General features: G+C 43.2%; 1 protein-coding gene and 1 pseudogene across 1 annotated transcript; one reads left to right on the top strand and one right to left on the bottom strand.

The window, feature by feature from the left end:
• Positions 1 to 1,063: 1,063 nt before the first annotated feature.
• On the top strand, positions 1,064 to 46,208 carry CYHR1 (cysteine and histidine rich 1). The gene is made up of 4 exons (XM_036752574.1): positions 1,064 to 1,441; positions 32,508 to 32,746; positions 36,171 to 36,382; positions 39,431 to 46,208. Exons 1-4 carry the CDS (start codon positions 1,064 to 1,066, stop codon positions 39,820 to 39,822), a joined length of 1,221 nt encoding a protein of 406 aa, XP_036608469.1. The 3' UTR covers positions 39,823 to 46,208.
• Positions 16,229 to 17,168, bottom strand: LOC118844643 (annotated as a pseudogene).
• Positions 46,209 to 51,654: the final 5,446 nt, after the last annotated feature.

The following is a 51,654-nucleotide window of genomic DNA, read 5'->3' as shown; positions in this document are numbered from 1 at the left end:
AGCTTCCGTCTTCCACTCCTAGCTCAGGGGGTCCCTAGAGTGGCCTTCTCTTCCCAGGTGGTCTGGGAAAGGTTTCCCTGGGGCCGTAAGTTTGGGGAGACAGGAAGGGAAGAAGAGACACACACTCATTTTCCGGTAAGGTCAAAGAAGGGCCAGGCCCCCTGCCCCCCCGTCCCTCCGCAAGGCTCGGGGGAAACCCAAACGTGCTGACACCCTGACCTCCCTCGAGTGAGGGAGAAGCATGCTACGCTACCAGCCTGGGACATCGCCAAGGAAAGGACCCGGGCTGGCTGGGAGCCTCACCTCCAGCGTCTGGAAAATCGGCACAATACCTTTCTTCTTAAAGAGGCCTGAGGGGCGGGGTGTGGAAAACTGTGGGAAACCTACGACTCCTTACCCCAGGGGGCTCAGACTAGGGAAGGGAGAACTTTGCAGTTCTTGGCCTTCCGGCCCTTTCTCAGTCTCTTTTAGTCTAGCCCTCTGCTCTTCATTGGCTCCACCCCTTCGAGCCCTGCCTTTTCCTGTCCTCTGAGGTAGGGCGGGGCAGGGGCCGGGGAGAAAGGAGGGGGCGGGGTCTATGAGGTTCCCTCCTCCTCGCGCCGATTGGCCATTACTGGAGCTCCAGCTCTAGGCCTCGATTTCCCCTCTCTCTACCCCGCCCTTCTCTCCCCTCCCCCTCCCAAGTAGCACGCTGATTGGTGGAGGTTACGGAATCACGTGATGGGCGTCGCCACCACCGCCTCCGCGGGGGGTGGGGGGGGCGGGCGAGGGAGCGAGCAGTGAAAACAAAGATGGCGGCGGCGCCGGGTTTGGTGTCTGCATCTGGGTCTAAGGCAGCGACTGAGGCGGCGGCGACGGCGGCAGTAGTTTCGAGGAGACGCGCGGACGGCCGGGCCCTCTGAAGCGGCGGCGGGAGCGGCGGCGCAGCGGCAGCAGCAGCGGCAGCGGCAGCAGCAGGAGCGCGCGGTGCCCCTAACCCCCTCCCCCTCGGGCGGCGGCGGCGGCAGCAGCAGCAGCAGCAGCGGCGGGAGCGCGCCCGGCTCTGCCCGGCGGCCGCGGCGGAATGTCCGGGGCTGAGGAGGCCGGGGGCCCGGCGGCGGCAGCGGGGGGACCCGCGGGTTCCGGTGCCGGGCCCCCGGGGGCTTCCTCCATGGCCGTGTCCGTATCCGTGCTGGGGGAGGCGGCGGGGCCCGGGCTTCCAGATGATGCGGGCCTGCCCGCGGGCCGCTCGTTGCCCCTACCCGAGGCCGGCGGCGACCCAGATGCGCCGCCCAAGAAGCGGCTGCGGGCGGCCGAGGCGGAGGCGGCGGCGGCAGCAGCGGCCTCGGCAGCTACGGCTTCGGCGTCGGCGTCCGCGGGGAGCGGGAAGCTGGAGGAGCGCCTGTACTCCGTGCTCTGCTGTACAGTCTGCCTGGACCTGCCCAAGGCCTCAGTCTACCAGGTACGGCCGGGGTCCCTCGCAGGGACCTCAGCCCCCCGCCCCTCGGTGGCCTCTACTCCTTCTTTCCTCGAGAATCCGGGCACACGCACCCACCAGAACCCTGACACCGTCCCCTGCCCCCCCTTATTGTTTCCTCGCCAATCTCTTAGTCTGTTTTCCAGCCCCTAGTACTTTGGGGGATTCCTATGCCCCCGTTCCTGCCTGGAAATACCAATACCACCCATGTATTCACCATCCCCACCTTCAGGCATTGTCTTAGGGAACCCCTTCCCCTCCCCTCCTTTCCCACTCTAGCTTTTCTTTATCTCCTTACTTAGTCTCCCCAGGGTGGGCCCCATCTTCCCCATCAAGTCTGGCTACACCATCCTCCCCGTATTCTCTTCCCTAGCCGCACCCCCATACACCCCCCATTTCACCTTAGGCAACTTCATCTTCTCTTTTTCCTTCCATCCTTCTTCCCTCCCCCCCATTCTCCCTGAGGGGAGCTCCCTCAGCCTGGATCTCTTATGATTTTCCCATTTCTCTCCCCCACCCTTATTTTCTTTATTCTTTCCTCCATTCTGCCCCCCCCCCCATCCAAACCCACTAATCCCATTTTTTTTAGTAGTCTGATCTTCCTTCTGTTGTCTCCTTACAGGCTTCTACCACCTGACCTACCATTTTTGACAACCCTATCTCATCATCACATCATCTTTAGGAATCTTATAATATCCTTATTTTTCCCATAGTCTGTCCTACCTCCACCCTTTGGGACTCTGATTGTCTTCTATCCCTGATCTGATTTCCTACAGTCCTTTGACCTATCCTTTCCTTCCCTGATACTTCATCTGTCTATATTTTGTCTTTCATTCATCCCAACAAACATTCTTGGTAATGCAAAGAAAAACAGTGTAAGGGAAGAATGTAAGTAGAGATTAGTGAATATAAAGTAATTTCAGCAATATCCACTTCATCGATTTTGATCACCTCATGCCACCCCAATATCTGTTTATTCCCTGGGTCTAGACTGATACTACAATTCCTACACCAACTTCCCTGGTTTTAAACACTTCCTCTCTACCCCATTCCTTATTCTCTCTTTGTAGCCACTTCCTCAGTAAGGCAGCATCCCTTCCTCCCTCCAGTTCTTTCTGATTCCTGTTCATGTCAAGGCTTTTTTCCCAACTCTCCTGCTTGGCTCTCTCTCTCTTTATTCCCCCCCCAACTGTGTAATCCAGCTTTCTTTTCCTTATTATCCCCACTTATTCTTTAATATCACTCCCCTTAATCTCTTTTCAGGTCCAAGAGATGTTCCCTCCTTCACACCTGGCTGATGCTCTCCATAGCCCCCCCACCCCACCCCCAATCTCTTGGGGAGGCTTGAGAGAGAGCAGGGCAGAAAAGCTAGGGGCCCTCTACCCCTTAGGGCAGGTGAGGCTATGCCTGGCTCCTTATCCAGTGTCCTCTGTAGGGTAGGTTCTTACCATCCTTGACCTGTTATTGTGCCAAACATCCCTTGTGTGACCCTGCAGGGAGAAATAATACAACTCATTCATCCTGATCTCCACCCTTGAGGACAGGTATGTCTTTTCCCTCCATGGTTTTTCTGCCTGATTCTTCCCCCTCTCAATGTAGCTTAAGAATCCTTTCACCCAGAATTTGTTAGACATTTTCTTGACCCCATTTTACCTTCCAGACTTCTGACCCCAAGTCACAAAGTCAAAGGCTCCCTCATAACACCTCATTGGTTCTTGAATTTATAGGCCCCTTTTCTCTTCTAGCCAAATCCAGGGTGTCCAACCTGAGGCTATCCCTTCCCAAAATCTATACCCTAATTCCCTTCTCTTCCAACCCCAAACCATCTGCTTCCTTTCCCCCAGACTGAGGAATGATAATTTTTCCTCCCTACTTTCTCCCTCCTGTTGTTCATTCTTCTAATTTGGTTTCATCCTCTGCCTTCTTTTGAACAAAACAAAACGGTCCAGATTTAAGAATGACCGATAAATACATCTCTATACGTACTCTTTTCCCCTTTCAGACATAGACTAAGCTCAGTGTCACCATTTGGGGGAGATAGTGCTGTCAATCCTTAAGCTTCATATGTGAATAAAAGGACTTTTGGTGGGAGTTAGGGAAATTTGAACACATCTTTTTTGGATGGAAGGATACCCACGTATTTATGTATACTCTTTAGTTCCTTAGGAAATAGATTGTTAGTTTGGCTCTCCTGAGATCTTACTTAGGGAATATGGCATTCATTCTCTACTCCATCCCCCTTTTCCGATTCTCTTTGCCCCACATCTGAAAAGCTCTGGTTACATCTGTAGGAATCAGGATTATAATCTAGGAACAGTGAACAGTATTTTGGCTTTGGAGTCTATGAGTCGATTTTTGAAGGCTTGGCTTGCACCTGGTGGAAGTGAGATTGGCAGTTGAAGGGAGGGGGCGGGGCATACTCCTTTTCTCTTCTCCCCCTTTCTCCTTTACCCCTCTAACTGGCAGGAGACTGAGACAGGTAGGGATGTCTTGGCAGGTCTCCAGAGCTTCGTGTGGGCAGATACTGTAAATAGTGTGTGGGCTTGTCCAGAGTCACCAAATACCTAGTCAAGTCTTGCTTTTTTCTTTTTCTGATAATGGGATGGAGGGTCTGTTTTTTTTGAGAGATCGAGGCTTCATCTCCTTGGAGACAGGAGACTTAAGGCAAACATTTCTCTAGTCTTGGTGCTAGGATCATGCTGAGAGTTTCTGGGGTTTGAGATAGTCCTTGAGCCTTTCTGTGGTTAGCAACATGTTACTTCTCTCATCCAGTCTTTGATATAAATAAACCTGTGTGTGATTCTTCGTGAATGTTACAGGACTTCATTGTGCCAGCAGTGTTTCCCCCCTCCCCCAACCTCAGAGGCTGGCATTAGAATTTGAATCAGAACCTTTTTAAAAAATACTGTAATTCAAGTTGTGGGGATGATTTGGGAGGGTCATTTTGAGATGGTAGGGCAGAAAAAGGAGAATTCCAGAGAAAGGCTTTGGGGATCACCTCCGTGGGGCTGAGCCAGCCATCAAAATGCAAAGGTCATTGCTGCAGTGACGTTACACTTTGCTGAGCTGGCCCTAAAAATATCCACCTGGTGTTTTAAGAGGATCCTTCTGTGATTGCCCTGTTTGGGGTGAGAGCAAGTCTGGGCAGCTTCCTCTTTCCCCAGGAGGGAAGGCCATGATAGCTTTTCACAGCAGCCTTCATGGGGAAAAGCATAATTTGTGTCGACAAGTTGTCCAGACATAGACAAGTTGTGACTGCTCTTAAAATGGCTACTGATTCTGAAAATAAGGTCTACCAGCCTTCTCTTGCTTCCTTTTCCATGAAGCCCACTCTCAGCCCATAAAGTGGGACTGGAGCTATAAGTAGTTCTGGAATAGTCTTCTGCAAAAGATATTGTGTAGAATTTCCAGGGAGACTGTCAAATTTGTACAAGAGCTAAACATGGGCTGTAACTCACCAGCCTATAAGCCTGTTCACTGACAAGATGCTCTGAAGCTCCTAGACTGAGGGCTCTAGCTTAGACTTGACAATATCGACCTTAAGGAGGTAAAATGGGAAGAAGAGTCCTGCAGCAATCATGTGGCCAGCTTGTTGCTTTTAAGGTTGAGGGGGCAGCCTCGGGCCTCCAGGGCAATGGTCTCTCCTTATAGACCTCAGGCTGGGTCCTTGACAAGCAGGCAGATTGAGCAGGTGGCTGGGCCCTCTTGGTCAGACTGGTTAAAACCAGTCTGTCTTGTTTTCTGTAGTTGTGGTATTCCCACTTATTAGTAAACACTTAACTGGCAAGCCTAGTTAGGAAAATTAAAAAGTCCACTATGCCAGCCTAAATGCCAATAAGGTTCTTCTCTAGAGGCATATGGCAGAGTTGTGGCACTGCTTTTTGCTTTTTTTGTGCCTCCATAAACATTAATGTCATTTTAACCATGATGTATAGTAGTCTTGTAAATTTCCAAAGCTGTGCATAATCTTGTTGTAAAAGGTGGATTTTGGTTGTTAAGGTTTCTTACCTTAAGATGGATATATGAGGGTGATCCTCATCATCTCCTCTGTTTTCTTAGTGTTGGGGCCACTTCAACAGCATGAAATAAGAGGCTGACCATTTCAAGGCCTTAGAGGAGCTCCAAAGCTATCCTTTCTATATTTGTGCCACTTAGAGGTTTAGGGTGACTAGAAGCCCATTATTGAATGTGCCAAATTTTGAAAAGCTCATTTACTTATATGAAAGACTGCCTTCAGAGGCCCCTGGAGATTTGGGAATGAGCAAGAAATGAGATATCTGTTTAATTTTAAGGGATTGTATTGTGGTGCACCTTAGTTTGCATATGTTTTATTTGTACACAGAAATGTTGTGTAATCCCAAATCAGGTGGTAAGTAAATCCTGTGAATAGCAGGCCTCATGAATTGGGTCTCCCTTAGAAGGCAGGAAGTCCTTCCAGAGCTCAGGATAGTGAGAAGCATGAGTTGTAAACTGGTTGGATGATGGCACTGGGTTGGCATGAGTTTCCTCTGCGTAGCTGGTGGAGGATTTGTTCCAGGTGGTTGTGGGGGTGTTACTAGATCCATATCTTCAGCTGACAGGAGAGCCAGTGATTTGGAATAATATATACTGTTCATTAGATAAGCCAAACTAAATTGACATGACCTCTGTTTGCCTATGGTCTGAAGTAAACAGTCTTATTCAGGGACATGCCAAGTGTCAAGCTCTTGTTAAGCGAAGGAAAGAGGCTAGTATATTATTTAGCAAATTCAGATGGTCTGTTAGGAGTGGAGGGAAATAGGTCTTAACTAATCAGGGGACATCAGGTGGATTGTTTAGAGTCAGAGGCGAAGACCAACTCAACCGACTGTTGCTCTGGGCCTGTGTTTTGGGCACTGAGGCATCAGTTTTAGTAGCTGTTTAATGAGTCTAGTGATGGATTGATTGGGGCCACTCTGGGACTCTGCCTAGAGTGGCAGGCTAAGTGAGATACTTTCTAGGGGCTAGGTGTATTTTTTTCTCAGTAACAGTGGTATTCCCTAAGTAAACAGTGATATAGTAGGAAAAAACAATGAATTTGGAGTAGAGGACCTAGGTTCAAATCCTGCCTCTCTCACTATATTTGACCTGGGGCAAAGATAGGACTTCTCTAAGTCCACAATTTCCTCATGTTTAAAAATGAAGTTATACTAAATGCCTTCCAAGGTCCCTCATTTCTAAGTCTTATGATTTAAGATATACCTTATGATAAATTTTTCTTTCTTCACTTCTCAGTCCTTCTCTAAGTCTTAGCTTTAGCTTTTCAAATAATCAATCCAGATGGTAAGGAGGTGACCACTAACCCAACGAACGCTGTTTAAGCACCCACTCTGTACAAGTAAGGGAAGCTAGGTGGCAGTGGATAGGGTGCTGGGCCTGTCTTCCTGAGGTCAAATCTGGCCTCAGACACTTAGTAGTTGTTTGACCTTGGCTAATTCTCTTGACTTTGTTTGCCTCAGTTTTCTCATCTGTAAAATGAGCTGGAGAAGGAAATGGCAAACCACTTTAGTATCTTTGCCAAGAAAATACCAAATGGGGTCATGAAGAGTTGGACACAAGTGAAAAATGACTGAACAAGTTGTACAAAGTATTTATCCAAGAAGACAGTCACCTTATGAAGGTAGCTGATTTATTTACTTGGAGTCAGGTGCTGCAGTTTTCAGGAAGGCCAGGTGGAGCCAGGCCATGCTGCTGTGCCTTGGTATTGCTTCAACAACTGGATGGTAGGGGGGTGGTCACACTGCTACCATTTGGGCAGCTACCATCTTTCTTGTGGGAGGAGACACACATTTTAAATAATTGCTTCTGTTTGTATTTTTTTTTTTTTTGCTTTTTTTTGGCAGGGCAGTTGGGGTTAAGTGACTTGCCCAAGGTCACACAGCTAGTACATGTGTCAAGTGTTTGAGGCCGGATTTGAACTCAGGTCCTCCTGACTCCAGGGCCGGTGCTGTACTTTTAACTCTTTAAAGTGCTGTCCCACATGTTTATTTCATGCTCAGAAATGTTCTGTGAAAGTGGTTTGTGACAGGTGGCATCATCATCATTTTACAGATGAGAAAGCTTCATGATGCTCAGTGAAATTAATTCATTTTACCTGAAAGAGGCTATGACTTATCCAAGTTGAGAGGGTTTTCCAAGGGTCTTTCTGTGATCTATTCCATCTCAATTCAACAAACATTTAAAATACTATTTTAAATTTAACACCTAAAAAAATGAGCATTTCCATATACAAAGTAGAGGAGGATTGTTTATAGTACTGTGAATATTATATATAGTTTTCTTTTCCTTTTAATCATATAATAAATTCAAAATGGAACTTTCAAAGCTGTCCTGTTTGTGTTTCCTTCTGGCCTGTCTTTTTTTCCCTCTGCATTCTTAAGAAGTGCTTCAATGATCCTCTTTTCTGTTGCTTTTTGCAACCCTATTGCTATCCATCCTCTCCCCCCTCTCTTTACCAATTTCTTTCATTGAGGAAAATAATAATTATAGCTAGAATATAATAATAAAATTATAATAGCTAACACAGTAATAGCTATAGTGCTTTAAAATTTGCAAAGCACTTTACAAATATCTCTTTATCACAACAGTCCTGTGAAGTAGGTGCTGTTATCTGTCCCCATTTTACAGATGAGGAAACTGAGGCAGACAAGTTAAGTGACTTGCCTAAGGTCAGACAGCTAGTAAGTATCTGAGGCTGGATTTAAACTCAGGTCTTTCTTACTCTAGATCCAAGACTGTTTACTGTACCACCTAGCTGCCATTGGGAGGCAAAAGGAAAAACAAAAGTCCTTCAACAAACATTTATTAAGGGCCTAATTTATACAGAAGTAGTGCACAAAGATTAGGTTCTTGATCCTCATAGAATTTGTCATTTTGTATATAATAGCTATAACTATAAAATCCAGTAATGTAAGAGAGGTAAATGTCCCTTCTGAAGATGGGAATGTCATTACTGAGTTGGTAGGAGCCTGAGAAGACTTCATAGAGTAGGTGGCATTTGAACTGGACTTAAAGGATAGGTAAGATTTCATCAGGTGGAAGGATGAAATTCCAGGCATAGGAATAGTGTGAGCAAAGGCTTGGAGGCAAAAAACATGTATAGTGCATGCATATGGACTAGGAAGTAGTCCAGCCTGACTAGCGCACAGGGTAGTACATAGTAGAGAGGCTAGGAAGATAGTATACTGTCATATAATGGAGGGCCTTGAATGCCAGGCTGAGACTTTTAAAATTTTACTATGTAGACAATAGAGAGCAGTTTAAAGGTTTTGAGCAGAGGACTGGCATGAACAATATGCATAAGGAGGATTAGTTTAGCAGCATGTGAACGGTAGCCCAGAAGAGGGAATAGTGGAAGCAAAATTTCCCCAAAGACACAGGCCTGCATACCTTTCCACTAAAAGACAGTCCTTGCACACCTGAGATGATGTGCCCATCCCTGGCAATGCAAGCTTGGGTATTTGTATATGCCCAATCCTGTACATTTAGTCATTGTTGCCATAGATCTCACCTTATCTAGGGTATTAAGAATGGGATTGTTAGATCTACTACAAACAGACCCTCCTGGTATTAATCTGGAATGCTAGTCATTTGGAATACCCCGCCACATTCTTCAGGGGGAGCTTTAAATGGAGTTGAATTGGCAAATTTATTTTTTTGAAAAGCGAATGCAAGATCAGGCAGATGCAAAACTGCCATTCTGCCTTGCAAGATGGAAATAGTCCAATCACACCATTTTCCCAGGGAAAAAGAGGCTCCTTATGGTTCCTAAGGAATTACTAGTTTGGCTTCTTCTGCCTGTTTGGTCTACTTCCTAAATGTATATGACCTCATGATTTCGTGTAAATTAATATAAAATTTTTTCATGTAAAATTCACAAAAAATTAAAACTTCAACCTGGGACTTGCCGCCTTGTGGCATCCTTTTTAATCACATTTGGTTCTATTAAATCATTGTCAGAAATGGTGGAAGACCCAGTGAGGGTATTCTTGAAGATATTTCCATGTGGGTGTTTTGTGTTTTTTTAATGGCTCTTGACCTTGGTTTGAAATTTATTTGTTTTATTTTTTAAGAAAGTTTATTTTTAGTTTTTAACATTCACTTCTACCAGATTTTGAGTTCTAAAATTTCTCCCCCTTCCTCATCTCCCCCCCGCCCCAAGAGGGCATGCAGTCTGATGTAGGCTATACATGTACATTCATATTAAACATATTTTCAAATTAGTCATGTTGTAAAGAAGAATTAGAACCAATGGGAGACACCACAAGAAAGAAGAAACAAAAAATAGAGAGCAAATAGTATGCTTTGATCTGCCTTCAGACTCCATAGTTTTTTCTCTGGATGTGGACAGCATTTTCTACCGTGAGCCTTTTGGAGTTGTCTTAGATCTTTGCATTGCTGAGAAGACCTAAGTCTTTATCAAAGTTAGTCATCGAATAGTGTTGCTGTTACTGTGTACAATGTTCTGGTTCTGCTCATTTCTCTCAGCATCGGTTCATGCCATGTGGGTGTTTTTTTTACAGTACTCCTGTCCACCTATTAGTTGATCCATATTTCTGTTTATACACAATGATGTGACGACTGGAAGGTTGGAGTTAACTATGGTATCTTTTTGGAGATATCAGATAAGCACAGTGTAAATTGACTAGCATTTTTGGCTTAATCATAGGAGACAAAGGTTGAAAATCAGTTAGGTTTTTTTTTGTTTGTTTGTTTGTTTTTTTTACCAAAAATAAGGAATTCTGAAGTTGTATTCATTGTAGCACTTTGTAGGATCCCATCCTGAGTTACTTCAGAGAAATTATACTAACTGGAGATGCCTAGCCACACCTCCCTCAGGAAGTGAATGCCACTTTCTGTAGCATGGTGCCCTTGCATTGTTATTGTTGTAGGCCATAGTTCTTCCCATTGTCTCCCCTTAACTCCCCAAATGGAACTTTAACCTTTTCCACCATTTGCGGGAAAGTAGAATGATATCTGCTACTAGCCACTCCTAGGTCCCGTCCAAATTTTCTCAGTCTTTCTGTATAAAAATATCAATCTTTCTCATTAAATTGCACAGATTCTCAGAGTCTGGCCTGCTTGTGTTGGTGTCACAAATATTGAATAAATTTTGCCTGCCCAATCGGTGTATAATAAAACCTCACTACTCTGACTGAAAGAAGGCTTGAGTGGTTTAATTCTTCAGAGGCAGACCCACCCTTGTACCCTTGCATTTTGGGATTCCCAGCATCCTTAGACTGCATCAGCCCCATCATCTGTGTAAGAGTTCTCCGTGAGCCTCTCTTGGGGCCCTATCTGGAGAAAGCCAGGAACACATTAAGGGTCATACCTTATTTTTCTCCTTAGGGCAGCGGAGACTTAAAACAGCCCCAAACTTCATTGTATTAATGGAAGTCATCCAAACCTCTGTTTGGTTTCCTCAAGCCTATGCTGTGGCTCTATAGGAAAGCTTCTTTATATGTTGGGGTAAAGGGTGCAGAAGGGCATCGTACAGCTGGCCCCCTGGTTTTTCTCCTGTTAATGCTATACTTAAAGTTTAAATCATAATTTCAAGGAATTCAGTTTTGGTTCCTATGGCAACTGCACCTTGTTTCCCTGCATAGGTTTAATTTTGCTGCATATAACTGAGCAAAATAGCATATTACAGACCCTTTGGGAACTTTTATTTTTGGGCAGTGGAGCTGGAGGCTGAGCTGGGCTCGTGGAGATAGTTTGAATTGCCATTTTTAGAGAGGATTCAAAAACATGGGACCAAGAGGTCTTTGGGAGAAGATACATTTTAATAAGTAAGACCATCATGAAATGTGTGCAGTAGAGATTCTTTTAATATAAAAAAAGTCCCAAAGATTCCATTTTGTAAATATTTATCCCAACAGTTAAAAACTCCAAGACAAAAAGGGTAGAAATTTTGTGAAATTCTGATGAAAGAACAGGAATTTTTTTGTTAGAATTTTTATTTTTTAAATCCCAATAAATTTTGTGTATGCATATATGTACATACATCTATCTACACATATATGTGTATATACACACATATATAACACAATGCCTTTCTTGAAAGTAGCAAACGGATTCCCTTCCTAAAGCACTTGGGGCTAGGTTTGGCATAGTAAAACTGTAGGCTTTCTCAATTGCTGTTTTTCTCCCTGACTACCAAATCAGGAATTCTTCAATATTCTCCTTCCCCCCCCTTTCTTCCCCAAGAAGTTATGTATCAGTTGCATTTATTTTTTCAACAATGCTTATGTTCCCCAGAGACTGCTTAGGAAAAGTAAGGCCCATTCACTTTTTAAATTCAGAATTGAACACCAAAATGAGTATCTCTATATATAAGGTAAAACATAAAAAGGGTTCAAACATGAAGCTAATAATCTCCATGTACAATTTTTCTCTTCCCTCTAAGCATATATCAGATTTAACATGTTATCTTTTTCCTTTCATTTTGGTAATTCCATTGTTTATACACACGCCCATCCCCCAACACTGAAAGAAATACAAAATCCTTGTATCAGGTATGCATAGTCAAACAATACAGATTCCTCTGTTGACTAGGTCCAAAAATATATATGTATCATTTTGTACCTGAGTTTATCCTCTCTCTGTCATGAAGGGGGAACCATGTTTCCTCACCAGCCCTGTCGAATTGATTTTCATCATTGCAGTGGTCGGTTTCTAGTCTTGTGTTGTTATTCTATAAAGTACTCTCTTAGTTCTGCTTGCTTTATTCTGCTTCAGTTTGTCTGAACTGTTCCTTTCATCATTTCTTACTGCACAGTGGTACTTTATTACATTCGTGTACCACGATTTCTTCAGCCACTGCCCACTTGATGGGTAGACCCCATTTCTAGTTCTGATCTCCTTTGGGGACAAGACCTAGTGGTGGCACCACTGAGTCAAGGGGTAGGCATAGTTTAGTAATTCAGCTGTGTGGAGTGGTGTAATAGTTCCAAATTACTTTCCACAATAGGCCCATACACTTTGGCTTTTGATGATGGTTTTGATTTAGAGTTGGAAGAGACCTTAAAGACCATCCAGCCCAACCCTCTCATTACTGATAAGGAAACTGTCTAGAGAAGGGTCAGTGACTAGCTCAAGGTTACTCAGGGACAGGTTAACTGAGGCAAGATTTAAACCCAGGTCCTGTGATGCCAGAGCCAGTCATCTTCCACTTTACTGTGATTCATCTCCTGGGAAATATTTTTAACAAAGAAAGAATCACAGACAAGCATGGCAGCTTTGAAAGTTACATATTAAATTTATTATGTACTTGAAAAGCAAACTTAAATAGATATTTGCAGTTTCATATACAAACCTGTCCTATGTACCGTATATATGGAAATGCCCATTTTGTTAAGTGTTAAATTCAGAATTAAAAAAAAAAACTGGGTAGGAAGAGCTTTGTGGCTTTGGACCAAGATGAACATTTACTTGGAGTTTGGGTAGAGAGTGTAGTGTTGGGGGGAGGGGTGGGTTGTGACATTATGTGTCTTCTACAGGCCCTGCTTGACCCATAGGCTGCTGCTAACTCCACATTAGGGTACAGTTAGTTCCAGTACAACGCACAGTGTATTGGCATAGGAGGCAGAACATGGCAGGTTGAAACTGACTCCTTACAGCAGCAGAATTTAGCTATCAAGTTGTAAGGGAGTTCCACTGCAGTCTCTGTCCCACATGGCCACCTGTTCCTTCTTTTTCTTTCAAAGCTTTTCGTATGGCTGGTGATCTAGACCTGACAGGTTGTTCTGCTGGTGTTGGATTGGTGAATTGGCATGCTGGGTGTTACAAGATGTCCTTTCAGCTCTAAGCCCTGGAATTAAACCAAATCCTGTTTGGGGGCTCTGAGTTAGATTCATGGATCTGTCTTGCAGAAATGCAGAAAGTTTGTGTGCTGGACCAACTTTGAGGGCATCCTACCGTAGTCTTGATGAAGCAAGCCATGTATCTCTGGGATGTTTACTTTAGACAGTGACAAGAGAAAGGCAGTAATCAGACTGGGCTTGTGCACTGTTAATCTCCTTCTGCTGATGTTCTGAAATGTCTGACTTCTACCATTCATCTATCCTGGTCCCAAGTCCTCTGTCCAGGAAGGCCAAACAAGGAACAGAGAGGTCTTTTTTCTGCTTTATATTCCCAGGCAAAAAGAAAGCCGTTGTCTTTGGCATTTCATTGCCAGGAAGAAATGGGCTATTTTTAGGAGGGAATGTTTGTTGCAGTTCCCTGGGTAACAACCCAGCCTGATGGCTCTCAGTGTAGGGAAGAAATCCGGCACCCTTGTGGCCACTGACCAGTCAGTTTTGCATTGACATTCAACTGGCCTTGGTGTCCTAGTTGTTCTTGGATTGGCCAGATGGTTTCCATAGCCTTTGTGTAGTTGCTGAAACAGGCTGGGTTACACCTGGATCTTTGGTCCAAAGAGTGGGATTGACTTATCTGAGATATGTTGTCCCCTTTCTGTGTTATGGGGTCTTGAATACAAATAGGACTGTAATATGCTTATTAATACTCTCTGAATCAGAAAGGGGAAGTCTAGAATTCTAGCCCCATCTGGTCTACTCCTGAGGCCTATTTAATCTCCCTAGTGGCCTGGGTTTTACCTCTTCTGTAGGCTGTTGCCTTTAGTGGATTCTTGGAGTAGGTGTGACTCTTTTCTTCCAATTTAGATCTCTCAGAGCTCCAAAGACTTCTGTGGGACCCTTTGTTTATTTCTGCCTAAAGGAGGGGAAATGGGAAGGTGGGCAGCTGCCCAGGTAAGTGTACTTGACTGGGCTGTCTTGAAGCATCCTGATTTTGAGGCTTTGTGTATATTACTGTGAGTGAGTGATTACAGAAGTCCATATGCCAAGCAGCTCCTGTGTGAGGTAGTGCCCTGTGTAGAGTAAATAGACTTAGACTAAAAAACATGCTGACCTTTGTTGCCTGTAATTTGAGCTAATATATTTCTTTTGGGGTGGGGGGTCAAATTGGAGCTGTCTGTTGAGGAACTAGAACCTGTATCTACACTAATGAAATTATTAATTTTTGAAAGTATTGAAGGTGGTATAGTGGAAGGAATACTTAGGTTCAGTTGAAAGACCTGGATTCTGGTCCCGGCTCCATCAGTTTTACTATTTATATATGACCTTGGGCAACATTTCTCCCTTCCTACCTCTCCAGTCTTTTTATGCTTTACTTCCCTCCATACACTGTAAAATCAGCTATACTGGCTATTTTTGGGACACAGCATTCCATCTACTAATTTTATGTCTCAGCACTGGCTGCTGCCATGCTTGAAATGCTCCTTCTCTTTATATCTACCTCTTAGCTTCCTTGGCTTCTCTCAAAACAGCTTAAATCTTGCCTTCTTTTGTTCCTTAATAGTATTTTTTTTTCAAATTACATATAAAGATAGTTTTCAGCATTCATTTTTGTAAAATATGGAATTCCAAGTTTTTCTCTCTACCTCCCTCCCTTCCCCCAAGACAGCAAGCAATCTGATGTAAGTTATACATGCACAATCGTGTTAAACATATTTCCACATTAGCCATGTTGTGAAAGAATTCAGAACAAAAGGGAAAAACACAAGAAAGAAAAAACAAAAAACAAGTTAAAATAGTATGCTTCAATCTGCATTCAGACTCCATAGTTCTTTCTCTGAATGTGGTTAGCATTTTCCATCACAGATCTTTTAGAATTGTCTTGGATCATTGTATTGGTCTATCATAGTTAATTATCGAACAATGTTGTATGTACAGTGTTCTTCTGGTTCTGCTCAATTCACTCAGCATCAGTTCGTGTAAGGTTTTTCAGAAATTCGCTTGCTTATCATTTCTTAGAGAACATTAGTATTCCTTTACATTCGTATACCACAACTTGTTCAGCCGTTCCCCAATTTTTGATTCTTTGCCCCCACAAAAGAGCTGCTATAAATATTTTTGTGCATGTGGGTTCTTTTCCCTTTTTTATGATCTCTATGGGATACAGGCCTAGTAGTGGTATAGCTAGGTCAAAGGGTATGCACAGTTTTATAGCCCTTTGGCCATAGTTCCAAATTATTATCCAGAATGGTTGGATCAGTTCACAACTCCACCAACAATGCATTAGTGTTCCAATTTTCCCACATCTTCTCCAACATTTATCATTTTCCTTTTCTGTCATATTAGCCAATATGCAGATCTTACCTTCTGCTGGAGGTTTTTCCGTTTTCCCACCCTCTTCTCTTCCCTTCCTTCCATTTGAGGAACTTCCTACCTAGTTTATATCTATGTTGATGATTCTCAAATCTTTCTTTCCTTCCCCAATCTCTCTTCTGACCTCCACTCTCACATCTTCAGTTGCTCGAACTGGATGTCTAGTAGACATTTTAAATTCATTAATGTCCAAAACAGTACTACTTATCTTTCTCCTTAAACCCAGCCCCCTTCCTACCTTCCCCATTGTTGCTTTCTGTAGAGGGAAACACCATCCTTCCATTTCCTCAGGCTTGGAACCTAGGAGTCAAATGGGATTCCTCACTATCTCTCATCCTCTATATCCACACTGTTGCAAACGTCCTCTGACACTGCCACCACTCTAGTGCAGGCCCTCATCACCTCGTACCTTATTTTTTTTTTTTTTGAAGAAAAAAAATCATTTAATAAGATTAAACACTTGGACATTCGTATTAAAAACATCTGATTGTTTAAGGTATATTTGAAATATAAAAAATAAGGATCTGACCAAAATATTTATTAAAAATATAGTTTGAGAACTTCGTGTACAAGAAAGATATTTTTTTCACATCTCAGTCACCCCAAACAATAACTTGTGGTCACCTCCCATTACACAAAGAGAGAGAGTCCTTTGCCAGGACAAACCAGATCCCACAGCTGCAGAACCAAATGATGAATTAATTGAATGGTCATTTTGCCAGGGTAGCCAGAGGTTGCAAATAGGTTTTCATTAACTATTGACCTGAATAAGTGGGCTCAATCCATATGGATAGGTCTCTTATCCTGTGGATAAGTGGACTGAGTAATATCTCAGATTAACCAATCATTTCCTGCAACAGCTCCAACTTTGAAGGTGTTTCTTAAACACCAGTGTGCTGACCTTAATGGTATCTGTTCAGACTCAAGAGACAGGATAGCCTGCTGGGTAATGAGATCATAGAACCTGATTGTTTCATTCTTCTCTGCAACCATCGATTTACAGACTTCCTCAGGATGCCAGCAGACACTCCTTCCAGGGGAATGGAGAACAAAATGAGCTTTCTGATTCCCTTCTAAGTCCCAGACCCTGCATGTATGATCATCACTCACACTTGCAATTTCTTGGACTTCTTTGGGGGCAAACACTAAATCATTTATGTAATCTGAATGATTTGCTAAAACCTTGTATTCATTTTTATCCTGAAGATCTGATAGTGAATAGTCTCAGCAGCAGCTGCAGTAAAAAATCTGATCTCTGGAGGCAAAGTATCAAGCATTGTCTCTGGACTCTAAGAGATGGCATCAACTCTGAGTCCCTGTTGAAATGTTTTCAGCGTTGTATACTGAATCCCATCCGCTTCTGCTTCCTCCTGAAATGTACAGGTGCCAACAACCACATAATTATTGCCACCATATGCAGTTAAGGTTCCTGCATCACTGTTCTCAAAGGGATTAAGTTCCACTGCATGAACATAATCCTCACAATCCGTGGTGTAGGCAGCATTTGGAGAGGAGTCTTGCTTCATCTCCTGCAAAATGGGCACGATAAGGGCACCTGTTTCCCAGGGTGGTGGTGAAGCTCCAGTGAGAAGGTGGCTATCTCTAAAACTTGAGGTGCTAGGCTGTTATCAGTGAGGAGGAGGTATAGAGGGAGAGGAAGAGGAGGAAAAAGTGAAGGAAGAAGAAGAGGAGAGGAAAATTCAGTCCCTCCGGTTTCCTGGCCTGGTAGATACCACACCACTGGGAGAAGCATGAGACAATCCTACACCCTCACACCTTGATTATTACAATATCCTGCTGGTGGGTCTACTTGCCTCAAGTCTCTCCCCACTCCAGTCTATCCTCCCTTTCATCCATTAAGGTGATTTTCCTAAAGCTCAAGTCTGATCATGTTGTGGACATGCCCACATCCAGTAAACACCAGTGGTTTCCTATTATCTCCAGGATCAAATACAAAATACTTTGTCATTTAAAGCCCTTCATAACCTAGCCCCCTCCTACCTTTCCAGTCTTCTTAACACCTTACTTCCTTGAAAAGTACTTACTTGAACCAGTGACAGTGGCCTCCTGGCTACCATAAGAACAAGATACTCCTCTTCACTCTGGGCATTTTCTTTTGTCTCAACAAAAATACCTTCTTCAACAGGGAGCTTACACCTAATCCTCCTTAATTCCAGTGCTTGTACTTGAGTGTGCTCTCTCTCTCTCTCTGTGTATTTCCTTCTTGTCTCCACCATTAGATTGTAATGTCCTGGAGGGCAGGGATTGTCTTTTGCAGCAGTTACTTAGCACAGTGCCTGGCACATAGTAAACATTTAATGTTGATTGATCTAGTGTGTACATAGTTATTTGCCTGTTGTCTCCCTTATTGTGAGCTGTTTGTAGACAGAGAGCAATTTTTTCCTCTGTATATCTCTAGTGTTTAGAACAGTGCCTGGCAGATAAGTTTATCTATGTGGGTGACTCAAAGATCTGTATGTGCAGCCCCTGTCTATTTTCTGAGCTTCCATTTCACATCACCAGTTACCTATTGTTCATTTCATACTGGATATCCTGGAGACATCTCTAATTCAATATGTCTAAAACTTCATTATCTTCATTATTTTCTCCCTCCTCAAACCTCTCCCCTCTTCCAGACTTTCCTAATTCTTTCAAAGGCACCACCATCTTTTTAGTCTCCCAAGACTATAACCTAGGTATTATACTGGACTTCTCATTTTTCTTTACTCTGCATATCCAGTCAGTTGCCAGATCTTGCCATTTCTACCCTCACATTACTTGCATCAAATCCCTTTTCTCCATTCACATAGCTACCAATTTAGCTGTCAGATTATTGCAACAACCTCCTAAGTGGTCTTTCTGCCTCAAATCTATCCTACATATAACTGCCAAAGTGATTTTTAAGTGTAGATATGACCATCAGTCAATTCAAATGTCCTGTGGCCTCCAGGATTTAGCATAAACTCCTCTGTTTGGCTTTAAAAGTCCTATACAACCAGGTCCAACTTATCTTTCCAGACTCACTAGAGATAGCTTTCTTTCCATACTCAAGCCAAACTGGCCTTCTCTCTTTTCCTCATTCATGGCATTCCCATCTCCATGTCTTTGCACTGGCTGGCCCTTATACCTTGAATACATTATCTCACCTTTGCCTCAGAATCTCTCTTTTCCTTTATGTTATAGCTCAAGCACCAACTTCTGTGTGAAGCCTCCCTAGTTGGACAGTGTTGATCTCTATTAAAATCCTAGAATTTCACAGCTGAAAGGGATCTTAGAGATGGCTTATCTCAAACCTAACCTAAAACTGAACAGGAACCTCCTCTACATTCTCCTGAACTAATGGAAATCTAAGCCAGAAATGATCTTTTGAAGCAGACTATGTAATTTCTGGACAGCCCTAATTGTTTAGGTAAATGTGGCCTTAGAGAACATGGTATATCAGAAAGAACACTGAATTTGCAGTCAGGAGAGATCTGGGTTCAAATACCTTCCAGTTACTAGATATGAGTATGGGCAAGTCACTTAATAGCGTTTAACCTGTTTCCTCACCTTTTAAATGGGAGTAAGATCTATTTGTAAGAATTGTTGAGGAGAAAAGCCTATACATAAGACACTTTGCAATCCTTATGCCCCAGCATAAATATCATTTATTTGAGAGAGCGTGCATATGCCTGTGTGTGTGCACACGCATGGTTGTAATGGGTAGGGAACTATCCAGGAGGGAAACTCAATCCAGATCAGCAGCTGTTCTTCTGCAAAGTAGTCTTAGAAAATCACCTAGGTTTTTCAGTGTAGTGATTAGTTTTGCTGATTTTCTCCCCTCTGTGGGACAGGTGTAAGGAGGGATACAGGGACAAATTTAGGCTATATGAAAACAAAAGATAACCATAAAATTTTATTTTTTTTAAGGAAATTACCTTGGGTACTGAGAAGTTGTGACATGCTCAGGATCATATAGTCAGTATATGTCAGAGCTGGGTCTTGAACCTTTCTGGCTAGAGGCTGACTCCTAATAGTAATTAATAACAATAATAATATTGAGCCTGAATCTGCCTCCCTGTAACTTTGTATCCAGAGAACTGCTAGTTTTTTCTTTTTTTTTTTTTTTTGGAGGGTGGAAGGCAGGGCAATTGGGGTTAAGTGACTTGCCCAAGGTCACACAGCTAGTAAGTGTGTCAAGTGTGTGAGGCCAGATTTGAACTGAGGTCCTCCTGACTCCAGGGCCCGTGCTCTACTCACTGCACCACCCAGCTGCCCCTGGTTCTTTTCTCTGGGGCTAAGCAGATGAATCTGAGTAACATGTTAGCAGTTCAGATACATGAAGATAATTCATCTACCTCTCTCTGATGTTCTTTCCTCATTCCCAGTTTTCTTTCTCTCTCTCTCTCTCTCTCTCTCTCTCTCTCATACACACTCTGAAGTTAGGTAAGTGATGCTGTGGTTTTTGTTCAGATCTTTTGTTGTGTTATTGGACACATTTAATCTCTGAGCTTCAGCCTCCTCCTGACTAATGGAAATAATAATTCTACCAATTTCATTTAGGGTGGTTATGATGATTAAGATAGCATGTAAGGACTTTGTAAAGTATTACAGAAGTGTTAGCTGTTATTACTTAATATCAGTTATTATTGAATGAATTATTCCTGTCTTGAAAAGATATTACCACTGTCTTTGAAGATCCTCTGGGTGAGCAGAATATAATTTCAGAGCCTTTTTCATTGGCCTGCTGGAGTTCTATCTGGGATACTAGGAGTTTTACATAACAAATGCTTAGAATATAAAGTCTTTCCACATTTGGTAGATGCTTAGCACTCAAAGCCTCTTTTACACATGAGTACTCTGATCACAGAGCCCTACACATAGATGTTTCCAGAACAAGATTTCCCTCATGTTTAGTAGATGTCCAAGGCACAAGGCTCATGTATAGTGAACCTCAAAGTACAGGGCCTTCGTCTACATGGTAGGCACTCGTTAAAGGCTGAAGGAAGAATACATAGACCACATAGCTCACCCCTAAGTAATGCGGCTTGCCTTCACTGGCCTTCACCTTTCTCTCTCCCTTTCCTCTTCTTCCTCCCCCCCCCCCCCCATGGACACCTTAAGGTTCTTAAGACCTATAAATTGTTTAGATCCTGGGAAAAGGAGCAAAGTGAATGTGTCCCCTAGAGGGGATAAGGATACCTTAGTCACTGTGGAAGTAATTTTTGAGGGAGGAACCTCCAGGTTCTGGTGAGAAACATGTCATTTCCTAGGAGCATGAATGAAAAGCATTTAAATGCTTTTTTGTTCAATGCTTTTGAAAAGCATTTGTTAAGTGCCTTTTGCTGAGCACTGGGAATGCAAATACAAAGAAAAACAATCCCTGCCCTCTAGGAGATTAATTTTATATTGGGGAGGGGTGAATTAGCAAGGATGCTTTGGTCTCTGAAAGCACTGGGATAGTGCGTGAAATCTCGAGGATATGGACCAACATTTTCCTAAAGCAGTGGTGGAATTGTTTTGATTATTGCTCCCTGAACTGGAGGTAGAAATTGGACTGATGAGGCACCAGATCAAGAATTAGAAAGTAAAGTGGCTCAGCTCCTCCAGGGCACAAGCTATGTCCATGGTGTGTAGTGCATGGCAGAAACATGGTTATGGTAATGATGGCTAACATGTGCCCAAAAGCCTTGTGAAATTTCTCTTCGAATTGGGAGTCCTTTAATTGCTGAGATCAAGGCTAGACAGTGAACTTCTGATGCTACAGTGGGGAGCTAATGTAAGGTGTACTGGGAGAGAGGGCTCTGTTGTTTTCTATTGCTGCTCTGTAGGCTGCCTAGTAAGATTCCCAGAGTATTAGAGTAGTGAGGTCACTTGCTTTACACTGAAGACTCCATTCATGGAGATAGAATCATGTGATTCAAAGCTCCATCATCATTGGCTATGGTGAGCTTTAAAGCAGATTGGTTGTTTGTGGGGAGGAAAGGAAAGAATGTAGGTATGTGTATTTTAAAGTGCCCAGGGGCCACATTCATTCTGCCTGTAGATGCAATCTTGCATGTTTTTGGAGCTGCTGATCTCTTGGCAAATACACTTTAGGTTTTTGGTGGTAGTTGTGAGAAGCAGCAAAAAGAATTTTTTTTTCAGGAACTATAGAGAAGCTAGGTGACATGGAGTAGTTTTGTTCAGAGGCTTTTCTGGCATTTCAGAGTCCTGTCTAGTTTGTGAGCCTTTTCTCAGTAAGAGTACTCTAGTCTGAACTCCTTTTTCCAACATACCTTCAGCATCTAAGGAAAATCAGGTCCAGGTCCTCTTATGGTTTAATTTTCTAAACATCAAAGAGTTTTTACTCCCTTTAGTTTCATTATTCTAGCCACTATTATTGTATTTGGGCCTTTCTCAAACACATTACATACTTCCCTGCCTAATTAGAATTTTCTGTTTTTAGTCACTAGCTGCTTCTGCCTTCTGATTTCTTCCTGCCATTAGTATACCTGCCTCCTCCCTTTCCTAATTAGTTGCTTTTAATCTGCCTAAGCAAGCTTGTTGGAATTAAACCTGTGTAAAACCCGTGTCTCCTGAGTGAGGGCCTGGGCAACTGCCTTAGTAGATGGTATAGTTTAACCTCTTTATTTTACACATTAGGAAACTGAAGCTCAGAAGTAAAGTGACCTCAGGTCTGTCAAGTATTTAAAGATGAGCTAATCATAATGATGTCTGTATTTTGGGAGTGACCTCAATATGTAATGCTAGCTACTCCCCAGATCTCTACCTACTAAGTAGAACATCTGGAATTTAGACCCACCTGCTCTGCACTTAACCTTTGTGTTTCCTGTGCTGTGTTTTTCTTGGCTCCAGACAGGGCACCGTTAGGGACATTAGGTAGAAGTTGCAAAGATTGGTAGATTTGGGATTATGGCTGCCTTTGAGGATAGAGGGCTCACATTCAGTTTCTTTAAGTAGAGGTTAGGTAGCTATTTGTTGGAGATATTAGTATATGGTGTGTGGGATGAGAGACTCTCACCAATTAAATTTATAATAAGAAGCCATATCAGGGTGGAAACAGAAATAAATTTTATTCAGTTCTCGAGAATAGGGCGTCCTCTGCCAGAACAGATCTAGCAAGGGAGGCGCTTTACAAGAGGCAAAACACCAATAATTATACCTAACACAAGAGAATTCCCACCCACCTCTGACCCTTCTGACCATTGGCTGGGAGGTGGACTTACAATCTGAGCATGAAAGCTAGACAAAGAACTGGGAAATGGAGGCACAGAAACTCCAATTCCCATTCCCTTAGTTAATGATTACAACTGAGGTGACATCTATAAATCTAAAGAAGGAGAATAGGATAAGGGGAGGGGGAGACCCTCTCCATTCTTTTACAGTACTTTTACAGCAAGGGAAAGCAGGTCACAGTGACCCTATTCTTACTGAGCAAATCTTTAAACCAGAACCATAAGAAAGAACAAAAAGTTTCAGGGTAAACTTTCCCAGAGGCTGAGCCATCAGACTCCCATGGCCTCAGAGTTTTTCCACTTCCCTACTTCCCTATTTCTTGATTTTTAAACATTTCTTACTATATATATATATATATATATATATGTGTGTGTGTGTGTGTGTGTGTGTGTATATATCTTCTCTGTGAAGTCTTCACATTTTATTTACCTCACACAATGGGATTCTTCAGATGGGGGTCAAACTAGATGACATCCGGTTTCCCTTCTGATCACTTCTGTGATTTGCTTAAGATCATACTGATAGTGCCAATGCCAAAATTATAGAATCTAGGTCTACTGACTCTTAAAACAGTTCATGTTCTACAGCTGGATTTTAAGAGCTTGGTATATCTGTTTCCATTTGGGGAGGGAGGGCTATTTAGAGTTCTTTTCCTCTTAGTTTCTCACGTCCTGCTGCATCCTGGTTAAGGGAAGCTGTTTCATAGCGGAATTCCCAGTAGAAATGGTGGCACAGTGGATAGAGCCCAGGACCTAGATTTGGACCTGATTTAAAATTCATATTAAGGGAATGGACATATCACATATCCAAATGAAATCCATACCTACTAACAGTGTGATCTTGGGCAACTCACTTAATCTCTACCTCAGTCAGTCAATAAACATTTTTTAAAAACATCTGCTATGTGTCAGGCACTGTACTAAGAGCCAGGGATAGGAAAAGAAGCAAAAGACAATCCCTGCCCTTAAGGGGTTCCTCATCTAATGGGGGATACAGCATGTAAACATATAAAAAAGTACATTATAAATAGGAAATAATTAGCAGAAGGAAGGCACTAGAATTAAGAGGGGTTGGCGAAAGCTTCTTATAAAACAGGAGATTTTAGTTGGGACTTAAAGGAAATCAGGAAGGGAGAGCATTTCAGGGACGGGAGACAGCCAGAGAAAATGTCCAGAGCCAAGAGATAGAATATTTTGTTTGTCGAACAACGAGGAGGCCAGTGTCACTGAGTCACCTGTTGGGGAGTAGGGTGTAAAGAGACTGGAAAGTTAGAGGGGGTGCTAGGTTATGAAGGGCTTTGAATACCAAACAGGATTTTGCATTTGATCCAGGTGGTAATAGGGAGCCACTGGAGTTTATTGAGGAGACATAGTCTTTCTTGCTCTTTAGGAAAATCACTTTGGTAGATAAATGGAGGATGGGATTGTACTGGGGAGAGACTTGAGGTAGGGAGACCCACCAGTAGGCTGTTATAGTCTAGGCATGAGTTGATGACATCCTGCACCAGAAGGATAGCAGTGTCAGAGGAGGGAAGAGAATGTATTCAAGTATACCTGCCTTGGTTTCCTCATAAGGAGATATGGAACCTATCTCCAAGAGGTTATTATGAGAATAAGAAGAGATGACATTTGTAAAGCTCTTGGCAAATGTTAAAGCACAACATAAATGCTATCACAGAGGACTGCCAGATTGTCATTTTTCTCTGTTGTGAGGCTGCTATTCTGAATAGAACAGAAATTCAACTTACTAAGTGCTCAGTGCCTGCCATATCCTAGTCCTTGTGCTGGATGCTGGGGATACAAAAGACAAAAATGGAAGTAGCCCATGCCCTCAGGGAGTTTACATTCTGCTTGGAGTAGGAGGATGGTAGGTACATACATTGATTAGGAACTACAAAAAGCACACAAAATAAATATAGAGTGCTTTTAGCATTACCAACTGGAGAAGTCTGGAAGGGCCTGAATTGCTCATTTCTTTCAGTGGGAAAGGAAGGAATTACAAAGTGTACGGTTAGTTGGGACTAATGGGAATCACAGAATGAACAGGTTGGGATGCTAAGATTTAGGGCATGGTGTTTGAACTGCCAAGAGCTACTCAGACTCCACTGAGCTCATCTTGTATAATGGGCTTGGTGTTTACACATACCTTCAGTGCTGGGGAACAGGTGCAGCCAGGACGCTGGGTTAACCAAGGGAAGATAATTTAAAATCTAGGTCAGGAAAGGCAAGACCCACATGAGGCATGTGTTTGCTTACAGCGGAAATAAATTTCTTTAAATTCCAGGTGTGTAGATTTTGTGCAAGGACTTAGTAATCTTGGGAGGAGCTAGTAGTGTTTAGCTGATATTCTTTCTGTATAAGCTATCTTCATAGCTACCAACATTGCTTGCAGGTTGATCAACTGTGTCATGGTTTATAGACATTAATATACTAGTTTGTCTTTGATATTTTTCTTCTTTACCTGAGGCTTTGTTTGTTTTTGTGTATTGTTCACACATTGGAGAGGGGTTTTGTGGAGAATGCTGTCTGAGCCCGGTAGATGAGCCTTGCACTTCAAATGTGTCATGGAAAGCCAGGGAAGGGGTGTTTTTACTCTTTCCTGTACACCTTGGGAACAAAACTTTTAAGCAAAAACATAATTCAGAACTTGAATAAAAAAGAATCTATGTTGATTTAATCATTACTGTCAATAAAGGCAGTCATAAATTTCTTTTTAAAAAAACTTCGGTTGTAATGGAAATGACTGCAGAGCATAAGTAATTTTCTTTTCATAATACTAAACTACCCCGTATATTAGAACTCTCTCTTATCCTTTCTGTCTCCTTGCAGTCACAGAAGTATAGCTTTCTCCCTGAACATAGCATGTTTTCATCACCCTTTCTTACACGTATGAGGCCAGGAGGGAGATTAGACATGTTTTTTGCTTCTTACATACTTCCAAAGCCCTTTAGGATCTCTCCCTGCCACTTTTACTCATTTACCTCTCTTCCTTTGAGGTCCATTTGATCTAAATGTCACCCTCTTCAGATCCTAGTGGCTCTTATCTGTTGGGTCCCACGTGTCATTCTCCCATCTTTTCCAAATGAGATATTTGTAAAGTGCTTAGCATAGTACCTGGCACATGGTAAGCAATTAGTAAATTCTTGGTTTTTTTTTTTCTCCCTTCCCCATCTTTCTCAGAGTTCTGTACATATCTCAGGATTTTCTCTTATACCTCAAACCCTGCCTCTAACTTCCATGTTGTCCCCTCAAATGTTCTTGCTTCCTTCCCTGTTTATGCCTCCTCAGCTTCGGATGATCTGTATTTTCACTTTACTCTAGCCACCCCAAGAGATGGCCATATCCTTGATCTTATCACTCACAAGCATTCAGCCTCCACAATCTACAACTTTGAAATCCCTGTTATCTGACCCCAAACCCCTTGTACTTCAAGCTCTCTGTGCCCATTCTCTGGCAACTTCCTGTCACTCCACCCCTCCCACCATTCCCAGGCTACCACTTTTACTCTGGCCTCACTTCCCTTTAAAATCTTAACCCTTTACTTAACCAGTTCAACTTTATGCTGCCTGAACTTTGAATCTCTTACTCCATGGACCTATCCATGGCCATCCCATCCTTTTCCAGACTCTAACCTTAGATTACTGCTACCATCTTTTCGCCTTTTCTGCTTCCAGGAGAAATCACACAACTGTGTTGACTGGATCTACTATGAATTTATCCAGTCTTAACTGGATCTGCATAGTTACACCCTAATGGACTGTATTTCTGGGCTCTTCCAAACCTTCTTTTAAGCCTCCATGTTTCCCTTGCCCATCCCTACCCCTCCATCCCAAGCAGAGGACCATACCTCATACTTTACAGGAAAAAATCAAGGCCTTGTGCAATTCCATACTTAAAACAACCTCAGCAGCATCCCCCATGTTTTCCTTTGCTCCAAACTCAAAAGGTAAGGTGTCCCAATTCCCTGGCAGTACCCTGTACTTGCCATTTTGTTGCTATCCCCTACAGGAGCTTGCTTCTTCCTAATTTTCACTCTCTTCTTTTGCACTGCATTACATGCTACCTATAGATATTTTCAGATCTTCCCGATACTTAAATAAAACAATGTTTACTTACCTTATTGTCCCTTCAAGCTATCCTTCTGTATCCCTCCTCCATAGCCCATCTCCTAGAAGAAGCTGTCAGTATTAATTTGCCTTCAATTTCTTACCTAATTGTCCCCACCACTTAACTACTCTCTCCAAGGTTACTAATGGGCTCTTTATTATTGTTAAATCCACCACTTTCTCAGCTCTCATGCACCTTGACTTCTCTGAAGCTTTTTGCATTGTTGACCATACCCTCTTCCTGGAGACTCTTTCCTCCCCAGGTTGTTTTTTTTTTTACACTGCTCTGCTGTGGTTCTCATGTAAGTAGCTAGGGACTAGAGTCAGGAAGACCTAAGTTTCAGTATGGCAATAGACACTAGGCTAGCCATATGATCCTGGGCAAGTCAGAGTAGTTGTGAAGGTCAAATGAAATAATCTTTGCAAAGCTTTAACCCAATGCCTGACCCATAGTAGGTGCCTAATAAATGCTTGTTTTCTTCCTACTTGTCAGGACTTCATGATCTCCTTTTTAGGCTCATCAACCTTGTCCTACTCCCATGTGTGGGTGTACTGCACGGTTCTATTTGAAACCCTCTGGGTGATCTCATCAACTCCCCTAGATTCTGCTATCATTCCCTTATGGATTCAGCTATCATCTCTATACTGATGATTCCCAAATCCCAGCCCTTAATTTTATCCTGAGCTCCAGTACTATATCTCCAGTAGCTTCCGGGATGGCTCGCTTGCTTAATAAACGTTGATTGATTGATCAGTCTCTGCTTGGATTGTCCCATAGGCATCTCAAATTCACAGTGTCCAGAACAACTTCTTACCTTCTCTCCAACTTCCCTATTTCTGTTGAGGGCCCCACCATTTTTCCAGTCGCCTAGATTCAAAACCTTGGAGTCATCATCAGCGATTCTTTCCAGCACCTCTCCCTACCACTTTCAGTCAGTTATGCTTGTTCAGCATAAGGATTATTTTGGCCTTGCCTTATACATGGGAGTTGGAGCAGGGCTTGGGAAAGCTGATCTGTGATGTAATCTTGGGGAGAGTTGCTACCAGCACAGATCTGCAGCTGTCTTGAGCCTCACTGAGAGTATAAGTGACTGACAAGCCCAGGTCCTACAAACCTTCTGGGCAGGGGTGGTTTCATTTTTGGTTCTGTATCCCTGCTGCCCTACAGTACCTGGTAGGTAGTAGTGGAATTGAAGCCACAATTGGAGTTGTGGAATAAGAATCTAGATGAATCGTAAGTTATTTTCCAGCTAAGATCCCAGAGCCCCAGAGAGCAACAGGTCCAAGAATGGCCCAGCTTTGGACTGAGCTGGGAAGTAATGAGAGATACACAGATGAGAATCAAGAAAAGTTAGCAAAGGGGCCAGAGCAATTCATTTCTTCACTAAGCCCCTTTACAGATCAAAGATGAGCTAGTCTGAGGAAGTGCAAATACTATTACCAAGGTTGGTAGTGGAATTCAGATTCCAGAAGACACAGGCTGTTCAAATCCATGAAAGGTAATGCACCGTCCTTTTAAATACTTATAGATATGAACCTCAAACATTCGAGGAGACCAGGTCTAGTAATTCAACACCCTTCCTTTATGAAAAGCAAGATTCTCTGGTAACATCTATAATAACATGCATCCATTGTCTACTAAGTACAAAGAACTGTGCTGGATACTATGGATACAGATACAGATCCTGCCCTCAAGGAACTTACTTTTTTTTTTTAAAGGTGCTTACTTTCTGTAAGACTGTTGCAACATAAATAAATGTAGGTTTTACACAAGAATAAACTGTGGCTGGGTGTAGGAGGGAGAGAAACTAACAAATAGAGGAATCAGGAAAAGGCTTTTGAAGGAAGTGGCACTTCAGGGTTTCTAGTAGGTGGAGGTAATTAGGGAGAGTATTTTACGTGAGAGATGGAATATTAGTTTTAGGGAATAAGTAGGCCAATTTTTCTGGAGCTTAACATGAGTAAAGGGTGTTAACAATAATCAGGCTAGAAAGATAGACTGAAACCAGATAGTGAAGGGCTTTAAATTTCTAACAGAGGGGTTTGTATTTTATTCTAAAAGCACTTGGGAGTCACTGCAGCTTCTTGAGCAGGAGTGGTTTGGCACAAACTGTGCTTTAGGAAAATCAGTTTGGCAGATATGAAGAATGGTGGCACATATGCATGAGCTGCGTGCCCTGTAATTTCATTTATTTTCATTCCCTTCTACATAAAAACTAGCAGTTGGTAATTTTTGTTGTGTGGTTAATATTAGTAGCAAATCTGCTTGGAAAGCAAATATATTTTACTCTACCACTGGAAGTCCAAAGGTAATGATTCTCCCTGGAATTCAAAAACACTTTGGAGATATTTTGTGATAGTATTCTTAAGTCAGCTCAAGTTGATAATAAAGATTTTCAAGTTAAGCAAAAATCTGGGAATGAGAGTCCTTTACCTGTGTACTAATGTTTTTGCCATCTACTTCCCCGTAGTGGGTTTCCTGTTTTATCTGTCACTCTTAAAGCTAGTAGTGCATAAGGGAATAAATACCATTGCCCTCTAACTTTAATGGGTGGAGATTTACAACAGAGGACACACTATACCATCTGCCTTGACCTGTGGTAACTTTTAGAAAGTGCTTCCCAGCCTTTTTTGGCCTTAACTACTTGGTCCCTGAACCTTGTGTGGGGGCCCCCACCACCTCTGCATTTCTCCTTATCTACCACTAATACTATACATCCATTACACAGATAAGTAACATAAGGTAACTTTGAAGCATTTTTCACTGACATGTTTTCCTAGTGTTGTGTATCGTGAGCTAGCAAAACGCTCTTTTAAAAAATGAGGACAAGGAAGGGATGGGATGGTATATTTGCAGATACATAATTCAAGATGGGGGCAAAGAGAATGCCCCAGAACCCAGGGGAAGTTTCCTGCAAGAAAAGTGGAAACCTGTATAGTTGGTGGGTCTGTTGAAGTGCCAGACGCAAAAAGAAAGGTGAAAGTATTGATAGCCTGCTTACTTGAGCCAGATCTCAGGTACTTTTCCGTTCTCCACACAGGAGCCTGTCACTTTCAGAGGTCTTTAGTTCTGTTTGTTTTATTAGAACTGTGTAACTCTTGAGGGGGAGTTCTTTTACTTACATCCTCTGGCCCAGTGATACTTTTTTATGCAGGCCTGCTCTAGGAGGAACCAGACGTTAAGAGGGGATTTGTTTTTGGTTGTTCGAAAAGCAGGACTGGTTTTTTTGTTTTTGTTTGTTTGGATTTTTTCTTTTTGGGGGGAGGGGGTTAGGGATGTGAGTGAACCTACCACACTTAAAGGGAGCTTTATACTACATAAATAAAAACAAAATAAAACCTCTGAAGTCATTTGAGCTTTAAAAGTCAGATTAATTTGGACTGTACCTGCCCCTTAGCCAGCTCTTGCTATTTCCCACCTGTTGGCTGCCACTGAACCATTTCAGGTTTCCTCAGCTGCCTAACAAGTTTTCTGGCTGATAATAAGGCAGTAGAAAATTGCTCAGGAGAGAAGTTATCAGGCCAGTCAGTTTTTCCTGCTGAGGAAACTGGAGCCTTTGGATTAGCTATGGATCTCAGTGAGCCAGACTATTCCTGTCAAGTTGAGGGATGTTGGAGATCTTTCCTTCCATGTGATACCTGTTGTTGGGGAGACAAAAGGGAAGGAGGAATGGAAGTGGAAATGTTGGAGAAAGAAACTGAAATTCTTCTATGTGAATTGTACCTAGAAATGCAGACTTAGTAGCCAATTTGGGTTACCTTTGTTTTAGTCTTCATTGTTTTGAGTTCATGTACATTTGGCTGAGGTCTAGTGAGATGTCTTTCATGTGTTATGAGTTGTCTTATAAAACTATCACCAAATGCCCTTTCAACAAAAGGCCCAATTCAGATCTCGTACAGTACCTATAGAATAATCTAGCTCAGGAATAGAATACCATATGCTCCACAACGTGGCAACATATTTCTGTTCCAATTGCTCTTTTGGAATTGCTTTCTTAGAAGTCGCCAATGACATGACCACTAAATATAAGATTTTTTAAGAGTCCTTTACCACTGAAGTACTTAACACTGCTGACCACTGTTTTCTGCTGAAGCTGTCTTCTTTACTTTATCTTCAGGGACATTATAGTCTGTTGTTTAATAATAGTAACTCACATCTATTTAGTAATTCTTAAGTTTCCAAAGAATTTTCCTCACAACAACCCTATGAGCTGGATGGTGTGGGCATGATTATCCCCATTTTATAGATAAGGAAATTGAGACGCTAAGTTACTTGCCCATGGTCATTGTAACAGCTAGTGAGTATTATATGAGGACCATTTGAAGAAAGTAGAGATGCTTATTTTGGAGAAGGGTAGACTCGGGTGACATAGTAATTGTCTTTAGGTCTTCAGTGGCCTCTCATGGGGGAAAAGGGTTACATTTCTAGTAAGGGATCCCAGAGGACAAAAGTAATAGCAATAGATAGAAGTTACAAAGAAGCAGACTTTGGCTTTGACATAAGGAAAAACTTCCTAACTTTTAGAACTTTCTCAAATTAGAAGAGGCTGTTTCAGGGGGTGGTAGGTTCTTCCTTACCCTAAAGAAAAGACTGGATGACTATTTGTTGGTTATGTTGTAATGGGGATATTTTTTCAGTTAGACTACTTTGCCTCCTAAGTCCCTTCTGCCTCTCAAATTCTGTCATTTGACCCAAAGTTTGTTGGCAGAGTTTGTTGGCCTTGTTGAGGGGATTTTCCTTGAGAATATTATGGTTAAAATTTTGAGGGACCAAATGGCTAAAGGAAGGTGGTTTTTGTGGGGAGATGGTCTACCTTTTTTGTAAAGCTTAGCCAGTACATATGCCTTGGAAGAAACTGGACTACCAGAAGTATAGCAGTTTGCGTAAAGTTTTATTTCAAACTCTGTTCTATTTCCCAGGCAGTTGGCATAATTTGGGTGGAAAATTCTCTCTTCATAAGGAATCAACAAGTATTAATTGTCTGCTATATGTCAGGAACTGTGCTAGGTGCCTGACATATAGCAGACACAAATACAAATAGAAAGACTGAAACAATCCCTGTCAAGGAGTTTACATTCTAACAAAGGAATCAAGTTGAGAAGTACCTAATGGTTAAAGAAATCTCTTTGCTTACTTACTAAAGAGTAATACCATTTTTGTTTTGGGAGAAAATTAATAAAGAAGCCATGCCAGTCTCCTAAAGACTGCCTATTTATTCCTGGGAAGCATAGGCTCTTCCCTGATGGCTGCTTCCTTAATTGCTGGCAGATAGCCTAAGAGGAAGTAAACATCCTCTGGAGCCACTTTGCTGACTGAAGACAGTCATTTTGTACTTGTCTTTGGAGACTGCCCTATCCACAGAAGTGCCCTCTGAGCCCACACCAGCCTGAATCAGGCCATGATGCTGGTTTTGTACTGTGTTGGTTCCTGTGTGCACATTGGGGCTTCGTGGGAGGATTGGAGGAAGCGCGTGCGCGCATGCATTTGTGTATGGGTACCCACCAGGTCTATGAAGCTCCATTTCCCTTTCCTTCTTCACAGTGTACTAATGGTCACTTGATGTGCGCTGGCTGTTTTATCCACCTACTAGCAGATGCCCGGCTGAAGGAGGAACAGGCCACATGCCCCAATTGTCGTTGTGAGATCAGTAAGAGCCTCTGCTGCCGAAACCTGGCTGTGGAAAAAGCAGTGAGTGAGCTGCCGTCAGAGTGCGGCTTCTGCATGCGCCAGTTCCCCCGCTCCCTCCTGGAGAGGCATCAGAAAGAGGAGTGCCAGGACAGGTAAAGCGCCCCCAGTGGCTGCTCTCCGCCCCTCCCTTCCTACCTTCCTCCCCCTTTGCAGGAAGTCACGGCCCTATTGGAGATGGGCTCTCTCAGTTCCCTGCATTTGCCACTTATTAGCTGTCTGACCTTGGGAAAGTCACTCTACTTCAGATCCTGTCTTTTTACCTATAAAATGGAGATGAATTCACACACTCCACTTTCCAGAGCTGTTCTAAGGAAAGACCTTATAACCTTAAGGTGTTAGAATTATTTTTGTTGTTCCTCTGCAGTGTTGAACTCTGGCAAGGTTGACTGGGCACCCTGTGAAAGCCTAGGATGCAGGCCTTTGTTTCTTTTCCCCCATATCTCCAGAAAAGAGCCTCATAGGGCAGGCATCTCACCCTTGGGCTAAGGCCCTATTGTTCTCCCAGGGAGTCTACTTTGGTCTTTCCTTAGCGTTGCTAGGTTTTCTTGGTTTTTATTTAGGAAACATGATGCTGTTTGGACAAGTGTGGCTCTGAAGTCTGGTAGTTGGCCTTATAGCAGTGGTGCGGGAACTAGAGACCTGAGCCCTGGCAGCCAAGAGTCTGTTAATTGAGTCACTTCTGGAGCCCAGCTATTGGTCAGCTTGCCTTCCCAGGTGGGAGGGTTGGCTGTGAGGTTGAGATATTGAGAATTGCTTTTTCTACTTGGAATTGGAGAGAGGCTTCTTCACATAAGACCCCTCATTAGCATTGCCTTCCCTGGAGTTCCCAGGCCCGATTTAACCAAGCAAAGCATTCCCAAAAGGCCCAGATCTGCCCAAAATTCTTCCCAGTGATTGATGTAGTCCTTTGGGAAACATGAACCTTGATCTTCCTACATTCATTCTTGTACTCATGAGGGCACTTTTTCTGAGTGGGTGCTACTTGGAAAATCTCTGTGTAATGGCACCAAATTCTTGTCTTGTCAGAAAAAAACGGGATCCATGTATCCTGGATTAAGTGCCATTGACTTAGTACTGGAAGGTTGGCTTAACTTCCTGTAGTGTTCCTTAGGATATGATGCTAGAGACTGAATAGAAAGAGAGACTTAAGATCATGTGCCGCGTCCATTATTATCGAAGTCAGTCTCACAGTACAAATGGAGAAGAGGAGGCTGCTGCGCTTCACCCAAGTGGCATGACACAAATCTTGCTGGATTCCTGCTGATGTTCATCCTTCTTGAGTTCTGGCTGCTTCGAGCTATTTGGCTTCGGTTCCCACGGTTATTAGAGTACTTTAGTGTTTTTTGTGTGTATGTTGTTTTTTTTCCCAGGTGAGGGAGGAGTTTGAGATCTCCTGAGAAGGTTATGTGGATGGACAGTGTCCTCTTGTCAGGGTGTTGGTCTCAACATAGGTCTTCTCTGCCAGAAATTAGCCTGGCTTCCCTGGAGCCACTGTGCCATGGTTAACATTAGGTAAAAAGAGAAGGGTAGGGAGAGCTTAGTTATCTCCAAGTTGGTGAAAAATGTGAGTGATTTTAATTCCTTGCTCTCCCCATGGCCTTCTGGCTTAATGGTCCCAGAATGACATTTCTGAAAGGAACAAGGTGATATTTCTGAGGAAGCAGATAGAAGCCAACATCGTTAGATCCTGCTCTGGGGAAGAGATAGGCCTGGGGCCTGTAGCCAGATCTCTAATTCTTTAATCAAAGTTTAAGGCCTAGAAGCAGAACAAAAATTATTGCAGCTTGGGCCTCCCAGAAGAATTTAGAAACTCCAGAAGAAGCTTGATGACTCAGTGAACCTTCTGAGGGTGACTGGCTAGAAATCCTAAATCCTACCTTCAGAGTGAAGGTTATGGAAGTGACTTAATTCAGAAATTGGTAGAACAGTCTTATAGCTATACTTGTCCCAGCCCTTTCTTGTGTCATAGTTGATGTAAGTTTTGTTTCATCTCCCCATTTCCTTCATCCTACTGTGTTTGACCTCTGCTAAGCAAGCCCTTGATCATTAGACTAAGCTTTAGTTTTCAGTTATTGGATTATCCTCTGGGTGTCCTTCTATACTCTTGATCCGTCCTGCCTGGGTCTCCAGTCTTATCTTTCCCTTGGGGGAAGAAGGGTCCCAATAGGGAAGTGGCCCAAAGGCTGCACTTGTGAACCAAGCCTAGGCATTTGGTGGGCTGGGAAAAGAGGGTTTCATGGGAGCTGAGGGGTCCTGGAGCTGGCAAGAAATCTAGGCTTTTGATTAGATAAGATTCTAATTCTGGGGTGGCTATTGCTGATCCCCTGTTGCAAATCAGTAAGCCTATAGTCAGGTTGTGACCAAAGGTACACTGGTTCTGGGGTAGACAGCTAGCTAGCTTGTCACAAATTCTGTTATTATCTTTCCTAGACCATAAGTCAAGAAAACACTTTCGTGGTCTTTGGCTGAAGTGTTCTTCCAAGTCACACATTAAAAAAAGCCTATTTTCAAGGCCAACCCATATGCCCTGTTTGGTGGCCTCTCTTGGTCCCTTTTCAACAGTATAGCTGGCAAATAGGATTGGGGAAATCAGAGGGCCCTATCGGCTGAATGAAAATGCTTCTCTTTTGCTACTCTACCCATTCTTATCCCTTCCCCAAATCAGTTTGACTCCTGTTCAGCCTTAGGGATGTGTGTCTTTCCTGGGGCAGTCCTGACCTGATCCAGGTCAAGGTCCTTCTCAGCCTAAAGTACCTTGGAGAGAGGCCCAATTTCATTGTGTTGGGGCTCATGGTCCTGATGATTTGGTTTGGCTTTTCCCCATGCTTCCTACCTTCATCCTTCCCTGATCTAATTTGACAGTTCCAGGACCTTAGTCTAAAGCCTGTTAGTATGGGGTAGTCTGTCAGATTAGCTAAGGTTAGAGATTATTTAGGGCTTGGGCTTGTACGATAACAAGAGTTTCCTAGATGGGGCATTGACTGCCCAGTTACAAGGCTTCTGGCATCTCTTGGCCTAGTTCCTCATTGCCTCCAGGGAGTCTTTTACTGGCAACACGGATTGGGAGGCGTAGGGCTGTGTGCACAAAGTAGGACTTCAATCACTCGTTGAATTGAATTGAACTTGAGATTTCAAACAGTGGTAGATAGTGTTCCTTAACCAGAAAAACCCTCACTACATTCTGGAGTGAAGTAGTACTAGCATAGTGTGCTTGTGTAATGCTGCAGTAGTGCATGAAGGTAGAAGGGTATAGGAAAAACAGGGCATCATTTGTGTGTGTTAGGAATCTAGGGTTCTATGTTGACTTGAGGCTGGTGCTGATTTGCCTAGGGCAGCGCAAGTTCAGGTTTCTTCATGGTACATGCCCATGGGTCCCAGGCGACGCTGCTGGGGTAGGGCAGGGTTTTGTACTCTGCCCTAGGGCCTGCAGGATCTTTGGTTATGCCCTCTATGTGCATGCTTTATGTCCAGAGTCTCCAGTGATGCACATGTGCATGTGTGTCATCTTTCTGGCAGGGTCACGCAGTGCAAATACAAACGCATCGGTTGCCCGTGGCAGGGCCCCTTCCACGAGCTGACTGTGCATGAAGCAGAGTGCACGCATCCCACCAAGACTGGCAATGAGCTAATGGAGATTTTGGATGAGATGGACCAAACCCACAAGAAAGAGATGCAGCTATATAACAGCATCTTCAGCCTGCTCAGCTTTGAGAAGATCGGCTACACAGGTAATCATCTGAGAGGCTGTGAGGGGCCCTGGGAACTCTTCTTCCTCTGAACATTTCTTTAAGTATATTTTGTCATATATTTAACCCATGGCCCCTCTTTTCATAAAAAGCTATACAGTGACTGTCTCCAGTCATTGTACTTTGTGTGTACTCGTAGTTCATTCTGACATGGAAACATAGTTCAGTTGTATGTATTCTCTTTCTTCTCAATGAAGAATGGGGACTTAGAATGTATATGGAGGGATAGTCTAGAAGCATTTGATAGAATGGCATGTTAGGGGAGGAGGGGTGAATAGGGACATATGTATGTCCAGGGTGATGGAGAATGCTGGAGCTGCTCAGGCTCCTTGGACAACAAGATTTATGTGTGCTGGGCTGGGCTGAACTGTGATGTGGTGTGGTCATTCCCTTGTTGGATGGAGGTAAGACGGTAGATGCAACCACTTGCAAAATACGTAAGACCAGGGAGAACTTAGAATCTGAAATCCAGGAAACTGTTGCTATGACCCTTTTTGTCTTCTTGAAAGTCAAAGTGACATCTGACAGTGCGCTTACTGACAGACACGCCTTGTCTGCCTTCCTGGCTAGGATCCTGTGCTTCAAGAGAATCCCCTGACCTAAGTGGGTGTTACAAGTCCTCTCCTTGCTGCAGCCTGGCCCTAGGAGGGGGAAGTATGTGATAGGTCTCTTCTATATTCATCTCATGTGAGTTTTCTCCCTGGTGTTGAAAGGTTAGGGAGGAACCATAGCAAGGTTCATCTTCAGGTTAGCCCAACCTTGAGCCTGTTCTCTCCTTCCTTAGGTACCTAGGAACTCTAGCTTAGGTTTTGATTAATCCCAAGGGCAGAGAATTAAGGGGCAAAAGCCTTGGGGTGTGGGTTGATGGGATGATTGGGGAAGAGCGATTAAAAGGAATTGGCAAACAGCATTACCCCACATGTCTTATCCTGGACAGACAAGGATGTGTTGTTGACCCAGGTAAGTTGGCTGTTGCCTGTTTCACTGATAATCTTTCACAACTCTTGTAGATCTCTCTGGTCGGTGTATTAGGTTAGATAATGTGGATCTGAACTAAAAAAAATGTATGGGTGTGGGTCTGAGTTGAGATGGAATAGGGCACCTAATTTTTTGTTACTCAGAAATGACTGACTCTTGGGGCTGAGATGAGAAGTTCCTTGGGGGCCCTGAAGTCTCTTGCCCTCCGGAGAAGAACAGCAGGGCATCCTTGTTCTCGGGCAATTAATCAGCAATGCATTGTATAAAGCTGTCAAAGAATGTCTCCCATTTAGAAGATTCAGACACCAGACTTAGCTGTGAAAACACAGTTCATCTGTCCTAGGTGCTGCTGAGACAGAACGGTAACAGAGCTGTTAAATACTAGCTGGCTGGATCTCGTTGGATCTTTGGCCTAAGCGTGGGACTTTTAAGAGGCAGCAATGCCGTGCTACATGGGGTCTGAACATGCTGGGGCCATTGTGGGAATCCCAAGCCCTGGCCTCACACAGGAGTCCTTGTCTTGGCACCAAGCGCAGGGATGCGCTTGAGAGAAGAGACTTGTTTCCCGACATGCGGGGGGCTGGCTTGGGCCGTGCTCTGTGATGGAATCTTCAGTTAAGGATCATGTTCTCCATCGCTAGCTATCCTTGGGGAGTTGAGGGGTGGGAATGAGCCAGGGCTGTTAACCATATCCTATGCAGTCTGTGGGGCTGGAAGCCAGATTAGGACTGCTCTCTTGCCTCCTATGGAGGTATACACTTTTGTGATGAGACATTTGCCAGAGGAGCATTTGGGTTATGATCGATTTCAGGAAAATGATGATGTTGGTCTTAGGCTAATACCATAAATTGTGTGTAGCTTGAAATAACTGGTCAACCTTACTACACAGATATATGTTATGCTTGCTCGATTCTCTCTCATAGAAAATGTTGGAAAATATGTACCTCTGTATGAATTGCACAATAAGGCTGTATATGTAGCTGTGCTTTGAGATTTCTTGGTTTGTAAAGTAAAGACTTAACACATGGAAACTACCTGCTTGATCCAGGGTGATAGCTTGAGAACGTTGGCTATGCCCTCTGGTGGACCTGGCTGGCTAAGGGTTTCCTGGACTGAGCCAAGAGGACTATGTCTGGAAAGGTTTGGTTAGTTGTATTTGATTTACTAGCCTCTTTGCAAATCTGAGCCCAGAGCAGCTCAACCCAATGTATTGTTTTCTTTATACATAATCTATACATGTATCTCATCTGGCATTCTCTGTACCCTCCCGAAAACGGACAGTCTGTATTTCCCTTGCCCTGCCCTCTGGTTTGCTCTGCGGCGATGCCAAGTCTGTGCCTTACCTTGTTGACGGCTGTGTATCCAAATCCAAATAAAATGAACATTGTTCTCAGAACTTTATCCTGTCTGTGTGTTCTGCTTGTTCTCCGCCCCTACTCCAGTGTGGGCACACACACCTTGAGCTAGTCTACCAAAGCCATAACTGGTGCCAGTTGCCAATTCTAGGAGCTCCCCACCCATCCACTCAGTGCCTGGCAGGACCCTGTAGGTCAGAAGAATTTTTGCTCAAAACTTTAGAATTACAGGACTCTTCTAGATGGCAGCCCAACTAAAATATAAAAATTAATAGGACAAGTTGACCCTGCTAAGGAATGACTATTTGGGGTATGTGATATGCCAATACTTAGCTCCTGGTTTATACTACAGAGTGGTTTGCTGTTTACCTCTTGCAACCTATTGTCTCTCTTCAGCTGATTTTAATTAACCATGTTTGTATTTTATCTTATTTCCCCCCCAAAGCTTATGCAACTGAAAATCCTCCTGTAGTTAACTTGTCATTTAAAAATTAAAGTGCATTGAGTCTCTTCTCGGTAAGTCACATTCTTCCTGAGACTAACCCAGCTTCGAGCGGTTGGACCCCTTCGGTCTTCATCCGTTCTGAGGAAGGCTCCACACGGTAGCCCCAGGTAATGTGAGCTGGTTGTCCACCCTGCCAATGGCCCTCAATAACTTCCTGGTCTTTCTTCCCCGTCCCTCTCTGTGCCATTGCAGAAGTTCAGTTCCGCCCGTACCGTACCGACGACTTCATCACACGCCTCTACTACGAGACACCGAGGTTCATCGTGCTGAGCCAGACATGGGTCCTGAAGGCGCGGGTGAACGACTCTGAGAGGAACCCAAATCTGTCCTGTAAGCGCACCCTCTCCTTTCAGCTCATCCTGAAGAGCAAGATCAGCTCCCCTATGGAGTGCTCCTTCCTCCTGCTCAAGGGGCCCTATGACGACGTGAAAATCAACCCCGTGATATATCACTTTGTCTTCACCAATGAGAACAACGAGACCGACTATGTGCCGCTCCCCATCATAGACTCCGTGGAGTGCAACAAACTGCTGGCCGCCAAGAACATCAACCTGCGGCTCTTTATATTCCAGATACAGAAATAGGCAGGGCCGGGGTCATGCTGGCAAGCTCAAGGAGAAAGCAAGCACCACTGAACCGTACTTACCTCGTCTGGGCGGCCTGCACCAGTTGTGATTTCACAGTATAATCGGATCGTTTTAGAAAAAGGAGGGAGGAAACAAAAACAAAAACCCAAACCAATTGGAACAGAGTCTGCATGCGTATGCAAAAGTGTAAGCAGCCACAGCCTGCCTTCTCTCTTCCCCTCTCCTAGATACCCTGGGCCAGGGCCTTCCCCAACCAACAGCCTGCCCAGCTGCCCTCGCAGGCCGGGTCAGTGGGGAGCTAGACAGCAGTGGAGACCTCTGCAGCGTTGCCCTCATCTGCCAGGGAGCGTGTGGGAAAACAGCGAGTCATCCCCTGTTACTCTGTTACATTGTGGCAGAGCAGTGTTGGCTTGTTCATGGTTAAGTGCACAATTTCCTGATGCATGGGGGCTCAGGGGATCCTGGCTGACTTTAGACAGCATATTTGATTGAAATTAAAAAGGCAACATTGTTTCCTATTTTTTTCTTTTGTTTGGGTGGAGAAGTCTAGCTCTGGTTTAACATTTGAGAATACTATTTTCTTTGATTTTATGCAGTCAAATGGGGAATTGGAAAGGGAAGAAAGCTATCCAATTTCCTTTCCCTTTTTTTAATCTACTTATCCACAGGAAAGACCAATGGGAATGTTACGGTATCTTTGAGAAACCTAACAAGGTGAAGCCTAAGTTTCTGGGGATAGGGGCTGGACGAAGGGGAATGAGGGAAATCCTCATGTAAGGAATGCACCATCCCATGCCATCCACCTCTCAGGTATCTGGGAAGTAGACAGAGATGGAAGGGCTGTTTTAAGCTGTCTGATGTGTGAAGCTGGGCCCTCCTCATCTTCTCCCCTTCCTCTCCCCACATGTGCGTCCCCTCCTTTCCCCCCCCCTCCAAGGTATCCTGAGGCCTTTGGGAGAGACCAGCTTAAGGGTCAAGGGAGCTAACTTGATGGGAGTATGATGTGACTTCTAGGCCTAGATCCCTGGGGTGAGTTTTTGTTAATTCCCAGCACAGAATCCTCATGCTTTTGATTGGGTTCCCAGGGCATTATCTTCAGGTTTATATTTATGGCACATGGGAATAAGCTGTTTGCTTTTCTCTTTCTTTCCTCTCCCAGCCTCACTCCAGCTCCTTCAGGGTCCCCAGAAACCTACACTCAAAATAATGGAGTTCTCATTCATTTTTGTATTATGTTCAATCATGAAAAAAGGAATACCATGGGCCACAATGTATTTTCATGTTTCATACCCTGCCTCCCACTCCGGTCCCTACCCACTTGCCAAATATAGCCCAGGCTGCAGTTCTCACTGAGACAGGACGATGCCTTTGGGGCTCAACAGACATTTTCGGAATGCAGGGTGAAATTCTGTCTCTTCCCAGAAAAAAAAAAGAAATTAACCTCTTTACAGGCTCTTCTAGCAATTATACAATTTTCCAGTGTGAGAAAGAATATGTATTTTATATATGATGTCTCTGGCATGTTTGCGGACAGGCCCAGGATAGCCGTTCACCAAACTGTGAAGAGTTCTACAGGGATATTTGCTCAACACTGTTTAGCAAAGTGAAGTATGTGACTTAGTTGTGGAGGGAAACTGTCTTAGGAAATTGTGGCTAGTAGATGGTGTCTAAAGCCAGCTTACCCCCGTCACATTGGCCACTTTGGGACATGGTTTTGTACTGTGTCTGTGGAATAACTGGATCAGTCCAATTGTACATCGTATAAAATCCACTACGAGACTGCAATGCTTCTGGCTTCTCTGCTTTGGGTTTTTCTTGGATGTCGGTCATCTCTTCCCAGTCTGGCATGGTTACCTTTTCTCCTGTTGTGACCAGTGGTAAACTGGTGAAGCTCGTGTGTCAGTGACTCAGTGACCCTCAGGAGGTAAAGGCAACATAGTCTTTTAGAGTGAGCTCTAGGGTGATTTATAAGTGGTTTCCAAAAAATTGTCTTGTTGACCCATAGGTGGGTTTTAGCTTTTGCTAGAGAAGAGTGTGAATCTGTGTATATGGGTGTGTGTGTGTGTGTGTGTGTGTGTGTGTGTGAGAGAGAGAGAGAGAGAGAGAATGTATGGGGAAGGGGTGATGTAAGAGGAGAGAGCTACAGTGTTTTCCTGACAAAGCTTTTTTGTGGTGTGTGGTAAAGTGGAAGTTCAAAAGGGCAAGTATGGGGAGAGCCTCTCTTTGCTTTCAACTCTCCTGATCCAGTCCCTGCTCTCAGCACCCCCTGAAAGCTGCCTGGAGACAGCATACCAACAACTTTTCCTCCTTTCCCCTGCTCCCTACCCCTTGCTCTGAAAGAATGTTACCCATTATAGCTTTTTTGTTGATCAAATACCAAAGAACCACATTTCCTTCAGTCCTCTTTCCTCTCTTCTCCTCAAATCCTGCTTTAAACTAGGCCTACTCTTTCATCATCATGTACTATGTAGAATTAAACCGGATTCCACCCCAATTACCTATTTGGTAAGGAGGAGTGACCAAGGTGGTACCAAATTAACCAGAGCATGGGTCCTTTGGAGCAATGTGGCAACTATCTTCACTATGCTTGCTTTTGGTCTGAGTTCTTCCAAGGACTAGACAAAGAGTTAGATATGTGTGGGACCTTTCAGGACCTTGCCAGCTTATGGGGTGCCATTTGAGAGCTTCTGACCTCAAGGATCATTTATTCTGTTCAGAGACTGTGGAGGAAAAGCAGCAGGTCTTTCTTAGATTTGACAATGATGAGGTTAGGACACTGCATGGCAAGAGCACACATCTTCTCAAAGAATGATGGTCAGCTATACCATACCAAGCACCAAGGTCCTTTTCCCCCTCCCCAAACATAGATATAATTTCCTGCCCCCTTCTTGGCAGTGGGAATCTTGGTATGAAATGCTCCGTATACTGTCAGGCTCAATTATTTTTTAGCTAACATTCATCCTTCATTCCTGCAATGTGCCTGGGTTGTCTGTGATGAAATGGATCAGTATTTGCTGCCAACTGGGTCAGGGCTTTTCTAGGGCCCTGACTGAGGAAATTCTTCCACCCTAAGCACCCAAGGCTCACCTGAACTACCCCTTCTCCCTGCTCTTCCCCCCCCCATCCCCCTTGTGCTATTAGGAAAGAAATCTAATCTCTCGTATCTGCATCCTCAGGCCCCCATAGGGCTTCTAGTAACAAATATTAATATTTCATTGAGTTCCAGGCATCTTCAGGAGGAAGCATAAGTGAAAGGAGCTTCCACTAGGTGTGAAGGAATGTGATTGACATCTAGGTTACAGGCCTTCTGCTGTGTAAACACAAGACAATTCAGAAGAGATCAAGTAGACATAGCTTATCCTATGGGGCTGAGGAAAGGCAGAGAGAAGACAATTTTTCTGGGCCAGTGCTCCCTACCTCTCAACCTCTCACCCTTAGGAAATATCAGAGGGAGTGAGGCTGAGGGGAAGAGATTTGCAAGTGAATTTTTAAAAACACTTCCTTAAAGGCCAGGGTACATGCACTGGGTACATGAAAGCCTGGGCTTTTAGCTTTTAAAGTAAAAAATTCTGTTTAGGCAAGTTTCTCATTTTGCCAATAACACCTCTCCCCTTCTCTCCCCCATCCCACATGCCTCCCTTCCTTCTGCAAAGACGGAACTCCCCATACCTTCAGCATTGTCCTCCTACACCATCAGATACTCAGGTAAAATCCAGTGTTAACCCAGCTGCTAATTTGAATGGGCTAATTTCAGGTGGCATAAAGGTGGCTATGTAGGTGTGTTTGGATATGTGACGGTGTGTGTGTTGTCAATGATGGGGAGGCCATTCTCACAAGCTGACAGCACAAGTGCTATCTATTGACAGTTGGCCACCTGTTTTACCTTAAAAGGGAGTGGGGAGGGAGACAGAATTCTTGGTTTGGGTTTCCAGATGGGGAGCAGCCATCCTTTGTTGAGCAGCCATGTAGTCCTTTCACTGTTTTTTATTATTGTCTCTACCCTTCCCTCCGCCCTGACTTCAGGTATGACTGACTCGCTTCCTGTGTAGTACAGGTAGGCATCACTGGGTGAGTTAGTGAATTCTTGTTGACTTTTCAGGATTGACTCTTGTCAGACTTTGTACCAGGTCATCTTTTTGGTTAAATCTTGTGAGGGGCAAAAAGAGAGTAGTGCGTGGGTAGCGAACTAGTAACAGATGTAGCCTCACTGTAGTATCTTTCTAGGAATGATGCACTGGCCTCTCTCATGATGGCACTGTTTTCGCTGGTTTCTCGGGTGACTGTTATATGTATTTCAAAATACCTGATGGGAGAAAGATCTGTCCTCTTGGTATTTTGGCAGATTCTCTTAGAGTTATTATGGCCTCTGCTTTTTGAGCATTAAGAAGGTCTGTCTCAGAAAAAAACAGGGACACACAACAGATCTTCTGGTGATAACGAGACAAATCTTCAGTGCTGCTGTTGTTACTGTTAATATGTGTGTGCATGGGAGTAGCAGGTGGGAGAATAATGGTGAAACCAACCTGTGACCCCAACATCTTCATTGTCAGCACCAGGAGCTGATAAAATACAGTATGGGTCAAGGGAGGGTGGTCAGAGTGGTCAGATGGGTGGCTCTCATGTAGGGAGAGTGAAGTTGATAATCCAGAGGAAAGCTAGTTTGTTCTCTTCACCTGGTCCCTTCATTGAACTAAGTAATGTTGTACTAACACTCTGTACCAATGTATCTTATCACATGAACCCAGGTGATAAATGGTGCCCCTGTCCCTGACCTTCCACATTGTAGGTATTTCTTACCTTGTGCCTTGACAGTCCACCAGAATTCTAGCAAGTGGGCAAGGGAGATGGCCAGTTAGACTGGACAGGGTGGCATCCCCAATAGCCTAATGAAGGGCATCACTATCTCCTCCCACCTTCAACAGGGTGGGCTTTGTGGTGTCTGATAATATCCTGTCATGGTAACAGCTATAGGTCTGTGTGCATGTGAGTATCTCTCCCTGTGTATCTGTGTGTGTGTGTGTGTGTGTGTTTGTGTGTGTGTGTGTATCTGCATCTGCATTTTAGCTTCCAGAAGGCCCTGCTGTGTGTGATAAAGAGGGGGACCAGTGTTCTTTTTTCTTTGTTGCCCCTTGTCCCCCTATCTCCACCCCGGCTCCTGAGCAACCTTCCCACAGAGAACTCTGAGTATGTTGCCTAGAACCTTCTATTGAGGATGAGGGCAGGATTCTACATTTGGTTAAGCTGGAGGAGGGGAAAGGAGGAGGACTGAGGTGGGGAGTGAGCTCAGGGTGAGAAAGTCAGGAAGATGTCACCTCAGTAGGAAAGTTGGTGATTTCCAGGAGACCTGTCTGGTTGGTTTTGTTTTCTAAATGCTTTGCCAAACTGGTACTGGTGACAGGAAGTATTTTTCTACTCTCCAGACAGCCAAGGCCCCTTCTATTGGAAGGTATGTATGTGAGTGTGTGTGTGTGCACACCTGTCCTTCGGTGATGGTCCAAAAGAGAATTGTAAATAAATCATGATGTTTTTACATAGCCTATCTCCCATAGTCACCAAACAGTCCCTCCTCCCGCCCCTCCCCTCTTTCACTCCCCAGTATTCTCCTCTGGTTTCCCTAGGCCCCCATGGCCCCTATATTGTTCATACACAGCAGCTGAGCCTTACTGCCTGGTTCTGAACTGGGCATCTTGAAAGATTGTAGCAAGTGTCTCGTGCCCCACTGGGAGACGGGCAGATCACAAACCTCCTTGCAGTATTCACTGTGGGTAATTTATTTAACTAGTGAATGTAGATTAAAGTAATTAAAACGAAGAGAAACTAATGCTTTGTCTGCGGGATCATGTGTCCTCCTTGTATCCTAACCTGATTTTTAATTTGTTGTCTTGTTCTTTTGAGGCTCTCTTCTGAGGGCCTAGTAGAGAGCCATTGGTATGGGGGAGGGGATCAGGGATAAGTGTTGGCAGAGTGGATACGGGGGGAGAAGAACTAACCTTGGAAACTCTGGAGGCCTTAAGTCCAGATGGAAGGGCAGGGTGGATCTTTAGGAGACAAGTACTTAGTACTGGACTCCAGTGACTCCAGAGGTGGGGGAGGAGGCTTGGGGCTGGGGTTTTATTAGGGGCTCAGCCATCCATCTCTTCCCTCTCCCTTCCCCTCCTCTCTCTCCTTTCTTCCCCCCTTCCCCTTTCTTCCCCTTCCACAAGCACTACATCCTTTGATTCACTTAAAATGAGAAATTTACAAAAATAATTTTTAAACAAAAGCAAGAGAAAAGTGTTTTTAACGCTGTTGGGAATGATTCATTATGTTACTTTTGTGGTCTGCGTTCTGTTTGGATATTTTCTGTATGTAACTGTAGTTTAAAAAAAAATTGCCAAACTATGCATTGTCTGTGTTTCCTTAAAGGGGTGGGGGTGGGAGTGGGAGTGGGAAGGAATTACCCTCCTGGGATTGGGTCTCTGCTTGTTTTTGCCAGCATCTTCACTTTACTCAGGAAATGGGCCAGCCTTGTTTGGGTGAGTATCAATTTGATACCCTCATTTTGGCTGGGACCCCACAGAAACTGAAAATATACTAACTTTGATCTGGCTTCCCCTAATCTTCATAGTAACACAAGCATTTCTCACCTTAAAATATCTTTATTTCTTTTAATTTTTGAGATAGGACAGATATAATATCTATTTTGCAGATAGGAAAACAAGCCTGCAAAGGTTAAGTAAATTGACAGTAGTTGGGTGGCTGGTTAATGGAGTTAGGAATAGAACCCAAATCAAAATTACAGAATCTCAGTTGAAAAGGACCTTAAAAGGGAGGAACCTTTTAATCTCCTACCCTATAAAGGAACCCCATCTATAAAATCCCTAACAGTAGTCTTCTACACTGAATACCTTGGATAATGGGATCTCACTTTACTTCTTAAACCACCCGATTCTGTTTTTTAGACAGCACCAATCATCAGGAAATTCCTATGTTGAATTGAACTGTTTTCTGAAGTAACTTAGATCAAACTTAAGTCCCTCTTGCATGTGGAAAAGAGGTATCAGTTTGCTCCTCTAAGTCTTCTCTTTCCCCTCCAGATTAAAAAGCTCCACTTTCCTTAAATGTTTCTTAAGTGACATGAGTCCTTTCCATCATGGATGCCTTCATGTATATACTCCCCTTACCAATGACCTTTCTAAAATCTGGATCCTAGAATTTAAACACTAAAACCCTTAGAGGTGTTTGGTTTGGTTTCAATAAGGCAGAGCACAATATATTAACCTCCAATTTGCTCATTGAACTTCTACCCCATTAAAACCTTGCCAGTCTTGTATTTGAACATTTTATTTCTTAAGCAAAGTGAAATCCTCAAACTTTCTGTTCTTAGCTGGTTAAAGGCCTTTTTCAGATTCCACTTGTGCTGTCCAATATATTATCTATTCAATTACATTCAGTAACATGTGCCTACTATATGTTGGGGACTAGGGATATAAAGAAAAAAAAAAGTCCCTGTCATCAGCCTACATTGTAAGGTGCTGGGATTGGGGGTGGGGGGGGAGTGTTGCAGGGAAGAAGGGGCTGGGCAGGACTGTGGTTTTATTAATGTGAGGAATTCCCTGCTGAAGAAAGCCCCATTGATACAAATATGCATCTCTTCTGCAACTTAACCGCCATCAAGTTGCTAGGGGAATGAAAAAGGGTAAGTGACTTGCCTTGGTTATTTGATCCTGGGCTTTTGTATCAAGATCAGGGTGACTAAGAGACCTCCATCCACTACACCAGGCTGGCTCTCCAAACAGATAAGTAAAATATAATTTGAAGAGGAAGAGAACACTAAGAAATAGGGAGATCAAAGAGGACTTCCTATAGAAGTTGGTACCTGAGCTAAAGCTTTGAGAGGTATGCTCTAAGCCTATATATATAAGCAAAAGCACAGAGGTGGAAGATGGAAACGAGAGATCTAGGGAAGTAGGCCCATTTAGAAATGTGCATGATTTTGAAATAAGCATGAAAACCCAGGCCAGTTCCAGATCATCACATTTCCCAGCTTCAGGTCATCCATAATTATGATTAAAGCATTTCAATGACTTCACTTAAGTCTGATAAAAAAAATATTGAACAAGAGAAAAAATGAGAAAACCCTGGACCTTCCACTAGAGACCTAACTCAAATAAAAGGCTTAATCTAACATTCTTCTGCACATTGGCCCATCACTCTAATGTAAAATTTTGCTAAGGGACAGAAATACTGCAGCTCTCAATGAGCAGTGTAGACATGGGGCTCAGTGGGTCTGGAGCTGTAGGCATATAAAAGCAAATAGTGATATTCACTTTAAATAGTCTAGCTATAAACAACTGTACCTCACTATGATTGAAACCTAACTAAGAAGTCTAGAGTAGAAGACTAGAGAAGTCTTCATTCAGAAGAGCTGTCCCTAACCATGACCACTGTCAGCTGGCTGAGAAATAAAGCAGGGCTGTTCAACCTTAGGTTATGTAAATTTCTATGATTGTAGGTGAGTCTCATGCAGCTTGTGGGCCGCATTTTGGACAGCCCTTTTATAAAGGATGGAAAGTTGATGGGTATTGGGAGACATCCCTTTTCTCTCACCCCCAGTTACAAAGGAAATAGTAATCCATATCAAGCCCTGGAGACCAAAAGTCAGTCTCTGCTCCCTAGGAGCTTGTGCTATGCTTCAGTTTGTAACTATCCATTCTTGCTGTTCTAACCCCTTATACTTAGGACTTAGTGACACCCTTATACAAATATCAGACTTCTGGCAATTTCAGATTCCCCTCAGAATAGCTGTGAATTGTAAACTTGAGAGTCTGGCACTTGAAGCAACAGTTATGAAATGAGGCCTATGCACTTTCAGCCTGTCTCCTTAAATTTATGTATAGAACAGAGCCAAGAATGGATTCCTGAAACTCCAAGAGAAAGGATCAAATGAGATATAAAATACCATAAAGCACTCTTGCCACTAGCTTATTACTCACTCATACCAACATCAACCCATCTACAAACATTCTTTGGATCCTGTTGGCCAACCAGTTCTGTACCCACCTAACACAATTAATACTTTATCACCACTTATCTCATGGTCTACTGGTAAAGAAAACTTTTTCTTACATACTTAACAATGCTAATTAAACCTGCCATTATCATCCTTTGTCTAGCCCACATCTCTTATCTTGTCCAAAAGCATATTGGGAGTTGACTTCCTAACATCCAGGAATATCTACAACATTCTTCTGATTTAATAATAAACCCATTTTTAAAAAAATCAGGTTATTCTAGCCTGACCTAGCCAGAGGATTATAAATTCTTCCTAGAAGGTATCTAGTCCAGCCTCTATTTTACAGATGAGAAAACTTAAGGATAGGTAATCTGCCTAAAGTTATACAGGTAATAAGACCCAGGGCAGTATTGGAACTCAGCCTCCAGTTCCAGAGCTACTGTTCTTTCTACTATACTAAACTTTTCTTGATTAATCACCAAGTTGGCTTAGGTGACCTCTAAGGTTCTCTTCATTTCTATGTCTGATACTATGATGAGCCTTTGCTGACTCTTAGTAATCATGTCCTCCCTTTCTAAATGATCATAAATTGTCCCTTAAAGAATGTTTGAGAATTTTAACATTTAATCTTAACCTGTGTTAACAAGCTTATGTGGTAGGTTCCTACCTCCAAAGACACAGGACCATACCAGTAGTAAGAAGAGATAAAAGAACTTTACGAATCAGACCAGGAACTCACAAAGTCTAGCCAATTAATTCAGTGTTGAGGCAAACAACCTTGCTGTGTCATAACACCACTGCCTGTGTGAAACAGTGAGAATCATTAAAGAAAAGGTTATGTTCAGTATTATACTGGCTAAGAAAGCAAGGTTGTGAGTTTTCATCATTCCAGATTAATAAGCCCCTTCCTGCAAGAGAGACTTCCGAATTCCACAGCTGCTAATGCTTCTTCTAAGAAATTCCCTTGGCTTTATTTTGTGTGCATGTATATAAACACAAATACACATACTGGTATGTGTAGAATAATCAAGCATTTATTAAGTACTTCCCTGCCCCAAAAGAGCTTACTTTCTGTCTGGACACATAAATAAAATGTTGTCTTCCCCAATAGAATATGCTTGTTGAAAGCATGGTCTATTTTCCCCTCTTTTTTGTATCCCTAGCAGTTAATAAGCATGTGGTAAGGGATTATAAATGTTAGTTGACTGACAGAACGTAAGCTGTTTGAGGGCAGCTACTTAAATTTTGGCTTTGTATACACAGTGCTTAGCACATAGTAGGTTCTTAAACACTGATTGATAGGAGATTAAATAATTTTGGCCCTGGTCATAGATTTATAGCTAGCAGGGACTTAAGATCATCTAGTCTCCTACTTCTTCATTTTGCAGATGAGAAAACAAACCCTTTTAGATAAAGGAAATGACTTGTTTGAGGTCACATAGTTAATATACAGGACATCTGTGATTTAACTCAGGACCTCTTACTCCAAACCCAAAACTCTTCACTATACCATATTGGCATCCACAGTTAGTATCTAAGGTGGAATTTGAACTCAATTCTATTACCACCCTACTTCTTTATTATCAGGTTGTGCTCAAAGAGATTGAGGTCTATAGAGCTTGGACACTAATTGGCCCTCAAAGTTTGGGCTTTCTAAGTTTGTTTGTGTATTTAGTTTTTTTCTCTTTGCTGCCCACCTGCTCTTCTGTGTGCTGTGAAGAGCACCTTGGCTCTAATCGTGCTTGAGTTCACTTCCAAAATACCAAACGAGTTAGAACTGCATGTAAAGAAGGTGTAAGCAAGCTTTGATGAAGAGACTTGAATTTTAGTGAGTTCAGTTGTAAACTCTGCAGTCTCAATTTTGGCATCAGTTGAATCTAGGTAGCAGCAAAGCAAAATAACTAATGGATTCATTCCTCTCTTTCATTTGTATTTTGAAAGAAGAACTGGTTAACCCAAGTCAGTTTCTAGTTGGTGAAAAGTTGGGGACTGGAGGAGAGGACAAAGAAAATTTTAAGAGTAAACCTTCCCAGGGTCCCTTACCTCTTCCAAGCTACTTCCCTGCTCTGGAAAGTAAAGGAAGGGGGTCAGTACCTGTACGCTGATCCTACTTCTATCCCAATCCAGACCTTAAAAGCCTTTTTAAATTTCCATTTTACAGGATAGCTAAGAGAGGCCCAGAGGCTTACCCAAGGTAACCCAGCAAATATATCCATTATCTGTAAGGGTGTCTAAAGAGGGAGTTGACCAATGGGATGGTGTAGATGGCTAGTTTCAACTTTTAGGGAGCTCCATTACATGACACATCCAAGGGAGACCTGAATATTTGCAGAGTAACTTACCATTTATGGCTCTAAAGGAGGGGCTGAGTCTTGTGGAAAGGATTCTTCAGAGCAGAGTTTTAAGAGCTTAAGAGCAAGGTAGTCAAAGGAAGCTCCCTGGAGTAAGCTGCCTCCAGTCCCTGCCTACTCCCTGCTCTCCCAAGGGAAATAGGGTATCCCTCCATCTCCCCTTTCAACAAAAAAACAGGAGAGGAATAGGGAGCTTAGCTCTTTTTTCAGTGGGGTAGGGAACCTGCAATAGCTAGCTAGCATTTATATGGTGCTTTAAGGCTTGCAAAGTGTTTTATAGCTGTTATTTATCTCATTTGATCTTCAACCATCCTGTTGAAATAGGTGCTCTTGTCTCCATTTTATAGTTGAGGAAACTGAAGCTGAAAGAGGTTCAATGACTTGCTCAAGGTCACACAGCTAGTGCCTTGAGATGGGATTTGAACTTATGTCCTTCTGATTCCAAGTCTAGGATGGGTCACCTTAATAATAATAGCTAACATT

This window comes from Trichosurus vulpecula, chromosome 1, assembly GCF_011100635.1.
Source record: "Trichosurus vulpecula isolate mTriVul1 chromosome 1, mTriVul1.pri, whole genome shotgun sequence".
Classification (NCBI taxonomy): domain Eukaryota; kingdom Metazoa; phylum Chordata; class Mammalia; order Diprotodontia; family Phalangeridae; genus Trichosurus; species Trichosurus vulpecula.
Note: the sequence above shows the minus strand (reverse complement) of the source record. Positions and strands in the feature narration are given on the sequence as shown.

Bases quoted from the DNA above. Each gene is read 5' to 3' on its own strand.
- CYHR1 (XM_036752574.1), top strand. From the start codon at position 1,064: ATGTCCGGGGCTGAGGAGGCCGGGGGCCCGGCGGCGGCAGCGGGGGGA. The intron at 32,747-36,170 runs GTAAAGCGCCCC...TCTTTCTGGCAG, and splicing joins AAAGAGGAGTGCCAGGACAG to GGTCACGCAGTGCAAATACA. The intron at 36,383-39,430 runs GTAATCATCTGA...GTGCCATTGCAG, and splicing joins TGAGAAGATCGGCTACACAG to AAGTTCAGTTCCGCCCGTAC.